Source organism: Lissotriton vulgaris, chromosome 11 (genome assembly GCF_964263255.1).
Source record: "Lissotriton vulgaris chromosome 11, aLisVul1.2, whole genome shotgun sequence".
In the NCBI taxonomy this organism is placed as follows: domain Eukaryota; kingdom Metazoa; phylum Chordata; class Amphibia; order Caudata; family Salamandridae; genus Lissotriton; species Lissotriton vulgaris.
The window spans coordinates 721865947-721938035 of NC_141699.1; the positions used below are offsets into that span (position 1 = coordinate 721865947).

Consider the following 72089-nt stretch of genomic DNA (forward strand, 5'->3'; position numbering starts at 1 on the left):
ACCCTACCCCACACTACTCTACCATGCACCACTGCACTATTTGTCCACTCCACTCTGTGCCACTCCACTCTATGCATCTCCAATCTATGCAACTCTACTCTGCAGCACTGCACTCTATGCCGTTGCACTCTATGCCAATTCACTCTACTCTCCAACTCTCCACTCTACGCTAGTGCACTCTATGCCAATCCACTCTAATTTATGCCACTGTACTCTACCGTGAACCACTCCACTCTTCTCTGATACAATTTACTCTACAGCACTGCACTCTGCGCCACTGCACTCACTGCCAATCCACTCAGAGCCACTACACTCAGCGCCACTACACTCTGTGCTACTCTTCTACTCTGTGACCTGCCATTCTACTCTGTGACACTGCCCTCTTCCCTGCATCACTGCACTCTACACCAATACACTTTACACCACCTTACTCAAAAACAATGCACTCTACGCCAGTATACTTTGCACCAATGCATTTTACGCCCCCGCTCTCTACGCCAGTCTACTCTGCACTGCTGCACTCTATGCCACTATATTCTGCAACACTTGCAAATATACCCTGCTCTGTTTACAACCTGGGATCCAATTAACCATTATTCTGGGCTTGGTATCTGTAGCATTATGGAAAGAAATCAGATCGTTGCATTGTGCACATGATCTCACTGAGCTATCTCACTCAGATATCAACCACCTGTCTGCATACTGCACACAGCTCTCTAGAGCATGGTTTTTAGGTTACGTTTAGCAGCATGCATGCACTGCTCTGTGACGCATGGCATATTCAGTACATGGACTTCAAGCCGGCCCATCGCTTGTCATTCTTTGTTCGGGGTGCCTTTCTAAATTCCTTACTTTTGAATGAGAAATCGTGCCCATATGTCCCTCCTATTGTTCTGTTTTTCCCTACCTTAGCGACTGGCGCTCTTACAGGGCTCATTTAGCTTCTGTCCATTTCAGTTCATTCCGTGCACTACTTTTTCCGATTGTCTGCCTCGTCTTCTGGAAATGTTGCGAACACGAGCAACTGACCTGCTTTCCCTTCTTTCCCACCGTTTGTTTCTCTGTGTGTTCTCCCCTACACACCTTAGCTTTCACTTATGATCTATAGGGTCTGAGTCACTGAAGATCGAGTTGAGCAGTCACAAAGTTAGAATGTTTGAAATTTGACTTTACTCACTAGCTCCCTTTCACCCAATCTTTTGTTTTTAGCATTAATTATGTTTAATTCGCACAGAGCTCCCATTGCGTTGTTTCTAAAAACAGGACTGCAAATCTTGTTGTTTATCTGGTTACAAAGTTGGCAACTTTGTATCTGTTCCCAGTGGTAATGCCCTGTTTTTAGTCCTGTAGGCAGTGCTGCAGCTGCGTCTCTGTTTCAAGTGGTAATTCCTCATTGTTAGACCTCTAGCCAGTGCTGCCAGATACTTCTCTGATCCCAGTGGTAATTCCTCAATCTTAGTCTTCTAGACAGTGCTGCAGCTGCGCCTCTAGTCTCAGTGGTAATTCCTCATTCTTAGTCCTTTAGGCAGTGCTGCAGCTGCGTCTCTGTTGTCAGTGGTAATTCCTTATACTTAGTCCTCTAGAAAATGCTGCAGCTGCTTCTCTGGTCCGAGTGGTAATTCCCAATTCTCAGTCCTCTAGGCACTGCTGCTAGCTGCTTCTCTGGTCCTGTTTCTAATTCCTCATTCTAAGTCCTCTAGACAGTGCTGTGAGCTGTTTCTCCGGTTCCATTGGTATTTCCTCATTCTAAGTCCTCTAGGCAGTGATGCTAGCTGCTACTCTGGTCCCATTGATAATTCCTCATGCTAGGTCCTCTAAGCATTGCTGCTCGCTGCTTCTCTGGTCTCATCGCTAATTCCTCATTCTAAGTCTTTCAGACAGGACTGCTACGCTGGTCCCATCATTAATTCCTCATTTTAAGTCTGCAAGACAGTGCTGCTAGCTGCTACTCTTCTCTCATCTGTAATTCCTCATTCTGAGTCCTCTAGGCAGTGCTGCAGCTGTGTCCCTGGCCACAGTGGTAACTCCTCATTCTAAGTCCGCTGCTAACCACTGCATACGCATTAATCCAGCACTAGACTGCACAGCCCCTTTGCTAAAAACAAAATCTGGGGGACGCATAAACAAAACTGCCCCGTGGTTCAACGCTGAACTAAGAGTTCAGAAAACTGCACTGAAAAGAACCGAAAGAGAATGGCGCAAGACTTTCTCTGAAGAAACCAGAACTAATTATCTAACCGAGAGACAAACCTACCATGGACTAATCAGAAAGACGAAAACAGCATACTTTACGACTAGGATCAGTGAGGCTGGTAACTCGACTAAAGAGCTGTTTTTACTCTACAAAACTCTTTCAAGCGGAAACTCAGCCATTGTCCCTGATGACTGCTCGCCAGAATTATGTGACAAAATCGCAGACTTTTTCTCAGATAAAATAACAAAAATCTACTCAGCGTTCCCTACGCAGCCCAAAACCGGGGCATACTTTGTTGAAAGCCCAAGGGAGTGGGGAGATAAACCTAGACTTACCAACTTTGTTACCCCTCCCACGGAAGATCTTCTAAAAATCTGTAGGTCTGTGAAGTCGGGCTCTCCTCGAGACCCAACCACACCCAAACGCCTGACGGATAGTCTAAGGGTACTAGAACCATACATCAGACATCTACTCGATGTATCTTTTAACACCAAGACAGTACCTAGGGATTGGAAAAAGGCGGTTGTTCTACCCCTCAGGAAGAAACCCACCATCAGTTTCGAGAAACTTGACAATCTCCGCCCAATTTCACTCCTGCCCTACCTGGCCAAGGTGGCTGAAAAAACGGTCAATATACAATGAATGGACTTCGTGGAAAAGGCTGCCCTATTGCACGACACCCAATTCGGATTCCGCCCCCGCCACTCTACAGAGTCCGCACTGCTTACTGCAGTTGAGACCCTACGTCAGGGGGTGGATGAGGGACACACCATGGCCCTCATCCTATTGGACCTGAGTGCAGCGTTCGACACTGTGGCGCACAACAGCCTGCTACAGTGTCTGAACAACGGAGGAATATCCGAAGCTGCACTCCAATGGTTACAATCCTTCCTGACAGGGAGAAGCTTCCAGGTTCGCCAGGGCGACCACTACTCGAGAGACATAGGTTTGGGACAGGGCGTTCCCCAGGGTTCGTCCCTGAGCCCAACCTTGTTTAATCTCTATGTCTCTCCAGTGGCTTCAATTGCCGTGAGTCACGGATTGAGCATCGTGTCATACGCCGATGACACGCAGCTGGCTATCTCCCTATCGCGTGCACCCGGTCTTGCGATGGACAGTTTCAGGGACTGCATGCAAGAACTTGCAACCTGGATGTCCACCAACTGCCTTAAATTAAATGGCAACAAGACCGAGGTGCTCGTTGTGGGGAGGAACCCATCTGCTTGGTCATCGGCGTAGTGGCCTCCATGCCTGGGTGAAGCTCCCATACCCCGCCAGGGTGTAAAAAACCTTGGCGTATGGCTCGACGCTGACCTATCTTTTGGACCCCAAATAGACCGAGTTGCAGGTGTCTGCTTTGGCGTCCTAAAAACCATAAGGAAGGTCCTTGACCTCCTTCCTTTGTCAGCACGGAAAACACTAGTACACGCCCTTGTGACATCACGCCTAGACTACGGCAACCTACTTTATCTAGGTACCACCTGTAAAGCTATGAATCGCCTTCAGGTAATACAGAACGCGGCAGCCCGTCTCATCCTAAAAATCCCTAAACGATCAGACACCAAAGCCGCTCTCAAAACCCTCCACTGGTTGCCAGTAAAAAGCAGAGTGGTATTCAAAGCCCTCTGTACATGCCACCGCATCCTGGCTAAGAAATCTCTTATCCCACTCCAGAACTTAGTGACAAGGTATACACCTGCACGCGATCTGCGCTCCTCATATGGGGGCCTACTCCAGGTTCCTAGGGTCAAAAGGGCCCGCATGGGCGGACGCTCCTTCCGTCATCTGGCAGCGAAAAGCTGGAATTCCCTCCCTCTCCATCTACGTCTGGATCCATCCGAATCCAGCTTCCGCAAGAACCTAAAAACATACCTGTTCTCCAGATAACTGATCACTGGTCTCCTACCCCGCTCAGAGTTCCTCAGTTGTAGCGCGGGGACACGCCTCGGCGTAACCAAGCGCTCTATAAGCTACCCTTATTATTATTATTATATATAAGTCCTCTAGACAGTGCTGCTAGCTGCTACTCTAGTTTCATCTTTAATTCCTTCATTCTAAGTCCGCAAGGCAGTGCTGCAGCTGCTTCTCTGTTCCATTTGGCAATTCCTCGTTCTTAGTCCTCTAGCCAGTGTTGTTAGCTGCTTCTCTGCTCCCAGTGGTATTCCTCAATATTAGTCCTCAAGACAGTGCTGCAGCTGCATTTCTGGTCCCAGTGGTAATTTCTCATTCTAAGTACTTGAGACAGTGCTGTAGCTCCTTTCTGGTCCCAGTGGTACTTCCTCATTCTAAGCCCTCTAGGCAGTGCTGCTAGCTGCTACTCTGGTACCGTCAGTAATTCCTCATTCTAAGTCCTCTGTGCAGTGATCCAGCTGTGTAATTGGTCATAGTGGTAATCTTCATTAAAAGTCTTCTAGACAGTGCTGCTAGCTGTGTTTCTGTTCCCAGTGGTAATTCCTCATTCTCAGTCCTCTCGACAGTGTTGATGGCTGCTTCTCGGGTCCCAGTGGTAATTCCTCATTCTAAGTCCTCTAGACAGTGCTGCAGCTGCTTCTCGGGTCCCAGTGGTAATTCCTCATTCTAAGTCCTCTAGACAGTACTGCAGCTGGTTCTCGGGTCCCAGTGGTAATTCCTCATTCTAAGTCCTCTAGACAGTGCTGCAGCTGCTTTCCGGTCCCAGTGGTAATTCTTCCTTCTATGTCCTCTAGACAGTGCTGCTAGATGCTTCTCTCGTCCCGTTGGTAATTCCTCATTCTAAGTCCTCTAGGCAGTTCTGCTAGCTGCTACTCTGGTCCCGTTGGTAGTTCCTCTTTCTAGGTCCTCTAGGCAGTGCTGCAGCTGTATGTCTGTTTCCAGTGGTAATTTTTCATTGTAAGTCCTATAAACAATGCTGCTAACTGCTTCTCTGGTCTTATCAGTAGTTCCTCATTGTAAGTCCTCTACACAGTGCTGCAGCTGCTTCTTTGATCCTGTTAGTAATTCCACCAGTCTAAGTCCTCTAGATAGTGCTACAGCTGCGACTCTGTTGCCAGTGGTAATTCCCCATTCTTAGTCCTCTAGGCAGTGCTGGAGCTGCGTCTCTGTTCCCAGTGGTAATTCCTCATTCTCAGTCCTCTAGCCAGTGCTGTTAGCTGCTTCTCTGCTCCCAGTGGTAATCCCTCATTCTTAGTCCTCAAGACAGTGCTGCAGCTGCTTCTTGGGTCCCAGTGGTAATTCCTCATTCTAAGCCCTCTAGGGAGTTCTGCGAGCTGCTACTCTGATCCTGTCAGTAATTCCTCATTCTAAGTCCTCTGTGCAGTGATGCAGCTGTGTCTCTGGCCACAGTGATAATTCCTCATTCTAATCCTCTAGACAGTGCTGCTAGCTGTGTCTCTGTTCCCAGTTGTAATTCCTCATTCTTAGTCCTCTAGATAGTGTTGCTAGCTGCTACTCTGGTCCCAGTGATGATATCTCATTCTAAGTTCTCTAGACAGTGCTTCAGCTGGTTCTCTGGTCCCAGTGGTAATTCCTCATTCTAAGTCCTCTAGGCAGTGCTGCTAGCTACTTCTCTGGTCCCATTGGTAATTCCTCATTCTAAGTCTTTCAGACAGTACTGCTACGCTGGTCCCATCATTAATTCCTCATTCTAAGTCTGCAAGACAGTGCTGCTAGCTGATACCCTTGTCTTATCAGTAATTCCTCATTCTAAATCCTCTAAGCAGTGCTGCAGCTGTGTCTCTAGTAAGAGTGGCAATTTCTCATTCTAAGTCCTCTGGAAAGTGCTGCTAACTGTGTCTCTGTTTCCAGTGGTAATTTCTCATTCTAAGTCCTCTAGACAGTGCTTCTATATGCTTCCCTGGTCTCATCGTTAATTCCTCGTTCTAAGACCTCTACATAGTGCTGCAGCTGTGTCTCTGTTCCCAGTGGTAATTCCCTATTCTTAGTCCTCTAGACAGTAATGCAGCAGCATCTCTGTTCCAAGCGGTATTTCCTCATTCTTAATCCTCTAGCCAGTGCTGTTAGCTGCTTCTCTGCTCCCAGTGGTAATTCCTCATTCTTAGTCATCAAGACAGTGCTGCAGCTGCTTCTCTGTCCCAGTGGTAATTCCTCATTCTAAGTCCTCACGACTACTGCAGCTGCTTCACTGGTCCCAGTGCAATTCCTCATTCTAAGTTCTCTAGGCAGTGCTGCTAGCTGCTACTCTGGTACTGTCAGTAATTCTTCATTGTAATTCCTCTGGGCCGTGATACAGCTCCATATCTGGTCATAATGGCAATTCCTCATTCTATGTCCTCTAGACAGTGCTGCTAGCTGCGTTTCTGTTCCCAGTGGTAATTCTTTATTCTTAGTCCTCTAGACAGTGCTGCAGCTGCTTCTCCTGTCCCAGTGGTAATTCGTCATTCTACGTCCTTTAGACAGTGCTGCCGCTGCTTCTCTAGTCCTAGTGGTAATTCCTCATTCTCAGTCCTCTAGACAGTGCTGCCGCTGCTTCTCCGGCCCCAGTGGTAATTTGTCATTCTAAGTCCTCTAAAAAATGCGGCAGCTGCTTCTCTGGTCCGAGTGGTAATTCCTCATTCTCAGTCCTCTAGGCAGTGCTGCCAGCTGCTTCTCTGGTCCCGATTGTAATTCCTCATTCTAAGTCCTCTAGACAGTGCTGCTAGTTGCTTCTCTGGTTCCGTTGGTAATTCCTCATTCGAAGTCCTCTAGGCAGTGATGCTAGCTGCTACTCTGGTCCCATTGGTAATTCCTCATTTTAGGTCCTCTAGGCAGTGCTGCTAGCTGCTACTCTTGTCCCATCTGTAATTATTCATGCTAAGTCCTCTAGGCAGTGCTGCAGCTGTGTTTCTGGGCACAGTGGTAATTCCTCATTCGAAGTCCTCTAGAAATTGCTGCTAGCTGTGTCTCTATTCCCAGTGACAATTCCTCATTCTAAGCCCTCTAGACAGTGTTGCTAGCTGCTTCTTTTGGTCCCAGTGGTAATTCCTCATTCTTAGTCCTCTAGGCAGTGCTGCAGCTGCCTCTCTGGTCTGAGTGTAACTCCTCATTCTAAGTCCTCTGGACCAGGCTGCAGCTACTTCTGTGGTCCCAGTGGTAATTCTTCATTCTTATTTCTCTAGGCAGTGCTGCAGTTGCTTCTCTGATCCCAGTGGTATTTCCTCATTCTTAGTCCTCTAGGATGTGCTGCTAGCTGTTTCAATGGTCCCATTAGTAATTCCTCATTCTTGGCCCTCTAGACAGTGCTATTAGCTGCTTTTCTGGTCCTGTTGGTAATTCCTCATTCTAAGATCTTTAGGCAGTGCTGCTATGCTGGTCCTGTTGTTAATCGCTCATTCTAAGTCTTCGAGACAGTGCTGCTAGCTGCTTCTCTGGTCTCAATGTTAATTCCTCATTCTATGTCCTATACACAGTGCTGCAGCTGTTTCTCTGGTACCATTGGAAATTCCTCATTCTAAGTCCTCTGGGTAGTGCTGCTAGCTCCTACTCTGTTCCTGTCTATAATTCCACATTCTAAGTCGTCTAGGCAGTACTGCAGCTGTGTCTCTGTTCCCAGTGGTGATTCCTCATTCTTAGTCCTCTAGGCAGTGCTGCTTGCTGCTTCTTTGGTCTTGTCTGTAAATCCTCTTTCTAAGTCTTTCAGATGGAGCTGCTACTCTTGTCCCGTCAGAAATTCCCACATTTTAAGTCCTCTAGGCAGTGCTGCAGCGGTCTCTGCTTTCAGTGGGAACTACTTTTTCTTAGTCCTTCAGGCAGTGCTGCTAGCTGCTTCTCTGGTACCTTTGGTAATTCCTCATTCTAAGTATGCTAGACAGTATTGATAGCTGCTTCTCTGGTCTCAGTTGTAATTCCTTATTCTAAGTCCTCTAGGCAGTGCTGTAGCTGCATGTTTGGTCCTGTCATTAATTCCTTATTCCAAGTCCTCCAGACAGTGCTGCTAGCTGCTTCTCTGATCCCATCGATAATTCCTCATTGTAAGTCCTCTACACAGTGCTGCTACCTGCTTCTCTGGTCTCGCCTGTAATTCCTCGTTCTAAGTCCTCTACTAGGCAAAGCTGCAGCTGTCTCTCTGTTCATACATTCACCACACTCCAAATCAAAACACATAGATAAAAGACATTATCATTTACAACTCCTGACGCCAATAGCTCCAACTGTGGCAAATGCTAGACCTATTGCATTGCAAAAGCTTGTTTTCCAAGTTGAACAGTCCACTGGTATTGGAATCCTGATCTGCAGGTTACACCCCCTGGGCTGCCTTTCCGTGAAGCTGAGCTCAGTCACTGACAGAATATATTGTGATGCCTTACCGAAAATCCCTGACGTCATCCATACTTAAAAGGGCCGGTAGGGGTCCTGAACGCCCCATAAACTTTTCTCGGAACAGACTGTTTTGTCTTGTAAGGAAGCGCCATGTTAAGTCGTGACTAAAGGGTGCCCTGTTCACCCCCGCCCTGGTGGAGGCCACTGTACCCTCGCCCGCCTTGTTTTGTAGGCGCAGGATGCAGGAACCCACCGAGTTGAGCTAATTTAGCCACTGTTGTACAACCAACAAAAGCTCGACAGCTTTCTCTGCCACCCTTATGGAGCGCGGCAGAGGGCGGGCCTCGGGGGCCAGTGGACATCTGCCTCACCCCGGCGCATTCACGAGGCATGTCAGCCTGTGATACATGGGCCTCCGTAGCAAAGGGGGCGCAAGCCTTTCACATGCTAATGCATCTCTTATAAGTAGCAGCGGCAGGGCAGGGGAGCCTCAGAAAGCAGAGGACGGAGAGAAGGCATCTGGGCTCAGCGCCCTCACCCCCGCGAGCCCCCACCTCACTGCTCTGACGGCGGTCCCGGCTATGGCTAGCTTCGAGCAGGCACTGCCAGGCAGCAAGCAAGATCGGAAGGTATGTACCACTCAGGGCTTTAGGTATGATTGAAAAAAACTGGGGAGTCCCTCAAAGGGGCGTGGCCATGTAATGATGGGCGTGGTATAAAAACACATTAGCCAAAAATACGTTCTTAACATAGAGTTCCACCCGACTGGTATTTTGCGGCTTCTGTCTTTGCATCCAGTTATATTATAATACAAAAAAGTAACACTGAAAGGTTCACCCTCTAAAAGGGTCCCCTGGCAACACGCTCTGCATCTATTAAATGCCCAAAATGAATGAATACCAATCATGCCATAGTGCATCAGGAGATGGTACCCAAAATACAGCTTAGAGATGCTCCATCAAAAGTTGCCCAGTGATGTAATATTACTTACCTACATGCCTCTTTTTGATATCATCATAAACACTATGCAAGTTGTCTTACCTAAACAAAATAGACGTTATCATTTTCATGCATTCAGTTTTGGGTCAATAATATTCTCCTGTATTGATGGTCACAAATATTCACATATATTTCTCAGTGTGTTATTGGTATTTTTTTTATTGTACCGCCTTGCTCCCTACCCTGAAGTTACCATGTTGCATCTTCGTAAAGACTTCATTTTTTATGTCATTATATGTATAATTATGCAAATGCACTCTACATTTATATTTATTCTCCATTAGTTTCATAATTTTTCACATATGAGTTCCAAGTTGTAACTGAAACAAACCTCTCCTCACTATATCAGCACGTAAATTGCCTGTTCTCTATTTTCATGTTGATACCGGGAGGCAGTGGGCAGACCTTCAGACAGGCACTGTCACCTTTTTATATTAATAACCCTGAGAGTGAGGGCAAAAATGGAGAGCACCTGCTTTTTAGAACTGTCGACGTTGAGCACCGGCAGGACCCGGCCCACTTAAAGCCCTGGTACCTCTCACTGGCTGGCGGCGAGATCGTCTCCATTTAGTTAGTCAGCAGCTACCAGAACACAGTACCTGTTATCTCGACGCAAGGGGAAAAAGAAACCTCTTTCCTCAGCATGTATCAAAGCAGGCAGAAACTACCACTCTACGGTGTCCCATAGTCACCCAGCAGGTAGACAGGTGGCCACTTGCACATCTGGCAGCCCTCGCACAGAACACGACTGAACCTGAAGGCCTAATCTAGAAGCCACCATAACCACTTCCCCCCACACACTATTAAAGCAAAGTCGCCTTAATGTGGGAGACATAATAACTCCCTTCTTGCACTTGGGTGCTGGCATGTTACAAGCAATTAATTACAATTTAAAAAGCAAAAATCCAAGTCCTGTAATGCATCTTTCTTTTGGCTGAAAAGTCATTAGCTTCTTCATTTGCCCCACTTCCATGTGTGACACATTCAGACCTCAGCCTGCTGGCCAGTAGGCTAGGCCGAACCCCGCCCCCCATCACTCTCCCATCTCCTTAGGTTGCCCTCACACCATAGGCAGCTGCCTTAGGGCCAGGCAGCCACCTGCGGAAAGAGATATGCATGTAACCTGTGGCCACTTCACTCAATCCCAGTAAGATAGCTTAGTGGGTTGAGAACCGACTTTAGAAGTACCCATAAAATAGTGCAGTGTGCTAATACGTGTGCTGCATATATCTTAGGGCAACATACAGGTAATTGTCTTTAATGGCAGCAAGGCCAACTCATCTTTTAATCCTTCTGAGGTCAGTACAGCGCATGCTTTTGAACTGGTTGGTAATAGAAAATACCTATTTTTATGGACCTAGAGATGATTGTTGGAGTTATTTAAACAAGCTATATATAATTTGCAATGTAAGTTATACAATTAGCAAAGATTTAAGATAATTTTGTAATTTCTAGGGTTGAGCCTGCGAGAGCATGCACTAGTGTATGCACCTCACTTATGAAACATTCTTGTATCCAAAAAGGTGTTGGAGCTCACCCATTGCTTACCCATTTGTGGGCTTGCGTGACACTCTTCTTAACAGCCTTGTAATTTGTCACTGCAGGACTAACATAATTTCCGTTCCTTTGTGTGGAGCAGGGACCAAGCACTGATTGATTCAACTTAATCAGTGCCTGTCCCCTCCTCTCAACGTGATTGAGGTACTATTTTGTTCTTTTATCTTCCAGTACCCTGCAAACAGAGGGCGTGCAACTGGAGAAAATTTGCCCAGCAGGACAAACAAAATTGCTAAATTGTATTTCTTATAGTTAACTTTCTTTTATTCTCACTTTGCACTCATGTTTTCTTTTGTTTTTGCTTGTGGGCGCTGTTCTTAAAAGATGAGTATTATCTAATTGAAAAGCGTCATTGTTTCTTTCTTGTGTGTAAATTCTGAAATGATGCTTTAACACATAATCCTGCAGTCCACCCCAATCCATCCCACTCCAATCCATGCCAGTACACCCCACTTCGCCCCCCACCAATCCGCCCCACTCAATCCAATGCACCACAGACCAATACATTACCAACCACTGTCACCCTTCCAAACCACCACACTCCAATCTGCCTCCGTCCAATTCACCCCACTTCAATCCAAAACAATTTGCCCCACTCCAATCCAAAACAATCTGCCCCATTCCAATTCAAAACAATCTGCCACATTCCAATTAAAAAAATCTGCCCCATTCCAATCTGCCCCACTTCAATCCAAAAACATCTGGCCACTCCAATTCAAAAAATCTGCCCCACTCAATCCAACACAACTAGCCCCATTACAATCTGCCCTACTCCAGTCCAATCCAAAACAATCAGCCCCACTTTATGCTGTCCCACTCCAATTCAACCCAGTCCAATCCAAAACCATCTGCCCACTCTAATCTGCTCCACTCCAATCCATCCAACTCCAAACTGCCCCTCTCCAATCCAAAACAATCTGCCCCACTCCAGTCTGCCTACTCCAATCCGCCTGACTCCAATCCAAAAGTCAGCACCACTCTAATCCGCCCACTCCAATCTGTCTAACTCTAATCCAAAACATTATGCCCACTACAATCTGCCCCACTCCAATCCATAAAAATTGGCCCCACTCCAATCCATAACAATTTGCCCCACTCCAGTCTATCCCACTCCAATCCAAAGCAATCTGCCCCACTCCAGTCCGCCCCTTCCTGTCCGCCCCACTCCAATCCAATCCACCTCTCCCTAATCCACGAAATCCACCTCAATTCCCCTCACTCAAATCCACCACAATCCACCCACTCTAATCCAATCCACCAACACTAATCCAATCCACCCACACCAATCCAATCCATCCCACACCAATCCAACCAATACAATCCACCCCACTACAGTCCAATCTACATCACATCAATCCAATCCACCCCTCTCATTCCCAATCCAGCCCACTCTAATCCACCACAATCCACCCCACTCCAATCCAAAACAACCTGCCACACTCTAATCTGCTCCACACCAATCTGCTCGGCACCAAACCAAAACAATCTGCCCTACTCCACCAATTCATCCCACTCCAATATGAACCACTCCAATCCAAAACAACCTGCCCACTCCAATCTAACACAACCGTCTCACACTATCCCATATCACTCCAGTCTTCCCAACTTCAATCTACTCCACTCCAATCCAAAGCAATCTGCCCTGCCTGCTCCAATCCACCCCACTTCAATGCACCGCAATCCAATCCACCCTACAATTCGCCCCACTCTAATCCAATCCACCTCACCACAATCCACCCACTCCATCCCAATACACCCCACTCCAATACAACCCAACCCAACCCACCACACCCCACCCCACTCCAATCCAATCCACCTCACCCCAATTCAATCCACCACACTGCCTCCTCATTCCATTCCTCTCCAATCCTCCTCACTCCAATCCAAAACAATCTGCCCAATGCTAATCCACAACAATCTGCCCTACTCAATCCAAAACAATCAGCCCCACTCCAAACTGAAACAATCTGTCCACTCCACTCCACTCCAACCCACTCCAATCTCCCTCACTTGAAACCAAAACAATCTGCCCCAGTCAATTCATCCCACTCCAATCCAAAGCAATCTGCCCACTCCAATCTGGCCCACTCCAATCTAAAACAATCGCCCCCACCATAATCTTTCCCACTCCAATTCAAAACAATCTTCCCCAATACAATCTACTCCACCCAACCCAATTCAAAGCAATCTGCCCTGCCCACCCCAATCTGCCCCCACTTCAAATTGCCCCACTCTAATCGGCCCCACTCCATTCCTCCTCACCCAGTCCACCCACTCCATCCCAATTCACTCCACTCCAATACACCACAACCCACCCCTATCAAATCCAATCCACCTCACACAATCCAATCCACCTCACCTCAATCCAATCGAGCACACTGCCTCCCCAATCCATCCTTCTTCAATCCAATCCACCCCACTCCAATCCAAAAAAAACTGCCCCCCTCCAGACTTCCCACTCCAATCTGCCCCACTCCAGTCCAAAACAATCTGCCCCACTCCAATCTGCCCCACCCCAGTCTGCCCCACTTCAATAGAAAACAGTCTGCATCAATCGAATCTGCCCACTCCAATCTGCTCCACTCCAATCCAAAACAATATGCCTGCTCCACTCCTCCCAGTCCAATCCCAAAAAATGTGCCCCACTCCAATCCAAAACAACCTACCCCATTCAAGTGTGCGCCACTACAATCCAAAACATTCTGCCCCACTCAAATTCAAAATAATCTGTCCCAGTCCAATCTACCCCACTCAAATCCAGAACAATCCGACACATTCCATTCTGCCACACTCCAGTCCAATCCACCTCACCCCAATCCAATCCAATTTACCCCAATCCAATCCACCCCACTCCAATCCAGTCCAATCCACCCCACACCAATCCAATCAACTCAATCCAGCCCAGTCCAATCTACCCCACTCCAATCCACCACAATTCACCCCATTCCAATACCAAACAATCTGTTCAACTACAATCTGCCCAATACTGATCTGCCCGAAACCAATCCAAAATAATCTGTCCCACTCAATCCAAACCAATCTGCCCCACTCCAATGCAAAACAGTCTGCCCCACTCCAATCCAAAGCAAACTGCCCCACTCCAATCTAAAACAATCTGCCCCACTCCAATCCGACACAATCTGCCCCACTCTCATCTGCCCCACTCCAATCCAAAGCTATCTGCCCCATTCCAATCTGCCCCACACCTATCCAAAGCAATATGCCCCACTGCAAACCAAAACAATCCATCACACTCCAATCCGCCCCACTCCAATCCATCCCACTCCAATCCAATCCACCTCACCCCAATCCAATCCAATCCACCACAGTCCAATACACCCAATACCAATCCAATCTAATTTAGCCAAATCCAATCTACTCAACTCTAATCCAGTCCACCCCACCCCAGTCCAATCCACCCTAATCCTATCCACCCCCCAATTCAGTTCACCCCACCTCAATCCAATCCACTTTAATTCAATCCACCCCAATACAATTCATCCCACTCAATCCGTCTCACTCCAATCCAATCCACCCAATGCAATCCCATCTACTTTATTCCAATCCACCCCATCCCATGCCAATCCAATCCAATCCAATTCACCCCAATCCACCCTAATCCAGTTCATCCCACTCCAGTCTTCCCCAACTCCAATCCAATCCAACCCACTCCAATCTAATCCACCCATCCAGTTCATCCCATGCGAATCCACCCCAATCCACTGCAGTTCAATCCATTCCATCCAGTCAACTCCACTGTACCCCAATCCACCCCACCCTAGTTCCGCCTCCCCACTCAGTCCAATCCATCCAGCCCGTCACACTCCAATCCACCTCACTCTAATCCAATCCACCCCACCCCTGTCCAATCCACCACACTCCACTTCAATCTACCCCACTTCAATCCAATCCACCCCTTCCAGTCCAATCCACCCCTCCACTCTAATTCACCCCACTTCAAACCAGCAGACTATAATCTTCCCAATCCACCCCACCGCCCCAATCCAATCCATCCCACCCCACCCCACCCCACCCCACCCCAAACCAATCCAATCCACCCCATACAGTCCATCCACTCCAATCTACCCCACTCCAAATTGAAAGATGACTAGGGAACCACGTAGAGCTCCTGTCATGCTCTTTGGTTGAATCTGCATCTGGGGTAGCTTGACATGTTGCAAGATAGACAGCACATAGACAAATGCTGTTTGGCTGCATGGATTAGCTTGGGAAATTGTTGCACAAACACCTTTCCGCCCTTCGCAGCAAAGCAATGAGCAGCATCGCAGGAGGACCCCAACAAAACCTTGGTTGCTAGTCGTGGTGAGATGGTCACAGATAACCCTGCTCTCTAGACAGAATGCACAGGTGGAGAGTGGCTAGCTGCCAGAGCTCGTAAATGACCAGTGTTATGATCACTGATAACCCTGCGTTCTTGAAATGGTATGCAAAGCCCGTACACACCCAGCCCCTTCTAATGAGGACACCCGCCCAGGAGACAAGCGATTGAGCCTGTTCAGTATTTATGGAGTTCCGTGGGCCTTTGACTCATAATGACGCTAGTAGAGTGCAGGGAGTGGGACCAGAATTCACAGGCGCTACAACCACATTAGCTATTTTTTAGTGGAGTGTATTTGGATCAGAGAACAGCAGAAAACAAAGTCTAGTCTTGTACTGGAGTTCACACTGAGGGAGATTTTCTCTCACTGTTCCGTGTGCCCTGTGATTATCGGCGTGGAAGAGGTTATGACCTGCCGTTGGGGAGACATCTTTCCAGTGAACTGTAGGAAGCTGCAGTTAGAGAGCTGCAGTTAGAGGGATGGGCCCCGGATGGAGTGGAGACCTAGAAGGGAAATAAAGACACACAGCATTGCAAAAAGGGTACGCGCTTGAAGTGATATTTGTGTTATAGAGCATAGAAGAAAGCTCCATGTAAGAAGTGTGACTCAGAGGGGTAGAAGCAGCCTGAGGGGGGTACTCTAGGCCCTGCCACAGGTGGAGAAGGATCTTGGGTGTTACGAAAGCTGTCTGTTTAGTACATACGCAGCTTGCGGCCCGCTCGTAAAACCTTGCACATTCCCCACTCAACCTGTACTCAAATGGGTTGCAGAAAAGATTACCAATGAAGCGTATCTCAAGAGACTCATTAATGAAAACAGGCGCTCCAAGCAAAACTCTAAAGAGTAATAAGAGTCAGAGCCAGCCTACAACAAGTCAAATATACAAGGCTCGACTTCAAGAAGGAGTACAGCAGGAAGTATCTCCTGACAGGCGGTGGCAGGCGATGCCTATCAGGAGACGTTGATATTAGACCATCATGCAAGTCCGGAGTATCAAGAACCTTCTCCTTCCATTATGCCAGACCAACCCTCGGCTCAGCTTGATCTCATGCAGGGAAGATCTACTTCCCCCCAAGGAAATCTTCTGAAACCACACGAGGCAACAGAAAACATCGTCCCTATCTCGCTGCTAGACTATTCAGCCCTTCTTAATGATAAGCCAGCGTACCCCCTATTCATGATTGGCAGCTCAAAGGGAGCTACAAAAGAAAGTGAGATGGCAGAGCAGATTAGAGGGTGCGTAGGCGGTCAAAGTGAAGATCGGACAGTCACTGCTAATTCTTCTGACAGCCTAATTCCCAATTCGGTAGATGGAATTATGAAGGCAGAGGGATCCTCTTCAATTGCAGTCCCACACAGTTCAGGAGGGAGTGATACTGCAAGCCTGGTATGTACCCCTCTACAGATGCCGTAAATTGAAATAACCTTGAACCAGATCTTAAGAGAACTTTGAGAGATGAAATTGTCAGAAGAAGATGATCATAGTGGGACCAATGAGTAACTGGGACAAATTAATTCCAGCATTCAACAGCTTTCTTCTCGTATTACCTAGGTTGAGGAAAGGGTTTTGGATCTGGAAGATCTAAGCAATAAAAATGATTCAGTAAACTCCAATATGCAAGCAGAACTAGAGGAACTTGAATTAAAGTTGGATGGTGTGGAAAACTGATCCAGTCGCTCAAACCTAAGATTTGTAGGAATACCTGAGGATTGTGAAGCCGGGAAAACGGTAACAAAGTTAATTTCAGATCTCATTCTTAAGTATATATTCCAAGAAAAAGCAACAGAGGATACAGTCATGGATCTAACAATTACTAGGGCACACCGAGTTCAAGCAGCCCAATCAACTAATGGCAAATACCCACAATCTATCCTGGTTAATTTCAGCGACTTTTGGATTAAAGAAAGAATTCTGACACATGCTATTAAGAGTAAAACGTATACCATGCAGATAATTTCTCCTTTCAAATATTTTCAGACATATCTATCATGGCCACACGGCATCATAAATAATTTGTAGGACTGATTGAGGACGTTAAACGTCAAGGGTCTCTGGCTGACATCATCCAGCAGTTAAAACTTTAAATCTTCCTTAAGGCTCAAGCACATATATTTCATTCTGTCAAGCAGGCCAAGAGATTTTTCTAACATTAAAGGCGGAGGGAACAGGGGGAAGAAGAAGAAGAAGAGGCACTTCAGGAGGCAATAAGGGTTGTTTATGCTGATATACATGGAGGTTATTGACAACATCAGACAAGGAGTATTGGTTATTGCATATAAAATACATGAATTGATATTTGAAATGGGTAGATGGTAGTTCTTTAAAAGGGGGGAGCAAGGATCAAATATAGTCAGTACCTAGCAAGGTGATCATTAGTGACTGAGTCCCATATTACGATGTTCAGCAGTAGCAATAGCCAAGGTGTTTATCAATTGTTTCAATAGGATTGCCCTCACTACCCCTAGAATGCAGGTCCAGATTGTCATGGCACTCATTTAGGGGGATGGGTTGGGGTCAAAAGGGGAGGGGGCCGGTCACACAAGGGTTAGGACAGTGCATGGGAGGGAGCTTGTGATGGCTAGGGCTCCAGAAGTGGTAGGGAGAGAGAGGCAGGCCAGCTGGGGTTTGAGGGGTTTGAGAAGGGGAGAAAACACAGGTAGAAAAGAAAGGAAGGGGCAGTATTCTTGGGTTCACAGGTTCAAGTACTTCACAATTACGAAGATCCTCAGTGGCAGCATACAATAAAGGGGGTCTGGCGACATGGTTTTAGAACTGGGCAATCAATGGGGCTAAACAACTACAAAGGTTTCCTTGTTGAATAGGCAATTCATAAGGATATCTTCATGTAATAGTAATGGGGCAAGTAATCAAGTAAAATTAAAATCCATACTCCAGTGGCTTATGTCAGCTCAAGTGCAAATAATTTTACATCAGGAAACCCACCTTAAGACACAATCCGCACCACACAAAATTGATTCCCTAGAGAGAAATATAGACTTGGCTTCTACATTTTTCGTCTGGGAGGCAAGCAAGGCCTTCATCAGGGATGAAGCAGTTTCTTATAATGCTAATATAGGCAAAATAAGGAGGAAACAATCATTGACACTCCAGTGAGATTTAGATTAAGCAACACAGATGCACTTGACATACTATTCCTAGACTGAGGGAAGCCAGAAAGCAACAAGCCAGACAGCGACTAAAGGATCATTATGTGTCCCAGACAAAAGTTAACCAGAATACATGCTTTCAGCAATAGTATAAAGAAAGCAAGCATGCTCGGAGTTTTCTGGTTTTGGTCAGTAAAGGAAAAGGTATAACAACGCATCCATCAAATCGATATAAGATAAAGACAGGGGCCAGACAGTAGACCAAATCAAGGATATAGACAGGGTTTTCCTTATGCACTATACCAAGCTATATGTCTCCCCATCTACTGTTCCCCCAGAAATAATTAGCAATTATCTCAAGCAATCGACCTGGGTACCATCAGTAGAGAACTATAGGTTCAGGTGGTGGTTCGAATTATGATTACCGAAGACCAGAAAGCTATTAAGACCTTTCCCAACGGGAAAGCCTATGAGAGATATGGATTGCCCAGATATGGATTGCCCGCTGAGCTATATAAAACATTTATTTCCCAAACTGTTGAAATATTAGTCAAATTATTTAACAAAATGCTTGATGGCTGCCAGATACATAGATCTTTTATGGAGGTTATAATGGTGAGCTTTTTGAAAAAAGACGAACTGCCCGATAAGCCAGGTTCATATCTCCCTATTAGCCTGTAGAATAATGATTATAAAATATTTACAAAGATTATTGACTCAAGAATAACACCCCTGGTGCAAGAAGTTGTCCCCAGGGACCAGTGCAGTTTCCTACCAGAGTGATAAATTGCAAACAATGCCAACTTTTTGATACAAGCTATCGATTACTTTGCAAATAACAAAGTAAAAGCGGCCATCATTACGATAGACACAGAGAAGGCCTTTGACCCAGTTCAATGGGAGATTTTATTTGCCATTTTATACAGGTTTAACTTCCCCTAGACTAATAAGGCTTCTGCAGAATTTATATAACAAGGCAGAACCAAAAGTCATAATAAATTTACATTTGGTGGGAACACTGGCAATTAGTCATGGCACCCGTCACAACATCGTAATCAGCCCCTTAATCTACCTGTTCACCAGAAGCAGGTAATATTCATTGCTTCTCTAGTGGCCACATTCTTGATATTACAACAATGGAGACTGGTGGATTCTCCATCTTTTGACTCATGGGTTTATAAGGTGAAGCAGGTGAAATCTAAGAAAAAGCCATATATCCAAAGAATAGGGCCTTTAGTGAACTTTCAAAATATTTGAGGAGGGGAGAAGCAAATTGCTATCAAGAAAAAGGAAGTGCTGCAAATTGTACTAGGGTTTTCATATTGGTTTATTTTAGGAATATGTGTGCGAATTGGGGGATCATGGAAAATGTATCAGTTTATGTGTCTCTTGAAGTTAATTGAAATGCAATGTATTGTTTCTACCTGTGATCATAAATTAAAAAAAAATACAAAATTCAACCCACTCTACCCCAATCCAATCCACCCTAATCTACTCCAATACAATCCATCCCACTACCTCAATTAACTCCAACCCACAGCATCCTATTCCATTCCATCCCACTCTACGCACCCCACTCTATGACACTGCACTCTATGACACTCTCTGACACTGACCTCTAACCCCTCTACGACACTACTTCCTCTACGACACTGTACTCCAACAAATCAAGTCTACAACACTCTGCTCCCCGCCCCCCCCCCACTCCACCCTAGTATACTACACGCTAGTACATTTTAGCCATGCTGAACAGCTGCCCCACAGGTGTACAACATGGCAAAAACACATTGCTACAGCCAATAGCTCTTGTATAGGCGAAACCTATTGTTATTGGCTTTGCCAATGCTTGTTCTCTTTTAGTTTTACAAGTCTCTAAGATATTCACCCACTTGACAAGTGGTCTACTGCGTCACTTTTTATGTTATAAAAATTGAGGCACCAGTGGTGCAAGGGGCTTGTAAACAAGCCTCTAAGGGCCTTATTTACAAGAGATGACACATTGCTGCGCCAAGGAAGCGATGTGTTAAAATTTCTTGCGCCTGCAGCAAAAAGCCTTACGATGCAATAGATTTGCCATATTTACAATACGGTGCTTCATGGCGCAAGGTCCCATGGATGAGTCAGAAATTCAGACTCATTCATGAGTAGGATGCTGCAAGGCTTCCTGCCCAAAAGTAGCGCATTGCTGTAGTTGGTCATAAGACTAATGCAACTACAGCAATGCATTAGTTTTGACCAACGCTAGTAGCCTTGTGTGGGGATCAATGTAATAGATTGAGAAGAGGTGAAAAACTCACCTTGCTCTCTATTACATTTGTCATGGATGTCACGCATACAAGTGGGCATAGTGTACTTATGTGTGCCACTATGTCTACGTATTTGTGTCATGTTATGTGAAAGTACAATGTGAGTGCATACAAGTCTGTGAAGGTGTGTTCTGTGATATTTACTGTGTTACCTACCTTATGTGTGCACTTACCTCTTGATAGGATGTGACCTGATTGTAGATTACAATAGTTCAAGTTACTTCTGCTGGTCAGATACATATCCCACAGCCAATGCGCCATTCCTATGCCTGGGATTTAGAGGCATGGTAATTTTGACGTATTTCAAGCTCAGCGGCCCGCTTCTCGAAGATGCGTCACTTTCGCAAAAATGACATAAAAAAACACTGTGTCCATTTTTCGGGGAATTTTAGGTGGGAATGCCTACCTTGCATATATTAAAACTAACACAGCCCGCCGATTCTGATGAAGGTAAAAACCAACACAGGCCAAAGAAAAGTAATACATCTGCCCAGATGCGTCACCTTGTAAATAAACAGCAAAGAAAGCAACACCACTGTGTAAAAACTAATTACGCAGTGGCAGCGCAAGCTTCTTGTAAATATGCCCCTTAGTTTTAAGAGAGAAAATCTCCATGGAGATGGCACAAAAGCTTATAACTGCAGTTCTCAGAGGAGCAGGCTCAAACTTCAGAATGGAGGAAACAAGCAAAAGGGAGGACAAGACAACATTAAGTTGTGAACGAGGCAAACAACAAACAGTAGACCAAGAATAACCTTTGACCAAAATAATGTACCAAGTGAGCACCTGGAACATGGCACTTCCTGCTGACTGATGTAATGCGTGGCATCCATAGTGTTTATGTTGGAAGCACCAGCAGATCCTGAATGTGCAGTGTGTAAAGTAGGAGGGCAAGCATGACTGTTGACTGCTCTCCTTAGCTGGAAAGTTGGTCGGCTCCACTTGCTTGAATGACATGGGGAGCAAAAAAAACGATGGATTTAGGCCCAGATCTCTGTACTGGGGTGAATGTTTGAAATTGTTCAACATTCTGTCCATCAATTGTTCTTTTTGCATTTGTCACTCTGAGTGGGATGGGCACGCCCAGATGTGGGTCCCATGTTCTCCGTGCCACTGGAGTAAAGCAAGCCTGCCTGATGAGGGGTAAAACCCTGAAACCGGTCTCAGGATGCTTGTTTCTGGTCCAGGGAGAATCTAGCCTGCCAGTTTGGGCTGGACTGTTCTCATGGGGAGCAGGGTCAGAGCTGATTTGCATGTGATTGGGTTTAAACTGGAATGGCATGGGGAGCAAAAAACCAATGGATTTAGGTCCAGATCTCTGTACGGGGTGAATATTTGACGTTGTTCAACATTCTGTCCACCAATTGTTCTTTTTGCATTCTCCAATTAGCCTGACCTAATCCAGTGCAATATCGCCCGACCACCTCTTTTGCTGGCATTTGCGCTAGAGGAGACATGACGAGGCCCTCCATAGGTTTGCTGTGGCATCTGCGTTTATCCACTTGTGCAGAGGAGGCATAACGAGGCCCTCCATGCTGTGGCATCTTTGCTGATCTTGCCTGTGCTAGAGGAGACATGACAAGGTCCTCCAAAGTTTTGCTGTGGCATTTGAGCTCACCTTGTCTGCGCTATAGGAGGCATGATGAGGCCCTCCATAGGTTTGCTGTGGCATCTGTGGTGATCGACCTGTGTAGAGGAGGCATATCTAGGCCCTCCATGCTGTGGCATCTTTGCTGATCTTGCCTGTGCTATAGGAGGCATGACGAGGCCCTCCATAGGTTTGCTGTGGCATCTGTGGTGATCTACCTGTGTAGAGGAGGCATATCTAGGCCCTCCATGCTGTGGCATCTTTGCTGATCTTGCCTGTGCTATAGGAGGCATGACGAGGCCCTCCATAGGTTTGCTGTGGCATCTGTGGTGATCTACCTGTGTAGAGGAGGCATATCTAGGCCCTCCATGCTGTGGCATCTTTGCTGATCTTGCCTGTGCTATAGGAGGCATGACGAGGCCCTCCATAGGTTTCCTGTGCTGGTCCAAGACAGCAGCGCTGATGATAATTGAACACTATGATAGTCCACTATGCTGGAAGCTACTGTTGAATGGAACAGGCTCTGAGTTTTAGATGCAGTTTGAGACATCAGACCTTTAAGAACACGTTGTTGGTACGTTCCGAAAGGCTGATCAGGGACAAATGTGGCAATAGACGTTTGAACCCAGAGTGGGTCCATAACAAACTTCCCTTAGAGCGAAAACCCATCTGTGGGTCTCCAGGAGCAGGCACACCGCCTTTGTAATGGGATGAGGAACTGAGCATCTTGAAGGTTGCTGAACAAGAAATATTCAGCAGGAGGCGCTAGACAGAAACATCCTTGATCCCACTCCATCTGAGAGAAAGGAACTTGATTTGTTGTTTATCTCTTTAAGATCAATCACTCGATTGAATTCCCACAAACTTGTAAGACAAGCCATTCTGAATGCCCTTTCTGACACCCGTCTTGGCATAGTTAAGTGACTTTGATTATAGGGGCTTGGACCTTGGACCACGACCCCTAGATTCCCCTTCAAACAGTGGCCCAGTTTGGGTTAAGGGGGCATCCTTTGGATGGTATACGGGTGTTCCCAGGCAACCACCCATAGGTTTTGATACATACGTTTTATTACATCCAGACTGGATTATTGCAGTAGTCTCTTTGCAGGTGCCCCACAATCCATCTTTGATAAACTTCAGATGGTACAGCATACTGCAGCTCGACTTGTGCTGAAGCTTCCCAGATGTAGTTCAGCTTCTACAGCTTTGAAAGCTTTACACTGGCTCCCAGTACCCAAACGAATCCTCTATAATTTTCTTGAACTAGTTTTCAGAGCTTCCAAAGCCATTGGTCCAAAATATTTGAAGGCCAGATTTTCGCATTATACAACCCTCAGAGCTCTCAGATCCTCCCACATGAACATTCTCAAATCCACAGCCCCTCCCCTGTTTAGACTTAAAACGCAAGGTGGCAAAGCTTTTTCAGTATTGGAAGCTACTGCATGGAATCAACTCCCCAGTCCCTTTGATTCATAGAATCTGAGGATCTTCCAGAAGATCTGGCTTTTCCTGGCCCGACGCACTTTGCCACTCCCTCGTCTAGTTAGCTTTTCTGGGATATCAGTTCACAACCTGAAGCGCCAGGATTCTCCCAGTGGGTGACAGTGTGCTTTATAAATGTTTAATTAATAAATTCATTCATTCATACAAATCTCCATCTCCTAACCTACTCGAGGCAGGCGTAACAGTGGAGCAAGTTTTAGAAGAATCAAATTTTCCCAACTCAGCTGTAGGGCACGCATACAAAGTAAGAAAATGATTAAAGCATCATTTGTGTTCTGGAAGGATTTCATTCTAGTACAAAATCTATACTTGGCAGACTGCTCCCTCCATTCCACTCTGGTGCATTGCGTTGGCACATCACTAAATTGTAGTAAAAATGACGCTGTTCTTTTCTCTCCCTTTCTCTCAACCAGTGCAGCATCTTTGGTTGCTGTGCTGCATTGTATGAACAATTAGTTAATCTGTCCCCACAAGTCTACAATCTTGCATGTTTTTACTCACTAATAGCCCATACACTGATGGAGAACCATGTGGCCGAACGGCTAAAGCGGTCGACCTCAAAAGCTGGGGAATCAGGTTTGAATTTCGGCAGGGAAGGTCACTGTTCTGTGATTCTGGACAAATCACTTACTTTCCCTGGGCCTCATTTATGGTAAGTGTTGCATCGCTGCGTGCGACATGATGGATCCGTCATATTTACTGTATGACGCATCATGTCACAAGGAATGACAGATACATCAGAATTACTGACGTGTCTGTCAGTGCAAAAGTGACGCATTGCTGGGGTGTGTCTGAAAACAGACACAACTCCAGCAATGTGTCCTTTCACATGGAGCAAGCCCCACGTGAAAGGGCCTGCGTCACCTTTACGCCTGCCATGAGGCAGGCATAAGGTTTTGACGCATTGGCGTCCTAGAAGTGGCACAGTGAAATTGTATAGATTTCACTGCACCACTCCTACAACCCTTTCTTGCGGGGAACGCCCACCCTGCATACATGATATCTGACACAGGTATAATGTAGCGCAGAGGTTTACAAAGTGACGCATCTGCCTAGATGCGTCACTTCGTAAATATGGCGCAACATGGCACTTTTTTTACACTGCCGGTGCGTTACAAAAAGTGACACACCGGCAGCGCAAAAGTGTTGCAAGGGCTCATAAATAAGCCCCCTGTGCCTAACAAATGAATGTGTCCCTCTGTGACACAACTGGTGCTCATGTAAAGCACTCTGATATCCTCGGGTCGAGTTCTCGCTATATAAAACTAAAAAAAATGGATCCATGCTATCAATCTCTGCCTCAATGAATGCATTCATTTAGCAATCAACTCTCACACACTGAAGCACACTCTACCCCAATCTTTTGTTCACACTTCATGGTAAGATGGATAGCTAAAGTTGAATAGTACCTTACCTGGAGATTTTCCAATTTTTATGTTTTGAATCATACAGTGGGTCATTGCAATTCCCTGGTGTGACTGTTCCTCACTCATTGAGCTTAACGGAACTTTAAAGTTTTTCTTAAGTATAAAAGTTAACTCCTTCTGACGAATCCTTCCTTGATGTAAACACTTCCTTTCCCACGAAGGTAAATAAACTGCTATCATTCTACAACATGGGATTCATTAGAAGTAAGTAAGAAATTGCTGTGAGTTGTACTTGTTATGCCTAGTTGAATGATCGCAACTTGATTGAGTTTTCTCCATTCTTCGGTTCCAGCTGAGAAAGCCTCTAATCGAAAGGAAAAGAAGAGAACGTATCAACAGCTGCCTGGACAAGCTAAAGGAGACTGTTGTTGGAGCCTTTCGACTCGATGTAAGTTGCGAGCCCGAAATTAACTCGGAGGGGTCAGAATGTAGCTTAATGGGTGAAGCGGCCGGCATTGAAGTTGGGGAGCCAGGTCTGTGTCTGGCGGGAGGCTCAAGCATCCTGTGATTCTGGGCAAATAACTTAGGGGCATATTATCAAGAACAGGCGATAAAATTATCGCCGCTTTATCGGCAGGAAACTGCAGCTAAAGCGGCGATAATGGGCTTGATAATAAGCCCTTGTGAATTCCCATAGAAGCCCAAGTTAACACCAGAACCTGGGCTGCTATAGGAATTCACAAGGGCATATTATCAAGCCCATTATCGCCGCTTTAGCGGCAGTTTCCTGCCGATAAAGCGACGATCATTTTAGCGCCTGTTCTTGATAATATGCCCCTAAATCTCCCCGTGCCTTAAAAAATATGTAATGCAACTGGTGCTCATGTAAAGCACTCTGATACCTTCGGGTTGAGATTGTGTTATATAAAACTGCAAAAAAAACAAGTTAATGCCGCAGAGCGCCACAATGCCTGAGCTGCAGGCCCATAAAATAAGCATAGCTGAGTGGGAAAACAGAGACACCTGATACTTCCAATACAACAAAGCACTAGGGCTGGGGTAGCAACAAAAACTGTTATTATAGTTGTGAACAGAAGGCAACCAACATTACATGTTGTGGGGATACTTTCAAAACTTGTGGTTTTAAGATGCTGTTCTACTTTGCTTCTCTCTGGCAGCAATCCAAACTGGAAAAGGCAGACATCCTGGAGATGACGGTGCAGCATCTGCAGAACATTCAGGGGGACAAAATGGCTGGTGAGTTTGGCGCCACTTTAGAGGATCTGGCAAAGGAACCTTGGCAAAGTGCCTTGGAGTTATCAAAAAAGTTGCTAACCAGAGACATCACATTTTACAACCCAGGCCTCCTGCCTTCTTGCACACTTACCTAACCCTAATCGTTAAACAAGGTATTGCATTATTTCTTACCACCCGTTTAAAACACCAATTTAACTCTGAAGTTCCTCTCCCATTTCATGACCAACCTATCTGCCCTTTTGGTCATTCCCTCCCACTTGGGGCCTCTTGACACTTATTTAACATCAACTGACCTTCTGTTGTTTCTACTTACCATGACCTACCAGTCTTATGGCCAGCCTGCTCATGCGCTGCACTGTGGCTGCTGCAGCTGAAGTCCTCTTTGTACCCCTGAAGTCCCCAACAATTAACTGAACATCAACCAAATAGTTTCCTAACCTCTCCCCCACCTGGTCATTTAAAAAAAGAAAAACTCTGCCAATATTGTTTTTTTTTGACACACCAAGCCCTGTAGCATCTATTGAGAATCCCCAATTCCTCCACCAATCCCAGTATATAAATCTTTGTCCTTAAAGCTGGTAAGTGCACCTCACCCTGTCTGGATAACTCCTGACAGTTACACATCCACGTTTTAAGATGCAAACGATCTTCTCCCACTACCTGCACAAACAATCTATTAAGTTCACATTCTGTTCGTTCCACATTCCCTTGGGCAATGTACTGGGTTGCCGCCTCCTGTCCCCACTGCTGGTCATTGTAGTGCAAGTCTCTTCCGCATCAAGTCCAATCTCCTCCCCCTTGATGAAGTTCGTTAGAGGACCTCAATATTTCCATTCACAAAAAAAAAAAAGATCAATGACAAATCAAACAAGGAGATGAAAGGCAGGACGGACAAAAAGTAAGCTGTTAGTTATAATCATGATAAGGTATTGGCTATAATAGATAACAATGCAGCTGACTAAGGTTAAGCACTTCAAAATCCTAGTACCAAATATAAGTCCAAAATGTGTGCAAGATACATCCGGAGCTCGCCGCACTGATGCTCCACTGCAACACAGATACAAAGGTTTGCAAAAGAAAGGATGGTGCACCAAAAGATAAAGTAAAATAAGGCTTCGGATTTATGCAAAATTCATTTATTCTTTTCAATCTTTAAAATCTCAGCCAAAGCGTTCCGTTCACTTAGAACTTCGTCAGGGCTTGTTCGGAGCTTATAAGTCCGGAAAGAAGTATAAAGATGGAGAGGTATGGAATTAGCCTTGTTCTTGAATTATCAATCCTAATGTGGAGTTTGTGGCAAGCTAGAATTCACCAGCTCATAGGTGCTAGTCCAAAGTCGATCGAGAGATAGCCAGTAGGCCAGCGAACTTTTAAATATATGTTGTGGGCGTCCTTCACTTGAGCGTCACGATAGGCAGACAGGAATAACTGCCGTCTATCCTTTAGGAAGGATCTACCATCAAGGGCCAAGGAAGGTAATAATAGAAAAGAAACGCCGACCAGTGTGGCAGTCGCATGTCCTGTATGTTGCGCTCAGACCCGTGTATAATCGGTCCTACGGTGTTGGGTGGGGGTTGGCTTTTGAGTGAAATTGAAAATTAAATTTAGGGTTATGTTGAGATTAAGAATTTAAGGTTGTGTTTATGGTTATGGTTTATGTTAGGATTACAGTGATGTTCAAAGTTATATTTTGGGTACGTGTGAAAAATAGGACTAGGGATAGGGTGAAGGTTTCTGAATAGGTTAGGCTGAGAGACAGAAAGAATTAGGATGCAATATAGGCCATGCCCCTGGGATTATGTGATTCTGAAGGTGCTGCGTTTTCTGCATAATTATGGAGTCACTGCACTTGAAACTTGTTTCGTCATCTGCTGCATAATTTGAACATTTCAACAAAAAATAGTTTTTAGCTCAAACGGATCTAAAGTTACCACAAATTGTGCTGCACAGTGGGAGAACCTTTTCAAAACTCAGCGAGTTGCCTTTTAGTTGCTAAATTATGTATTTAAGTGTTAAACCGATACCTTAGCGCTGGAACTTTTGTCGAACAGTATTAACATATTAAAATGTCAAAAAAGTGAAATAATACTCCCACATAATGTGCCGCATTATGCTGCAAATTTGCAGTTTCACATCATAGTTCCTCTGATACTGGTCTGACCCACACAACTCTTCCCTCTAAAGTCTCATCTAGCGCCCAAGGAGGCTCATCACCTTTTAGAGTAAAAAATCCAAAAATTATAATGTACCTGTTGAATTGTGCTAGGGTGTTGTGTGTCTGCATTTTTTTATGCAGCTTATCACTCTTGTACATTGCATACTGTGAACCGAATCCACCCATGTGAGTTCAGGTTGGGGGTGTGTATTTATAATTAGCTTTGATTGAGACCTCAGCTGTTGAGCCTGAAGGTAGTGCAAGTTTCTAATAATACCTATCAGTGGGTCATAACTGTGTTCAGAACACGTGCTTTTCCAGTCCTTGGCCTCTCTGCAGATTACACAGTGATCCAGCGGTAATTTCACTGTATTTTACCAATGTAAAACCCCATTTACCTCTATTTTACCGCCATAAAGGTACTACTGTGTATCACCTTCAGGAGACTTTACATAAACATGAAAAATCAAAATACAATTATTATTTAAGCCAATAAAGAGAGTTGGTGAGTATTTTAAAGAGTTTTATTTTCTAGTCAAAAGTTAAGTTGCTTTGACCCTTTATTCATTAGTCAAATATCAATCAGGTTACAGAATTTTGAAAACAGGAAAAATAGAATGAATACAGAACATATTATAGGTTGCATTCAAAGCATTCCATAAAAGAAGGGAATGAGGCGTCAAATGTCAATCAGAATTCTTTAAAGAGTTTAGGAAAATATAATTCAAGAGTGAAATTTTGCAAGGCTAATCAATAATTAATAATTGGCTAAAAATCTCCCATAAAGAGAAATAAATGCATAAGACAAATAAATCTTTTCACAACTAGTTAATTACCCAAAGCATAAACTTAGAGTTTTCGCATCTAAATCTAAACCTGTTCCCATCAGATGCACTCTCTGCCCTGCACTGTTCCTCTGAGAGAGGCTGCCTGCCCTTCACAAGACCACAGAGGAATGTGATCTGCCTTGCCAAAAATATGACGTGCAAGAACTTCTCTGAAAAAATATGAGCAAGAACCCCCACCTCCCTCTGTCTCACCTCAGATGCTATCTCCTCCCAGGCTGCACCTGTGATGTTTGCATACCTAACCCATATGATGTCTGATCTCATCTCCTTCTTCTCTTCTCCTCCCTCTCAGATTAAGGCCCTAAGGCTTAAGGCTTGAAAAGCAAAAAGCCAACACGCCCACTAAAAGGTCATTATTTATACTCTAATTCTTGGCTGACCATACTAATAATGTTGCAGATTTCAGTAGAACTTGCACTGTGATTGGTTAGCAAAGATGATATGAGGGTCTCACCATCCTGTTCTCATTGGGAAATACAACCCATACCAGTTTTAACAAAGGAAGCATTAATGCTTAATACAGTCTTATGTTTCACAATTAATAATTATACAAATGTGCAACATTAAGGCAGAAAAAATGTATCAGTCCCTTTCCTCCTTCCTTTCACATCGCATGCAGGAATTATACTTTCAACAAACACTGGTACATTGGCACGATAACAAGAATGTACAGTTCACTGTGGCCTTGACTCCTTTCTCCACTTGAGGCAAGCTGGCATAATCTGTGCATGCATCTCTCATTTCAACACGATTCTCAGCCATGCTGGATTCTTAGGCAGACATTTAATGGTGGGCCCATAAACAAAAATAAACGCAAAAAGAGTATTAATTTATGAAAATAAAACCCATTATGTTTACCTCCCCCATACTAGTACCCTGTATTAGTTATTACCTAGCAAAAGCTATTAGTTTAAAGCAGATTTTCTATCATTTGTGCACAACATGCAAAAATGTGCAATGTACAACATAGCATAATCATGCACCAGTGCAAATTTTCAAAGCGCACACAGTTTATACATACACATAGCAACATTCTCTAATGTTTTAGATAGCTTTTCATGCAAAATGTGTTTTGCCACGTGTGTAATGTTGGTGTAGATTACAAAGAAAATGAACTGGGAAGAGAGAACAAATTCCATGATTATTTTCAAAGCTAAAGAGGCCACTGAAATCATGAGTTTTCTCTACACTGTAAAAACACATGTTAATTCACCACAAGCATTTCAGACTGACTAGGCCTCATTTCATGTTTCATGTGCCATGTGTTTTTCACTTGCACCAAAATGTGCATCATTTTATATGTAGTCTGTCTGAAGCACAAAAATAAAGCAATGCCTGACTCCAGATGAAATCTGAGTTACATCAACAGAACACTAGCCTCTTGTGCCAATTGTGATTGTGATTCTGTCTGAAAGATGAACAAAGCTGTCTATAGGGCAAAGGTAAAAGAAAATGCAGTGCTTACAGGTGAGTGGGTGCTGTGTGTAGTGGAGATGGTGAAGTGTAGAAGATAAAAGGAAGTACATGCTGGAGAGGATGAAAAGAGGGTGCTGGAGAGGAAAGACATTAGTGTGTGGGATAGACAGATGTAGGATTTCAGTAAGATGTGGGTAAAAAAGCGGTGTTCGAGTGAGACATTGCAGAAGAAAGTGCTGGTGTGCATGGGAAGAATGCGAGCGATTGAGAGACTCCGAAGACCCTGCTCCTTCCACTGACCTGAGAAATATTTCTTAAGTCTCATATTCCCAGAACTGAAATATTTTCAATTCTTATTATTCACAACAAAAATATTGTTATTGCTCCTTTTCCTGATACTTCAAATACGCATTGGCAAAGCAAGCAGGTCTGGCTTGTTTTAGGAGCATGTCTGATATTGTGTGATATGTATGGCTACAATAACTGTAGGTCATAGAGAAGCATCAAAATACTGGTCAGGTGGCACGCTATGTAAAGGATTTTAATATACCTTCTTTAAGTAACACCCCTATTTACAATGGCCACGCCCCTCGGAAAGGATTCTTTACTACGCTTCTTAGGCCCCACCCCTTTTAGTGCCCCCACTCCCCCCATAAACACTTTTTTTCTATCCCGTTGCCTTTAACAAGTTTTGGAAAGTCCTCTATCATCTCTGATTACTACCAAAGACCTGAAAGCAGTGAAAAACAGGGACACAAATAAGATCACAAACGGGTATGAACTCAATAGGAAGACGTTACTTTATGTATTTCAAGCGTGTAGCAAGCAATTTCTTCTTACAGCTTAAAATATATAACAGCAAAATGCCGCAGATTGCTATATTTAGCTGTTTTATTCAGTTAATTTTAGTGACCAGCGTTCTACATATTCGGTGACCAAGAACCGAAGGGAAGATGAAGAAAGTAGGAAGAAACATGTTGGCTGTTTCTTGTTTTACGCTGAACTACACATTTTTGGACGGAAACAAATTATTTTGTGCAGTAGAGATAGAGTGTTTTTTGATCATCACGGTTCATTCATTTTTAGGCATCGCTGCATTCTCTTACTTTGCCGCTAGAGGGAAGTATGTAGCCATTTTACTTGGAACGTTTTGTCAGTGCTAGGATTGACATTCTTTAGGTTGTTGAAATGTTGCTTCTTTCTACAGAGGATGAGGGGAATGTGCCCTTTTCTGTTGAAAGGAAGTGGATTCTGCCACCCACTCACCACAACCAATAACTGTCCCCCGTAATTTAACTCGATATTCCTTTCCAGTTTAATTACATACAGAACCAGCAACCAAACAGCACTACATTTGCATCGGGGCCTAAAACGATTACCTGCTGTATGCCCGTAAAGCAAAAACTGAGCGTTTTTGTTCTGTTTTTGCAGTTTTATATAGCGCGAACTTGGACTAAGGACATTAAAGCACTTTACTTATGGAACATATCACGTTACCAAATCAGCCCTGGTAAAAATGTTAAAATAAACATCCCGCTGCAGGAGGCCGTGACTAGGACTGGGCTTTATAGAACCCATCCTACTTTGAAAGGAGCCCCTGAGTCTGCAGCCCATCAGAATTTTTTTTTTTAATTATTTAATGCAGTTTTATATAGTACGAACTTTACCCAAAGGTGTCAGAGTGGTTTACAATAGAACCAAGTAAGTTTCACAAGGTACACGTGATGGAATTTACACACTAACAAGGGCACAGTGGCATGTATGGCCCTGATCACATGTGAATTAGGGAAAAACAATTGAAAGCAGTGATATCCGGAGAAGCCTAGTACTCAGTATTTTAAATATCCATCGCTATACAAGCATTTGTCCATAACCTAGAGAATGCCTCAGAGGGCTGAAACAGCCTCTTCAGCATCATGTGTCATTGGGGGACGGCCTTAAGGATGGAGAGCTGGGCCCATGCCCAGGGCGTAGACGTTCAGAAGGGGCGAAAGGAGCTGTGTCCATGCAGGTCAGCTGTCTCACTCTGAAATGGCTCCAGCCAGTCAGCCCACACTGTGTTTAACATTGACGACGTGACCCACCCGCCCCCTCTTCACAGCTTAAGCAGGGGTGGTGTTGACAATTATAGTTATTTATGAGCCTGTCCTGTCTGAAGCACTGTAGACAAAAGCGCTTAAAAAAAATCAAAAGTAAAGAAAAACGATAGCGGCGATCAGGGGTTAACCACAGCAAAAGAAGTACGAGAAAAGAGAGGGAATCTAAGAGAGGGTTGGAAGGAAGAGTGAAAGGCAGGACCTATGAAAATAAGGAAGAAACTGTGGCTGAAAGGATGGATGCGAAGGTAAAAGTACTGATGTATGGGAGGGTAAAAGAAGATTTGCATTGGTGGGTGAAAGAAAATGGCTGGAATAATGAAAGGCTGGATGGATGGGTAGATGGATGAATGGATGGCTGGATGGAAGGGTGAAAGGGTAGATGGGTGGATTGATAAAGGGACAGTGAATTGATGGACGGATGGATGTAAAAAGTATGGATGAATGGTTGGACGTGTGAGTGGAAGGATGGATGCAAGACTGAGGATGAAAGGGTAGATGGCTGAAATGGTGAAAGGATGGGTGGAAACTTGAAAAGATGGATGGATGCATGAAAGAAAGACGAAAAGGATGGAGAGATAGATGGATGGAAGGCAAGATGAAGGGACCTCCTCCAGAGTGGGTAGAGTTTGTTTGCTTCACTCACTTGCTTCAGAGGGACGGATCGAAGTGGGGCGGTATTTCAATTTTTCTGGCTACTCCCTTGGTGTTTAATCGTTCTTGTCTTCCTGTACAGGCTGCATGCGCCCCATTAATATCCTCTCGCGCTCCCATCTCACTCTCTGCCCCTCCTCATTTACAGTTTGGCACCTGCAGGAAGGAGCTGAGCTGTGAGTGATGCAGTTGAGAATGGGGGACGAGTGGGCAAGTGTGTAATCAGCCGAGGTCTGAAAGCAGTAGTCATACGCCCCTCCCATGCCACACTGCCCACCCTGTGGTCAAAATGTACTTAGTAGCAGCAGCAAGGAAGAAATAGGCAGACAGGACAGGAGACAGCCTGGCAGTGAAAGTCTCAATCGGGAGCAGCAGAACCTCTTATAACACTTAATTCTAATTATTGTTTTCTAAACATGAAACATCTTACATCTTTCTGGTCACATAATGCTGGCAAATAGGAAACTACTGAGCTCCTCGATTAGTGGTATTTTATGAAGTTCTACCCCTTTTCTTTGACTTTTAGCCATTGCAGTTTTGTTGCTCCTCACTATAAATACAGGACTTCAAGTATTAGGAGGTAAAGAAAGTGCATATTTGTTAAATTAATGGAGATAACAGTTTGCTCCTTGTATATCTCAAGTTACAGGCTACAACCAGGATGAAAAGCGAGGGCACCACATTTGGTTCTGACAGGCTCTATATGAGCAAAGGCCGGCCCTGATTGTATAACAATGCAAGCGATGCATGTGGAACAGCATAGAACAGGGCAAAATGTGTTTCCTTTTAATTGGGGGGCTGGGGAGGGGTCTGTTAACCCGACGCTCCCGTGGAGGACTTTGTGGGGGCTCAACTGAGACAAAGCTTGAAATAATGGGGCCAAATAGTGTGTTTTCAAGCCCTGTTCGTCAGTAAGTGATCAAAGAGGCCTTTTTTCCAAGTGACAGTACACAACAGAACAGAAGGCCTTTGTGTAAACCTCAGTTATTTATCAATTTCGGTTTGCACGTACCTGGTTGGCACAGTGCGTGTGACTGCCTGCCATCCTACCGTCAGCTCACCAGCCCACTAAGACCCTTGGCAGTGAATGCAGAAGCACCTTTATTGTTTTACGTGGAACTAGTTACCATTTGCATGAAGTTTAAAAGCAATGATAATGTGCTTCCTGCACAACAGAGAATGCAACTTGCAGGTCATAGATCTCTCTATAACCACCAGGGAACAATACTAATCTTGAGAAATAGTTCAGTAGTTTATGGTCCTGCTGCAAACAACAGTGCCAGTAATATAATTAAATGCAAGAAAGCACATCGTTATGAATTAAGTTCAAGTAATCTTTATTTGGTCATTTCCTAGATGACCATAAAAGACATACACAATTTAAAACACACGCAATTAATATAGCGTCAGTTAAATATTTAAATGTTTTAAAATGCATCAATGGAAATAAAATTATGAATCAAATCTGTGTCACTGTATGGGTGACATTGCAGATCGTGGACCACACGTTGGACAACACAGGCATAAACAAACTAAGCCATCACCTCTGGGGCCTTTAAGACTTGCCACTCTGAAGCAGCTGTGTGGGAACCGAAGTGACACGTGGCTTCCATGATCCCTATATTCAAGATGGCCACTGCTGACCTGGCATTTGCAGAGATCTATGACTGGCTCACACAGGGATCCTAAATTGTCTTAGACTGTGAAAGACCTATGTTGGTCACTTAAAATGAAATGTAAGTGAATGGGACACAAGGACCTTTGAATCCCTAGCCGGTTAACAGTTTTGCTTCACAGTCGGAGGCAGACGAGAGTCCAGGTATTGGGTTGAGGCGGGCAGTTTTGGATGGTCAGGATATCTACTGTGAGGTTCATTAGGAGTGTTCATTTAAGGAAGCCCCTGCCATGGGAAGCTTGGGACAGGAGATTCAATATCTGAGTCTGAGGGAAGAAGCCCAGAACAGGAATCCATTGATGAAATGAGGTTGGCTTTGGTTTTAGTGCCACAAACCTCAGTCTCCTTCCTGTGCAGGTCATTAGCATTTGAAGAAGGGGTCCAGTCTTCTGGTGAACGTATGATCAGGTTCCTACTACCATCACTGCTAAATCCTTAGAAAAATGATTTAAAGGAAATGATGGAGATTAATGCCACAATGGGCGGATGCTGGCCAGTAAGACTCAGCCGGGGAGAGTGGACTCACAGCAATTATTAATTCCTGTAATTATTCATTTCTTGCATGAGACAAACTTTATGTAGTGGAACCGCACCAATGAAAGTTATGTCTTATCAATGCAGTGCGTTCAGCATCAGTTTTGCCATTTTGTAGCACTGGGAATTACGAGTTTAATTTATATCTAATTCAGTGGTACTCAATTTATCCATCAAGTTGAATGATAGGTTGATCTGCAGTTTTCAAATACAGCTGGGACATGTGCTCTCTGGACTCAGTCCCACTCTATTTAAGCTGCGAGATACAGTTTGTAGTTCCTGCAGTGCTTCATTTGTAAAAAAATGAAGTGTCAGGGCTCTTGTCAGGAGGCCATTGCAGCCTCCACCACACCATTCTCCCTACCCTACCGGTGCTGTGCTTAACCACACCACCACAACTACTAACCATCAGACTCCTGCAAGTGTGACAATTCAGACTATTCCACACCTCCTAAAGAATGGCTTGGGTGGCATGTATTAGTCATTTTGTATGTTGCTGGATTAATAAATAACTGTTGTTGTGCTCATCTCAAAATTAGACAGACAGTGCCACCATGTGGCAGACTGTCAAAAGTGCTGGTGTTGACAATTAAGTGCCAGTGCAGAGCACCGGAAACCACCGGCTCGAATTAAGCACTGATGTTCCTGCCTAATGGACACACAGTGTTCACAACGGTTAGACAATGTGAAGAACAAGGATGTTAAAACAACTGAACTTCAAATAACTGTCCCGAAAAACTGACTTGCTTTTTGACAACTGGCTGTTGAACACGGAACTCGTACACTAACAAAAATCCTGTAACTGAACCTAACTGCACCATCTTTGCATTTGGACGCATTTACCTTAGTGTAAATTCTCTTGCAAGGCTTCAGGAAATACGGAGGTTACGTGGCTGTGCTGAAGTTTGCATTTTTCAATACACTAAATGAGAAATATATAAAAATGTGGCAAGAACCCCAACTTTCTAACTTCATTTACTTATTCAATAGGAAGGCCAACTTGTTTCTGAGATATTTTCTGTTCAAGACTGGTTGGTGATGAAAGTTAACTGCAAAAGTTTTCACCTTACTTAACATGCATTACAGCCTTCATTTCTGCAACAACAAAAATTGCACTTATTACACAAATTAAAATTTAACATGAGTGTATAACTCACGCACAAACATGGCATGAAGTACCTGCAGGACAATCATTTGATCAGAAAATATTATGCAGACCCAACACAATTCACTTTAATAGTTTCCTTGAAACCTTTTCTATGGAACTATCTCCTGAGGGAGAGAATTATGTAAAAAAGCATAACGTCTTAAAAAATATATACGACACACACAAAACCATATTAAAGAAAAGTATTGTATTGTAATTGCATTTATATAGTGCTTACTACCCCAGACGAAGCATCAAAGCGCTTTTTTGGCGAGTAGCATGCTACTCCGGAAACCATAACGGATAAGTGGTGAATTAGTATTGTGAAATATGATAGTAATTTGAGTGGTCGATATGCTAGTCAGTTATTTGGATTCAGAAGGATAGTGGAGGGATAGAACAGGGAAGGATTTAGACATTTTTTTGTTTTGTTTTTGCTCTGGAGGTCATTGCAGTAAGAGGAGGCTTGGGATGAGTAAAAAGGATGTAGAGGGGGAAGAGTCAGAGGGAGGGGTTTAGAAAGACTTGTATGCAACTCTATGTTAGAACTCAATATGATACGGGGCGTGGCTTGCGCGCCGCTGTAGCATGGCGTGTCGCGCTTGAGCTCCGGGGAGAGTTGGTCCCGTAGAGCGTTTCTTTCCGCTTCCTCGTGCCCTTTCGACCTGCAACCTCACTCACCAGCGGCGGAACATGCAGTGACCTTCACGACACTGTTTTTACCGCGTTCGCAGCCACCGAAGAGATGTTTCCTGCATTATCCCTCACAGGCGCTCGCATTCCTGAAGTGCGACCGCCATTTTGTCGCGCATGACGTTCCTGTCATCGGACTTCTGAGGCGCCGCCGCGGATACAAACTTGCGGTATTCAGCGCTCGGCTGAGGGTTTCTACACGCGACGGCTGAAATGGTAACATTTATGCTTTTCCTTTAATGTTACTTTCTTGCTTCTTGGCTGGTTTTTTGAGCTGCTCGCTTCTATTTTTTCTCTCGCATTCTTCATGGAGGTGTCCGCTTTATTTTATTGAGGAGATTTCCTGCGCAACTTTGCCCATACTTTACAGCTACTCTTCCTTTGCGTGTTTTGAACGTAAACTGCCACTGTTTGACACTGAGTCTACATATTTTGCGCACCTGTGGTGTTCCAGCCTATTCCAGTGTTTTCTCTTAGGCTCTTACTACGTCACCTGTCAGTATGAATCGCTCATTGAACAGCAAAGACTCCAAGGACCTGGGCGCATCCTTAAAAAGACTTAAGTCAGTCTCTCCGACGCCTGAATCTCCTCAGGCAGACAATGCTTCCACATTGGACACCATTTTGGCGCGCCTGAATGAAGTTCATGACATTGCGCAGTCAACAAAAACTAACACTGACTTATTGCAAGTTGAAGTATCTGCTATCCGAAATGACTTTAAAGCCCTTTCTCTTCGTGTGTCAGCGACAGAAACACGAATAAGTTCTGCAGAGGATGGGATGCAAAAGCAATCTAGGTCCCTCTCTCAACTGGAGCGTTCTATGGTGGCGTTGCGCAGAGACCTCACGGAGCAGGAAGACCGTAACAGGAGATCCAATCTTCGTATTTTTGGCCTGCCGGAGGATTCAGAGAAATCTTCCTCCTCTATGATTGAGTTCCTGTCTCATTGGATTCCGGATACACTCCAGCTATCTTTTCACAGAGATTTTGAGATTGAAAGAGCACACCGTGTTCCAACGTTTCGTTCCAAGGCAGCCACCCAGCCAAGAGCAATCATTTTTAAGCCCTTACGACATCAACACACTGAGCTGATTCTGTCTCATATGCGCAAGATTAAACAACTCATCTGGGAGGGTCATCGCATTTCCATTTCTCAGGACTTTGCCAGAGACACAGTCATAAGACGGAAAGGCTTCTTGAACCTTCGGAAACGTCTCACCGAGTTGGGCATTCCTTTTTCCTTTTCAGGTCCATCCAAGTTTCGCATTACTTATAAAGGACGTCCCAGGATCTTCGATGAACCGGCAGACTTGACAACGTTCTTAGACAACCAAGAGGAGATAGAGATGGAGATTCAAAGAGCAACGACACAGGCTCCGGGGGCCTCAGGGACCTGATTTGTTTATCTCTCTACTTGTGGTTGGGCTGTTTTTCAAGATGAATTCCTCTTCTTTCTTTCTAGTGGTGTTTACACGCTAATTTACTCCTCTGCTATTGTATGTTCTTTCTTTTCTTTCTCTTCTTCATACTACTCTTGATTCTCTTCTTACTTCTCAATTTCGTCCTCTGAGCCTCTTTTTCTGGTCTATCCTTTACATGGTACTTGCCTTGTTGTAGTTCTTGGGTACAGATTTCTTGGTTGTAATTAATATACTATTTCTTTTTTCGCTGGCACTTTTCTTTTTCTCATCTTCACCTTATGCTTGATATCGTTCTAGTTTGGCGGTGTAGAATTCTCCTTACGGGTTCTGCTCCTTTTCCTCTTCCATCTCTGTCTCTGCCTTGTCTCTACATGCTCCTCTCTGACACTTATCTTTTTTCCTTCTACGATTCCACTTTATAGTATAGTTATGTAATTGTTGTTATTATTGATATGTGATTTCGCTGCATATTCGTTACTATATTTAGAAATGTTACATATTGTTTAGGCTCTTTATTGCATAATTAAGTTTCTTTTTGCATTTTTTATTCAATTGTTCTTCATTATATGATCTTGTTCATGTTATGATATTGCTAATCTACCCTGAAGTGTATTATTCCTCTTATAGCGTCTCAGCTCCTCATTTTCAAATGATATGTGTACTGAGTTCTGCTGTTTCTCATATTGTATTATTTATTTTCATGAGATTTTTTCTTTTCTAATATTGGGCTGTTTCTCCTTCCCAATTTTTGCTCTAATACGGGCCCCCTACTCGCCCTTTCCACGTTCTCCCTTGCATGATATGGGTCTCTTTTAGACCTCCCCCTCTGCCTCCTCTCTTTTTCTCTTCTTGTCTTTCTTCTCTTCTGCCCTTTCTTCTTTCCTGGTTTTCCCACATGGTCGCTCCCGTAACATCGATTTTGCTTAACAACTGGTCCACTGTTTGTGTGTACTCCGTTCTTTCTCTGTCTTCAATGCTGTCTCCGTTTGTATCCCCCTTTGTTCCATGCCAGGTTTAAATGTATTATCCCTTAATGTTAAGGGATTAAATCATCCAGTGAAACGATCTAAAATCCTGGATTACTGTAAGTCGCTCTCGGCAGACTTAGTCCTCTTTCAAGAATCTAAAATTACCAGTAGAGAAGCCTTATTTTTAAAGAAAGACTGGGTGTCGGATGTGTCTTGTTCTGATGCTTCTGGTAAACGCAATGGTGTGCTTATGTTAGTTTCGAGGAATTCAGGATTATCAATCATTTCTTCTGAGCATGATTCTGAGGGTCGCTGGCTTCTATCTAAATTGTCAGATGGACAACATGACTTGTTTGTTATGAATATATATGCCCCGAATGTTGATAATCCAGCCTTTTGGAAATCCATTTCCAAAAAATTGCATGACACCCCTCATGCTGGCAATCTCATTGTTGGTGGAGATTTTAACTTACCAATGGATCCTTTATTGGATAGGAACTCTGCATTCCAGTTTCGTCCGCCTAAAGCACATAAACAGATGATTAACATGTGTTCCACTGCTCAATTGCATGATATTTGGCGTCTCCATAATCCCACTGGCAGTGACTTTTCTTTCTTTTCTTCCCCTCATTCCTCATTCTCTCGTATTGATTATCTCCTGGTTCACTCCTCTCTTGTCTCTGCTTCTGCCTCTCCGCTGATTCATCCCATTGTCATTTCTGATCATGCCGCGGTCACTTTTACGCTTACGTCCTTTGCGCCGAAACCGCGTGGTCGTTCCTGGAGACTTAATACGGAAGTGTTACATGACTCTGCCCAGGTAGATAAATTCTCCACGGAAATAAACACTTTTTTCCGTGAAAATGAGGACTCTGTATCTTCTCCAATAACTTTATGGGACTCTTTTAAGTGTACTTTTCGGGGCCAAGTTATAGCGTGCATGTCCAAACGTAACTTGGCGATTAAGGGGGAACTTACTGACTTATCCTCTACCATCAAAACTCTGGAGGCCTCCTTTAGACATACCAAAGATCCGACTATTCTACAACAAATTAAGCTCCTAAAATACAAATATAACACTATTGTCACTAAAAGAGCTCATATTGGTTTCCAGGCGCAAAAGTCCAAGAAGTTACTTTTAAAGAATCGCGCTGGGAAACTCTTGGCTGCCACATTAAAATTCCAAGATTCTTCCTATAAGTCCTCCCAGATCTCTTCTATCAAAGATCACACTGGTTCTACTAAATTCCAAACTGAGGAAATTCTTGAAGTCTTTCGCGATTTCTATAACAAATTATACACCCCCTCTAACCAGGCTTCTTTTGACAAGTGCCAAGACTTTTTAAAATCAATGCCGATTCAATCAATCTCAGAAGGAGATCGATCTACTTTGAATGCTCCTATCTCACCGGAGGAAATAGCGGCTGCTATCAAGGCCACCCGCTCGGGGAAAGCTCCTGGTCCAGACGGATACCCGATCTTATTTTATAAAACCTTTCTTCCGCTACTTGTTCCTAAGCTACAAGCTGTCTTTGACACCTTTGTTCGGAATGGTTCTGTTTCTGGTACAGCTGCCGATGCCACGATAGTAGTGATCCCGAAAGAAGGTAAGGATCATTCAGATCCTAAGAACTTCCGCCCTATTTCGCTTCTTAATATGGAAGCGAAGATCTTTGCTAAAATCTTGGCTAAACGTCTAGAATCTTTTATTCCTAATTTAGTCCATCCCTCCCAAACTGGATTTGTTAAGGGTAGACTGGCAAGAGACAATATCCGCACTTTCTGTCATATTATTGGAGCGGCTAAGCGATCCCAACTACCTGCCGCGGCCTTGGCCCTCGATGCGGAAAAGGCCTTCGATAAGGTCTCTTGGCCTTTCCTTCGAGCTGTCTTATGTGCACATAACCTCGGAGACTCTTTTATTAACATGGTAATGTCTTTATACTCCCAACCTAAAGCTAATATTAGGGTTAATGGTGCTACATCCTCTTCCTTTAATCTCTGCCAGGGTACGAGGCAAGGATGTCCCTTATCCCCTCTCTTGTTTTTGTTATCTATTGATCCTCTCCTTCGGCTGATTGATTTGCATCCTGATATCAAAGGATTTTCTTTTGGTACTCATTGTCTTAAAACCGCTGCCTACGCTGACGATGTTCTCATCTTCTCTGACGATATAGCGTTGGCCATCCCTGCTATCTCTGATACCATTTCTTTGTTCTCTAAAGTATCCGGATACACTCTAAACAGAGATAAGACAGAAATGTTCCCTTTAAATGCCTACTGTTTTCCTGCTCATATGGGTTCGGCTGGCTTTAAGTGGCAATCTACCCATCTCAAATATCTAGGCATCTATTTCTGTTCCACGCTACATACCACGGTTGCCTACAATGAATCTCAAACTCTTACTAAGGTTCGTCGTCTTCTGGATACATGGTCTCCGAAACATATTTCGTGGTGGGGTCGACTACAAACCTTAAAAATGATGATCACGCCGATTATTAATTTTGTCTCATCTATGATTCCGATGAAATTATCCGACTCTTTTTTTCGGGAAATCGATGGTATCACCGCCAAATTTCTTTGGAATGGCAAACGCGCTCGATTAGCATATAAATATTTACGTAGACCCTGTGATATGGGAGGTTGTAATTTCCCAGACTGGGAAAAATACCAGACGGCTTTCTTGGCCTCTCAGGGGGCCTTATGGTTTTCTCCCCCATCCCATCATATTCCTTTATGGCTACTCATAGAACAGGACTTAGTTGCACCTCTACCACTTGCCTCTCTCTGTACTACTTCCACTTTGCACATTCTGTTTTCCCGCTCTATAATTATTGATACAATTACCGCAATTAAGAAAGTGGACAGGAAGCTAGCATTTCCTCTGCACAAAACTAGATGGTCTTCCATTTGGCGTAATTCCAAAATCAAAATTAATATCACTCCCACCCTCATGTCATATTGGGCTACGAAAGGTGTCTCTCTTGTACAACATCTGTATAGTGACTCTGGGGAACCCCTACCTTTTTCTACCCTAGCGCTCAAACACTCTCTAACTAATCTAGACTTCTATACCTTTCTTAAAATCAAGGTTGCCATCTCAAAAACTCGTCTTCACCCCTCCTCCCCTACCATTTCGCTATTTTGTATTTGGCTCAAAGCTGGTCATGTTGCCTCCCACATATATAAGTTTCTATCTTCTACTTCGCTTCCTGACCAGACAGTTGCACAACAAAAATGGATGCGTCATTTCGATCACAATATCACGGATCATTTATCATCTGAAGCTTGGCAATCCATCAGCAAATTTGCGCTTCGTAACAAAATAGCTCCTTCCCTAATACAGTCCAAGTTTTTCTCGATTAACTTACTCCACTGGACACCTGTACGTCTTCATTCTCTCAACCTTAAAGAAGATGATCTCTGTTGGAGTTGTGGCATGGAGGCGGGGGATTTCCCTCATATGTTCTATAATTGTTCCTTACTTAAACCTTTCTGGGCCCTTATTCAGCAACATTTATCTCTTATTTTTGACATTCAGCTCCAGCTCTCTTTCCCTCTAGTCCTATTAGGTCCCTGGGCTGCCCCTACGCCCCTTCCCCTTGATTTGTTACAATTACAGCTGTTAGATCTTCTTTTATCTATTGCGGTCAAGGTTATCCTTATGGATTGGAAATCTTTCTCGTCAGTCTCTTACCATACGTGGTGGGCATGGGTTTCCTTCTTACGTAGTGCTCACACCTCAGTAGATCTAGCACACCTATCGCCCTCCATTTCGAGTGGGGTTTGGGAATCCCTGGATAAATACATGGAACTCTCCTCGCAAGGTGTAGTCCCTCGTTTTCCTGTTGGTTTGTCTACGTAATGTTTGGTCTGCTAATTACGTTGCATTGGGCTATTCATGTGGGATTCCTTCTCTCTTTCTCCCTCTTTCCTGTCCTCTTGTCCCGCTTCTTTCTTTCTACTGCTATTTTTTCCTTTCTTTACTTCCTTCCTCCTTTTGCTCTTGTTTCTTCCCCTGCCCCTACCCTCATCTCAGTGGCTGATATGTTCCATGTTCTACACGATATACCCATTATTGACTTATATTGGTAACTCCGCATTGATTCCCCTCTTTCTAATTTTATTTACATATAATTGAGTTGCTGATCGAATGATATCCATGTTTGTTTTTTCACGTTCTACTCATATTGGAATGTATCACCTCTTTGTATTTTGACTGCTATTATTTGGATCCTTATTTCTTTTAATAAAATCTTGTTGAACTAAAAAAAAAAAAGAAATGTGAATGTGCCACAACCAGCTGGTATCACACAAAATAAAGTATGCAAGGAAGGCATTCCTACTAAAAAAAAAAAAAAAAAAAAAAAAAAAAAAAAAAAAAAAAAAAAAAAAAAAAAAAAAAAAAAAAAGAACTCAATATGATACTAACTTGCTTGTTGATTGAGTTATTGGCAAAATCACAAGACCAACATTGTAGAAAGGATTTAAGATATTGTAAAGCACTGTTCCTTAGACGAATATTTATTTTCCTCTGCAGATTCCATGGATGGTGCAGATGAGCAGAAGTACAGCACAGGGTACATCCAGTGCGTACATGAGGTCCACAACCTTCTCCTCACCTGCGAGTGGATGGACAAGAGCCTGGGCGCCCGCATGCTGAACCACCTGTTGAAGTCCCTACCCAAGTCTAGCGAAGAGGCTGGCCAAGACACCGCACGACCTTTATCACCTGCCATGTTGGAGCCGGAGCATGACGACTGCCGGCACTCGCCAAGCGAGAACAAGGTGGACACCAGTAGACCGCAAGGGGTGTCCTCATTGTCTAAGGGTGCAGTTCTCCCTCTGAACCCTTCTCAGCTTCACTTCTCTAGCCCCCCTGAGCTGCCTATGGATGCCCATGATAGTGCAAGCACAGGAGCACGAAATATGTGGCGACCCTGGTGAGGTCTACCAAGTCAATAATCTCAACCAAACTTCTCTTCTCCAATGTAGACACTTTCCTATATGTATCTTATAGATATGCTTCTTTATAACACCTTTGAGTGAGCTAGCTCCTGTCGGTGGACTAAAGATCCGGGTACTTCATGCCGAAGTAAGCCTCATGTGTAGCCTCTTTTGTAGAAGGCTGAATGGTGCTCTCTATTTATTTCAAACCTCTAAATTATTTATATAACGTTTCTTATGCTTATTAGCGTACAGTAATATAATAAATGCCTTTGATTTCCACTTAAAGTATTACAATTATTAAATTAACTTCTAATTAATAAAAGTCAAGTGCTTACTATTTCTCTTGCATTTTTTACCTATTTTAATACACATACGCGTGCCCTGTGCATGGAGTCAATATATCAGAGTGTCTCCTTGTCAAAAAGCATGTACTAGCATGAGAAATAAGTGGGTCATGTGATCTATTTATTTGCCATCTTTTGATGTGTGTGCAAAAGGGCTCCTCTAGTGGTTATAATGCTAAGCACTCTTCTAGACAACTTGAATGTAGAATCATCTAACAGGTATTATTGCCAATAAAAGGCACTTAAGGAGTTCATGAAACTAGGCCGCTTTGCAGAATGCCTTTACAGATGAGTATACTGAGACTGATGGACACTAGCGGGTCGATTTATCAAGGCTTTACACACAGCAAAGCAGCCAGACACCTTGCTGCGCTGCATGAAAAGGAAGGGGCAGAAATGTGCAATTTTTAACATTATATGATGTATTATTGTCTTCTGTTTGCGCACAATGTGCTGATTTGCGCCAACGTTGGCAACGTTGCTCTGTAGTGCAGAGGTCTTCTATCAGTGGGGTACGCCCCCCATGGGGGCCTTGGAGTCCTGGGAAGGGGGTCACACATTTCCAGACCACACTTCTGCCTGGAATCCAAAACATGTGCTCTTCCTTTTGGCTAAAGACAATAGCCCAGTTAATTGAGTCTTATGTGCTGTGAAACTAAGAGGCCCGGCAGACAGGTAAAATAATCCTTCAAACAAGCCTTCGTGCCAGGGTGCCTGCTTGCCTGAATGAAATGCAAATGTGTGCTAGTAGTGAATCTGCAAATGGGGTTCTGGCTTTATTTGAGCGAATCACTCCATGCATTGTAATGGCAAAGATGCATGTTTGAATTTTTTTTTGTGGTAGTGCAAAGAGTTAACAACTGGCTGTGAAGTTATGCAAAAAAAATGCATTGCTTACAGTATGGTAATACTAAAATCTACATTTCGGAAACTCCATTTCATCTTAAAACTATTTGCACAGTTTGTAGCAGTCTATCTTATAATGTGTGTAATGCAAGTATAAAATAATGACTTACACATTCACAGTGCTTTCTGTCACAGGTGGTGTCCTCCTCGTAGCACTAAAAGTTACACAAGTTACTATTCTCCACTGCACCAATCAAATGTAATTCTTTGGCTCTCTGGTTACACACATACCTCTACAGTATATTAAATAATAGAGGTTTCATGATGTACTATAGTGCATTTCCCACTGAGTAACAACTTTTTACGTTCATTTTTCGTTTAAGCTACCCGTTATTTTATATCTAGCTACCTAATGGTGAAAGACCAAAAAAAAATATATATATTTTAAGTCTGATTATGAGAGGCTTGCGCAGCAGGAGTGTCACTTTATGGAAGCTCCAGCAGCACAAGCGTCTCAATCATATCTGTGAAGCAACTTAAAGTCACCTTGTGTGGAGTTGCATGGCCTCCTAGATATAGAGTAATGCAAGATATTACTATCCGTATCACGCGTTACCTTACTCTGTGTCAGGGAGGCGTTCCATTGGCGTTGGGTGGGTGTTCACACGCAACACCCATGTATTTTGATTCTGTCGCAGATTTGCGAAACCATGTAAACCTGAGGCAGCGCCCAAACCTTAAGCCTCCCCACACCAGGCGTAACAAGAAGAAATGTTTTAATTTCTCCTCGTTTTTATGTCTTTCTACGTGTGCTGCACAGTTAGAAAGAGGAAACCCCTCTCACGATTGTTTTTGTACCGAAGGGAGGGGGAATGAACAGGAATGCCAACCCAGGGGGGAAGAACAGGAATGCACCGCATTTCATAAATAAGGTGTATTCCTGCCTGCACATTGGCGTAGGGCAGCGCAGCAAGAAGACATGTGGCGGTGTCCTGTGCCAATGCCTCACCAATGACGCCCTTTGTTTTTAGCCACCCCGCTGACCACGCCCCCACGCCCACTGACCTTTGGTTTGCTAAACACTGTTTAATCTATTTCCCCAATGTAAAAATATTTGCAGTGGGAAATGGGGAAGTGTATGGTTGTCAATAGTTGTCAATTATGAGGTGTATCAAGTTCTAGAAATGTTTGTCAGGCATGGTGGGCCCTTACGCCTAAAAAATTTTGACAGAGGGGTCTTGGCATCAAAAGGTGTGAAGACCTCTGCTGTAGTGCAAGGGTACCTGGGTTGTAGGCAGGATGTTTTTTGTGCAAGAAGGGACACCTTTCTGCACAAAAACAATCCTCAGAGGCATTTTCCTATTTGTAAGTGAACTGCAGAATGCAGCACACGTAGAAAAGGAAACAAGAAGAAATAAAGATATTTCTCCCTGTTGTGCCTCTGGTGGGAAGGCGTACAATTCTGAAGCATTCCCAGGTCAACCAGTGTTAGTAAATCTGGAAATGCGTCAGAATACATGGGTTAATGCTTGGGAACACCCACACTACACCTATGCAACGCTCCTACCACGCAGTGTAACACAAGACAGCGACTTGTGCTGCCTTGTGCTACACCACATTTACTAAGCCACACAGGGCCACCCATGTGACCTTGCGTAGCTTGAAAATTCTGATTCCAGGTTTTGCATCGCCTTAGGTCGCCTTGCGTGGCACATGGGAAATGCAAAACATTGGCAAATCTGCCACTAGGCATGGGTGAAATTTAAATTTTGGTGGGAAATTTGTGAATTTACGTAATTTTGCATAACAAGAAATCTGAGGAATTTCTCTACATTATGCATTACACAATGCTGCATAATATTTTTAAGTTACTGCAAAGTTTGTGTAAAAAAAATCTTGTGAGATGCTGGTTAATACAGAAAATGTCTTGCTGAGAGATATATTCTGCTCAAACCAGAATCACGCAAGACTTGTTTTTTACACGAGATGCGCGTTAGCTTAAAACAAATCATGCGTGATACTGGCAAACCACATTGTGCAACCAATGACAACATCATTTTATGAAAATAAATTATAATATGTCACATAGCCAGTCCCACCATTACTCCTGTTTTTGGCAAACTTACCAAGATCCTTGTTATGTTGCATCTGCTTCCTCCCTACTCCTCATTTCTAATCAAACCAGCCAAAAGCCATTTTAGAGGATCCCACATGCTCACATGCGGAAGAGCACTTACTCCAATGCCACTTGGAAGGTACAATCGGCCTCCATTATGTATTTAGGCTCCACTATACCAGACATTAAAACATTAATTTAGGAATGAGCTGCATTGATAACTTTGAGTATGTTTGCTATAAGGCACAATAATGCCAATTTCAGCAGGTAGCAAACCCCACTACTGCCCAGCTCCAGCTTTTTACTAAGCCACTCATGCTATGTGAGAAGTTGGCCTGGTATATGATGATCACTATTCTAGTGAGCACCTTGCACCAGTCCAAACGACCCTTATGGTGATTGGTTGTAAGTCAACCTTATAGACCAGCTATCCTAGGGGTAGCATGGACAAAAGCAGTCTTAGGCTAAACTCAAGAGGGCATGTGAAGCCAGCTGTTTTACCATATACGATCCTTTTAAATACCAAATGAAAGGACACCACACAAGTTATATATTACAAAATATATGTATTTATTTCTAGAATAATCCCCTATACTCTTTATGAGCACAGAAGCACAAACGTTAAACAAAGAACTCAGTATAACATACAATAAGCTGCACAATTATTGATAGGGCAGGTGGCCACTCAAACCATATATTAAAAAAGTGGTATAAGTACCACGTCACAAACAATGGTAAGGATTAGGGCCTTAGGAATCGCTGGGCCTACACTGGACTAACGAAGGTTAGGACACAGGAGGCCCACAGGATGCAGGTGCAGTGTCTATAGGCAACCGCATTTACCATACAAGTCAATGGTGCGTAAAAATCAGAAAGTGATAGGTTTAGGAGACTTCCGACTGGACTAGAACTTAGCCACTTGAAACTAGGACACTAGGGATGTAAATCACTACAGGGGCACAGGAGTTCCCTCGTTACCTCACCCACAGGAAGCGGGTTTCTACGTGAAGTTCTATGGAGCCTGGAGGAAAAGATGCTGCAGGCGGCCAGGAGAGAAGAGTCCGGTTGGATCCAAGGGTGGATCGAAGATGTAGAGGACCTGGAAGCAGAGGGGACAGAGTCTGGGTTACTAGCCAGTGACCAGGATGGAACCAGGACGGAACCAGGCAATGTCGGGTTGCGATCAGGAGATGTCGAGTAGTTTGTCTCCGCTGCCATGTGGACCAGGAAGGATCGAGGATGACCAGCTGGTGAACACGAGCTGTCCCACAAAGGCTCTTGCTGTCGGCGGTGTCGGTTCTTGAATCAGAGTCACCAAGCCTTGGCAAAGGCAACCCACGCAGGACTCGAAGATGTCTTCTGGATCGGACCGGGAAGGTCAGATCTGTGGCTCCTTTTCAGGGGAGCTAGGGCCAGTCTGGAGCAACCAGACCAGCAGTTCAAAATTGTAGGTTCATCATCTCAGAGGCCACTAGCCAACGGGCAAGTGACCGGACAACGCGTCAAGCAGGAAAAGTGCAAAAGGGCCCCACGCAGCACTCGGTGAGTGTGGAGAGGTGATCTTTGGAACACAGGATGCTCAGTGCTACGGCTTCTCAAACCCCAAAGAACAGCGTCGAAGGTGCCTTGGGAGCTGCGCGGTAAGCACTTTGTCGACTTTTCAAGATGGCCGGTCCCACGTCTCGTGTTGCCTCCATGGGTCCCAGCTTTGCTGAGACTGTGGATCGGGCTGTCGGATGTCTGGGAGTCTGGGTCTTGTTGGTCTCTGAGGTCCCTCGAGTGAGCTGTCCATCACAGTGGGGGAAAGGGCGGGAAAAGGTTGCATAGCCTAGTGTGTGTGGGGCCGGGCTTCTGTGCGAGTTCACATGCCTCTTGTTTATAAAGGGTCAAGACCGATCAGAGCAGCAAATGAGGAGAAAGCAGTAAGTGCTGGTCACTGGAAGTACAGGGGGATTGCACTCTAGAAACTCGTGGATGCCAAGACCCCCATCACGGATTACAGCTAATTGTAGATGCAGGATCTGGGGAGAAAGCACACCAGCCTAGCATCGACCGTGCTCACTAGATTCCTCAGCTGATTAATAATGCGTTACTGAATTTGAGCCTCAACTCAGGCACCTGGTTTATTTATATCTGTAGGTGCTTCCTGCTGAGGTTTAATTTTTGTGACAGGAGCCTCGTTGCCTAATTGTAACTATTCTCTGACTTCGAGGGTCAGAGCAGGGTCAGAGAATAGTTGCATTTTGTAAATGGTTACAAAGAAATTAGCTTCAACTTGGGCACCTGCTGTAACCCTGTAAGTGCTTCCTGAGCAAAATTCGTCTCGCTCGCGGATTCGCGGATTTTGCAGCGATTTCGCGCGATTCGCGGATCGCAAAATTGCAGAAAATCCATAAATTCCGCAAGCGGAACAAATTTTCCGCCCATACTTAGTTTACGTTCCCTCCTGAACTGTGAGATTAAGTACTTGAGCATCGATCTGCATCTGGTCAGGATTAAATCAACATTTCCTCTTCCAGTGACCAACTTTGATGCAAATGTGACATGGGGTAACTTGTTCTAAAGCACTAATGTTTGTATCATTTGCATTCCCTCATCCACTCCCATGTCCAATATATTCCCCCCACTTGCATTTTTAATCCATTGCTCACACTGAAGTCAAATCATGTTGAGGACTTGTATGTTTTTTATCATATATGGAATCCATTTTGTCTTACTCAACCTTTGTGACACTCAACGGAGAAATTAGTCCTATGCATTTGAGGCCTGCACAACACATTTGTATGAACTTTGATAACCTATTGTTTTGTTCAAATCAAGCACCTTGGAACAGAATTTCGCAAGGCTTGCTCAACTAACATCTCTCGTGAGAGAGAGAGAGAGAAACATTGTTTATTTAGACCACAGCCTTTTAAACAGTACAAAACACAATCAGGATCAAATAGTGTAAACGATCTAAATTCTACTACATAATAAATAATTAAAATACTATATATGTTAAAAGAAGGTTACACCCTCAGGACATACCATTCATTAAACACAGTTTACAAAAATCTCTAAGTTTCTAAAAGAAGAAAAAGAAAAAAAGAATTCACATTTGTGGGAGTCCTATAAGCATTTAAAAACAATGCCCCTTCTACAGTTTCTCCCTTACAAATTCTTTTATGGCCTTCTGGAATTTTCCCAATCCTATTGCGATTTCCAACGAGGCCATATCTGTAAGTAAACAAACCGCTTGGGCATGTGAATTTATCTTATATGATAAAAATATTGGGCGCAAAAACTGTTTCCGTATGGCAAGGACAAATGTGCAATATCAAGCAATATGTGCAACATATCATTTCTTAGACCTAGCCCACAGTTGCATTTACCATCTGGGCCAATCAATGCGGACTTTATTTTTCCATCTATCTTCCAAGGGTTAATCCAAACTCGGGTCCTTAAAATTTCATATCTTAACCCTTGGTTGGGCAATATATCCAAATACGGAAACCAGGCTTCATTTTCTAATGAGTTCTTTAACCACTGGACTGATTTTTTCACTAACATATAGTCAAGATCCTGGGCACTTGAGAAAGCCTGACCTAGTTCCCTAAGCGTTCTCTTTGTAAAATCGGCCACCAAGGAGTGCTGGGAGAAACTCACATTAAGGCACCCTGCTACTTTCTGGAGGGTTCTTCTCACATCCTTTGCCCAACCAAGGCTACTTGTTTGAATTTCCTCTCTACACCATTGTGAGACGTTTTGTGCAACTCCTGGGTCCTGGCGCTTCCAAAATCTTAACAGTGCCATTTGGGACTGCACACTCCATGAAGTTATCCCTAGTTCCATTCTGATTGCTTGAACCATAGTGCAGCTAGGTAAAGACATTAATATTTTCAAATGTTTTCCTTCTTCCTGATCCCACCCATGTTTACCACTCAAGTATAAAAACCTCTGCCCCATACAATATTTGTGGGTGATCATTGCTTCAAATGCCTTTAGCATTGGCCTATATGACATATCGCCATATTCTTTATTAAACTTTTTTAGCCCACATATTGACGAAAAGGCTTTAGCTTTTTGTGCCTCCAAATGGATGCGCCATTTTAGCGCACTATCAAACCAGAGGCCTAAGTATTTATATTCTTTAACAGCCTCCAGTTTGTCATGGCCTAAGAACCAATTAAAATTCTTTCTACTCTTCCCTTAACATAGAACCTTGGTTTTTTCCATGTTTACTGTCAATAATTTCCTGTTGCAGTAATGTTTGAAGACATTTAGTTTCCTTTGGAGTCCTGTTTCTGTTTGGTCAAGAATCACTAAATCATCTGTGTATAGGAGACAGGACACTTTGTGGCCGCTCATTCTTGGGCTAGCGCTTCTTTCAACTTCTAATGTTGCAGGGAGGTCTGCCAAGAAAATTGAGAATAACAGGGGTGCCAGAACACACCCCTGTCTAAGGCCATTCCCCACAGTTATCTTATGAGTTTATGACCCCTGATTGTCTCTAATTACCTGGGCCCAGTTCCCACTATGTAACTCTTTTAAGATCATCAATAGGCCATCCGGGATTCTATATTTTATCATGTCTTCCCAGAGTCTACTACGGTCCTCAGAGTCAAATGCTGCCCGAAAATCGACAAAGCAACAATCTAACTTCCCATTTTGCTCTATCGATTTCCGAGCCAGGGCCCATAGGGCAAAACAATGATCTTTTGTGGAGTGGCCTCCTTTAAATCCACCTTGTTCAACTGGGATAATTGATCCCTCTTCTGCCCAAGTCTTTAACCTACCTAATATTATTTTAGCAAATATCTTTTCACCAATATCAAGTAGGTTAATTAGTCTATAATTCCTGGGTATGTAGACATCCCCTTTTTTATGGATCGGCCTAATTATCGCACCCTTCCAATAAATCGGGATCATCCCTATGTCAAGGATTACTTAGAACATTTGAGATAAAAATTCAGCCCACCATGATGTCCGTGACTTTATTATCAGAGCTGGCAAGTTATCTGGGCCAGCAGCTCTTGTTAAGTTTAGGGTCTTTATAGTAATTAGGACGTTTTCTACTGAAAAGTCTGGTTTTAGATCATCTACCAGATCACTCCAGTCCCCTAATACTTCCTCTTCGATTTCTCTCCCCGGAGAATACAATTCCTTCAGGTAATCCTCCCAGGCACTCCTCCCAGGCATCCTCTTCTACCATACAATTCATTGAAGCGACAAGAGACTCTGTTACTGATTGTACTAGCTTCCAGAACAATCGAATGTTCTTGGATTCAATAGCCTCCAACAATTTCCCCCAGCAGGTTTCCTTATTGGCTCTTTTAGTGCTATAAAGAAGCATAGTATATTCTTTCTTTAGTTTGGCAAGATTTTCTGCCCTAGTCTTATCAAATTTTTTACGCAAGCTGCGCTGTTCTCTCCTTAGTTCTCTTTTATTGTTTAAACAGTCTACATTAAACCAGTTGCCTTGCTTAACCTGTGTATTTTGTTTACTCTTGGTGGCCTTTGCATTGATTCTAAGTTCAACCTTGATACTTTGTACCACTTGATCTATTTTTTCAATGTACCAGGGCAGGTTTAATCCATCTATACTTCCTAGAGTGATGCTTTGTTGTAGCCTCGTGACTATCATAGCTCGCTAGCTCAGCAAAAACATTCTATTTTTTATAGTAGGCACCTGTTATTTTCTATTATGTTTCTCAATCTTGGAAATACCCAACTGCCACTAAAGAAAAGGCACCTTGATCTCTATTATTTATTTGCTTATCATCCACTCTTGACTATCCCTGATTGGATGATATATATACATAAATATATATATATTGTAATCTTGACGGAAATTTACTGGACATGTGATGTATTTGTCCATAACTGCAGAGAAATGATCATATACTCGATATTTGATTGGAGACTTCATGTAATGACTAGTTATGCCTTTTGCGGTTTGCGAGAATAAAACATTGTAACTAACTTCTTCTTTTGAGAACTTGGCTGAACACTTGGGAAGTCAACTGTCACCATGCCATATTAATAAACCTTTATCTATGTGCATGGTCTGATAGTTTTTGTCTTTGATTGAATGTAGGCTTCTACTCTGTATAAGCTGCACTCACACCTCTCATTCCTCCATTCTGCATCAGCTTGGTTCATGCCATTGTGTTCCCTGTATACCTGCGTCAATTACTCAAAATAAGTACATGGTTCAAATGCTCGTAAGCAATAGAAATTAAGGAAAGAGCAACAGTTACAATAACATACATTTGAATATTTTCTTACTATTCAAATACATGGAGTTCTAATGTTCACTGCATCTCCGTACATGAAAGTTTACATTGTACGTTATTTTGTCTTTAATATACCACAGGGTAAACTGCAGCTCAGGTCACAAGTTAGATCGAAGTGCCACAAAAAGATGGACAACAAGGACTACGATGTCGCAGGCTAAAGAAAACATTAAATCTTACACTCGTAGCATTGAATAATCCTTTATTTTAACACCCCACTTTCACATCTGTTGGGCAACTGAGGTGAGCTCAGGAAGTGCACCATCATCCTGGGATGTTTGTGAGGAATCAAGACAATGGGCTACATGTTCCAATTGTCAGTGTCAATGGTTTACACAGACACGAAGGCTAACAAGGCAACTTTGTAAACTGTACCATGTTGCCTTCAATATTTTATAGGAGACCCATCAAAATGTAAACAGGTCTTGAATAGTGCCCAGCAATTGTATTGTACTGTATTGCAGCATTTATATAGCGCTTACTACCCCTATGTGTGACGCTAAAGCGCTTGTCTACATGAGAAGCATGCTAAACCATGTAGCGAGTGTGGTTGGAAGGATGTTGATTTCTTTTGTTTTAATGTTTTTATTACTTACAAGAAATCATGTGCATAAAAGGACAGTAGTTACAACTTACACAAATTTCCAAATCCGGACAGTTAGCAAACAGCATGTAAACATTACATAGACTCTGCACGTTCTGTACGTTTATACATTTCCGATTCCACCGATGGGGATACCACTGGATCTCCTCAATATTTATTCCAGTTCGACCATTTCCGGTCCCATTTTCTGGGGCACCCCTTTGCCGCCAGTATGCATCTGTCGAACTATTTCGCCCACATGTAGACGCTCGGTATGTTTGCTCCCCACCACCCTCTCGCTATCTCCCGCTTAATCAGCATGTACTCTAGCATCGTAAACTGTTTTTCCACTTCCATCAGATCAGTTGCCTCCCAGATATTCAACGACCCCAGTTGTGGTGTTAAGACAATCTCCTTATGTAAGGCCTTACGCATGTGCCCCCTCCCACATGACATTCATCCTCGGGCAGTTCCACAGAGTGTGATAAAATGTGGCCTGTTGGGACCAACCCCTCAGGCAGAGATCATCAGATCTAGAGCCTATTTTCACCAGGGTCTGTCCCATCATATACGAGCGGTGCAGTATTCGAAGTTGGATCAATCTAAATTTCAGTGTTATGGCTGCCTCCCGAGGGACATCAGGGCCTCCTGCCACTCCTCATCGCTAATCCTTCCCGGGTCGGTCTGCCATCTCTCCCTGAGTCTTGGAAAGGAATCTGGAAGATTATTGCATAATTTCTTGTATGTGAGAGAGATTGCTTTCGAATCCAAAGGCCTGTCTAACAGCCTGTCTTCAAGCAGTGAAGAGTCTGGTATGTCTGTAAAAGACGGGCAGGCCGTCTGGAGAGCATGGCGAATCTGCAGGTATCTATACGTTTCTCCCCGGGCCAGTTGATATTGTTGCTGAAGTTGCTAAAATAGGAGTATAGCCCCCTTTTTGACCAGATCTTTTACCTATATGGTCCCACTTGTCGAAGCCGGGCTAGTAACACAACATACCCAGTTTTTGCGCACACCAGAGTGGAGCAACCTTAGTAAGGATGCCAGCCCATCCCAGGCGAGAGTTTACTGTGCGCCAAATCTCCAGCGTATGCAGGGTGGCCCAAAGGACCTCCCCTTGTTTTTCTTGTCATTAACATACAGGGCCCCCAGATATCCCGATCAGTCAGTTTGGTATCGGTCAAGAGCAAACTCAGGATACTCCGGAGGACGGTAGATCCACCTAATGACGGTCACTAGTTGTGCTGCCAAATAGTAAAGTTGCAGGTCGGGAAGCGCAATGCCCCCATCATACCAACTCTTCATCAACTTCTTCAATGCCACTCTTAGGGCCTTTCCATCCCACAACAGCATACAGACCTCCCCTTCCACCGATTTAAAATATGAGTCCGGCACTTTGTACGAGCAATTTTGTAGGATATACAAGAAGCGAGGAAGGGCCAGCATCTTAAAAAGTGCCGCCTGACCAATCAGGGAGAGCGGGAGGGACCACCAGTGTTTCACATCCGCTCGCAATCTAGCCAGCGGAGGGGCCAAGTTGGAGCTGTAAAACAGATTGGGGTCCGACGTAACATAAACCCCCAAGTATCTAAACCCGTCCCCTGCCACCACTATGGAGCAGCCTGCTGGAAGCCGGGGGACCTGTCCCCGCAACATAAACAACACAGACTTATACCAGTTAATCGCATACCCTGAGTATTTGCCGAAATTCATAAAGATGTCGAGCACCCCAATATTGATTTGTATTGGGAAGCCAAGTACAACAGTATGTATGTATGTATGTATTTGCATACCTATATAGCGCTACACTGTCACCCAGAGGGTATCCTGGCGCTTTGACTCAGCATAGCCGAAACCACCGATGCAGAAATCACACTGCTCTTGGAAACGGGTGGGTCTTCAAACCTCTCTTAAAGGCTAGAAATTCACCCTGACTCCTCAGCAATATCGGGAGAGAATTCCAAAGTCTAGCAGCCGCAAAACTAAACGACCGACCTCCCATCCTTACCCTCTGGACTCTGGGAACCGTCACCAGACACGCAGAGGAAGAGCGTAGGCTCCGAGAGGTAGAGTACCATGAAAATAAGTTCTGCAGCAAAACTGGACCCTGTCCATGCAAGGCTCTAAAAACCAGACAGGATGCTTTAAAAAGGATCCGCTGATGAACAGGCAGCCAATGTAGATCCAGTAGTGCCGTGGTGGAAGAGGCAGTGCGCGGGTGAGAAATTGCCAGCTTGGCTGCCATATTTTGTACCCGCTGCAACTTGCCCACCAGCGTTCTAGGCGCCTCCAGAAGCAGTGCGTTGCAATAATCCAGTCTGCTTAGGATGATACCCCGCACTACCTCTGGCCTAGCCTGCGCTGGGAGCAATGGTAGGACTTTACATAGCATCTGAAGCAGCATTATGCAGGTGGCTACGGTTTTATTAACGAAAATGTCCAGTTGCAGGTTGGGGCCAAACATGACCCCCGGATTACGAGCAGACTCTGCTGCAGTCACTGCCCCAGAAAAAGAGGAAGGCCAGAAATCATCAGGCAATGAGCGCGGGACACGATCATTGGAGCAGTGCAGCACCTCCGTTTTTGACCCATTAAACTGGAGGGAGTTGGAACGTAGCCAGTCCGCAGTAGCTGTCATACAGCGGTGAAATGTCTCTAAGGAGACGGCGTCTTTGCCCTCCAGAGAAAAGACCAATTGGGTATCATCGGCGTAATTAAACACCGAAATACCGAAGGAGCTTATCAATTGGATCAGAGGGCGGAGGTACAGATTGAATAATATAGGACTGATGGCCGAGCCCTGGGGCACCCCCTGCCCAACTTTCTGCACATCCGACCAAAAAGGCGGCAGTGCCACCACCTGCTGCCTGTTGTTGAGATACGAGACTAACCAGTCCCTTGCCAGCTCCGTGACCCCGATCTCCTCCAGCCTCCCGATAAGGGTGGAGTAGCTGACCGTGTCGAACGCGGCCGATATGTCGAGCAGCACTAGAAGACTGCCCGACCCGTGTCGACCTGCGAGCGAAGATTGTCCAACACGACCACCAGCGCAGACTCCGTCCCATGCGCTGGCTGGAAACCAAACTGGGCCACATCCAACCAAGTGTTATCCTCTAACAATCTGGATAGAGATCGGGTAGCCAGCTTCTCCATGATCTTAACCGGGAAAGGGAGCAAGGAAATGGGCCTGTAATTTGACAAGCAGGTGGGATCGAGTGTGGGTTTCTTCAGGAGGGGTGAGACCACTGCCAACTTCCAACTCTCCGGGACAGTCGTGGTGGCAAACGACTGATGGCAGATGAAATACAGTGGATGAAAAAGTTCTTTCTGGAATAGTTTCCAGAATTTATGCGGGAGTGGATCCAGCGGGGAGCCTGATCACACAGTCTGCGCCAGTTTGCAAAACTCGTCAAAGGGAGGAAGAGAAAAACGACTCAGCTGGGGCCGACTGGGAGATTCATCCGGAGCTCCCAGACTGAAGGGGGAGCAACTCAACTGGGGTCGACTGGAAGGTTCTTTCAGAGCTCCCAGACTAAGGGGGGAACAACTCAACTGGGGTCGACTGGAAGGTCCTTCCGGCGCTCCCAGACTGAGGGGGGAACAACTGAGCTGGGGTCGACTGGAAGATTCATCCGGAGCTCCCACACAAAGGGGGGAACAGCTCACCTGGGGTCGACTGGGAGGTTCTTCCGGAGCACCCAGACTGAGAGGGGAGCAGCTCAGCTGGGGTCAACTAGAAGGTGCTTCCGGAGCTCCCAGACTGGGAGGGGAGCAGCTCAGCTGGGGACGACTGGAAGGTGCTTCCGGAGCTCCCAGACTGAGAGGAAGACAACTCAGCTGGGGTCGGCTGGAAGATTCATCCGGAGCTCCCAACTGGGAACAGCATGGAGGATCCTCTGGAGCACCCCGACTAAATAGATTATCCGATGAAGGTGACATAGGCGGGGCCGATCCAGCAAGTCCGCTCAGGAAAGTGGCGATCTTGTCCTCAAAGGCGGCTGCCAGAGAGTCGCATAAGGCCTGTGAGACTGGAATATTATTCATGGCACCAGTCGGTGGGAAATATCGTTCACAATCTTAAACAAGGTCTGTGACTTGTTGGTCGCCTGATTCAGCATGTCCTCCAGGTAGACCGCTTTTGCACACTTGATCTGTGCTTTATATTCCTGTAGTGCCAGCCTAAAGGTAATTTTCGCTGCATCTAAATAGTGCTTCCTCCAGGCCCTCTCTGCCCGCTTGCATCTCAGCTTCAGTTGCAAGAGGTCGTTGGTGTACCAAGGCATAGCTCGGTTCTGTCTGTCCCTTGATCTGCGCAGTGGGGCCACCTTATCCAAGGAGTTGGATATTTGCCGACACAGGCTGGCGTAACTTTCATCAACACTACCTCCCAGTATAAATCCTTCAGGGAGTAGAGTAGGCAGAGCTGGAGATTTTAGGAGTCTAGACCAAGGTCTGCCCATTTTGGTGTGTCTCAGCCCTGTATCACTCGAAGAAATCGCCGGTAGATAGTGATAGAAGGAGACAAGTGCGTGATCCGTCCAGCATTGGGGCATGATGTCATTCACCACTACCTGCTGAGCGTCAGCAAAAACCAGGTCCAGGACGTGACCCTTCAAGTGGGTAGCAGAAAGGACCAGCTGTTGCAACTGGATATTGCTACAGGCCTGGCAGAGATCATTATATCCAGTATATCATCCACATATAGAGATATGCGGTCCTCTACATCATCTGTCCACCTCATCCCTCATACCATAATATACCAGCGTATCCAAACTGCAAGGGGTTCCAACAGGAGGGTGAATAACATCGGGGACAGAGGGCATCCCTGTCTGGTACCTCATCACAATCTAAATGTCCTAGAAGTATGACCATTTACAAGCACTTGACCCAGAACATCCGTGTACAACAACCGAACACACGCTATAAACTTGGGACCCAGGCCCACCCTCTCTAGAACTTCAAACATGTACAGCCATTCAATGGAGTCAAAGGCCATAGAGGCATAAAGAGACAACAACGCAGCATCCTCCTCGATGTACTGCCTACGGGCCATTATGTTATGCAGGCGCCTTAGATTGAGGGCTGTATTTCTGCCAGGCATAAACCCAGACTCATCCGGGTAGACTAATGTCGTAATAACCTACCCCAGCCAGTTGGCAAGGACATTCGCTAAGACTTTCGCCTCAAAATTAATCAGTGAAATCGGCCTATAGGAGCCACAGACGTCCACCGGTTTGCCTGGCTTGTGAATCACCACTATAGTGGCCAACCTCTGATCCACTGGTAGCTGCCCCACCTCCAGGCTCTCCTCATGCATGGCTTTCAAATGCGCTATTGTTTGAGAGGCAGTGGCTTGCAGGAATTCAACCGGGATACCGTTGGGTCCCATCGCCTTCCACGATTTAATCTGCCCTATAGCTTTACCAATTTCCTCGTCTGAGAGATCTTCATCTAAGGTCTCCCTATCTGCCTCTGAGAGGGTCGGGACGTCACTATCCCGAAGGAGCTGGCGTGAGTCCTCCTCCGTGTAGAGAGAAAAGGGGGAATATACCTGTTCTAGATGAGCAGCGAATTCCTCTGCTATGTCCCGTGGATGTGTCACGGAGCCCCCTCCCGACGTTATCAATGTATGTACCCATCTCGACCCCTGTTCTCGCCTCTCTAGCCAAGCCAGTGTCATTTCATTTATTCTGTGCTGGGTGTGGCGATACTTAGCCAACATGTGTTCTCTGGATATTATCCTATACTTATCTTGCTTCAACTGAAGCCTATGGGCAGTATCAGGCAAGGTATTCTGTGCATGTTCCCGCTACAGGTCAAGAAGGTCTGTTTCCGCCTACACCAAAAGCTCATGTTTCTTAGCGATATATCCCATCTTCAAAGATACGGCCTGCCCTTTCAGAACTACCTTGTACGCCTCCCATATTGTCTGAGTGGATGAGACCAAACCCACATTTTCGGCAAAGTAATTCTCCGTCAGTGTATGGAGTTCCTCTCTAATGTCCGGTATGTGCAAAAGCCAAGGGTTCAGAACGATGGTGGTGCGTGCCTGTCTTTCCAGTGTATGTACTCCACCCAGACCGGGTAGTGGTCAGATATACCCCTCAGCAAAACCCGGAAGTTGACAAAATTTCCTACTGTTGATGGGTGTGTGAGGAAGTAGTCAATACGTGATAAGCTTTGGTGCCTGCTATAGAAAAAGGTAAACAGCCTGTCTGTGGGCTGGAGTTCCCGACCCACAGCCACCAGTCCCAACGCCTCCGTAAAGTCGGCCATCAGGGTGTTGGATTTCGCCTTTGACCTTGGTGGCTGGTGGTCAACGGTGTAATCTAATGTCATATTACAGTCGCCACCTATAATCAGTGTACCTTCCTGTAATCCCACCAGCTTCCCACCCAGGTCCTCCAAAGTCAATTTACCCATAGCAGGCGGCAGATACACTGAAATTATGTTGAGATCTCTACCATCCCATTGGGCCTCCACTCCTGCAAACCTCCCTGCCAAATTCGCCCATTCCCTACGAACTATGAGGGGTATGGACCTCTTTACCAGAATTGCCGTCCCCCTTGACCCGGAAGTGTAATAAGCATGAACCAAGAGTTTATATCCGCAATCTAGTGAGGGCCTTCGTCTTCTGCACCACCTAGTGCGTCTCCTGTAACAATACCACATCAGGAGAATGGCGTTTTAAATATTGTTGCACTATCCCCCTCTTTATCTTGTCCCCATCCCGTTGACATTCCACGTCAGTACAGAAAGTGTCCTATCTCTGTCCCCCATCTCAGATCACAACATGAGCCACAATGAAATGGATCATTGTGGTCAGCGAGAGAATTGTAAACATTCTGTCCCGTAATAAACTTCCCAGCTGCACATTTAAACATTGTACCTTCAAACACCCTCCTCCCCCATCCCAACTCCCCACCCCCCTTCCTGCCCCCCTGCCCGTGGAATTAAAACTACCCACTCCCAAACATGGCAGAGTGCCTATCTCCCCCCCTGAAATGCCGAAACTGCACGGGGTGATCCAGTCCCCCTCCCCGCATGTACACATCATAATTGACTCGTAATTTAGCCATCCACTTGCAAATATTGTCTATTCCCATTCAGGTCACAACAATAGAATCCATCAGTCTGCTGTATTGAAATGAGCCCTATGTGTTAGGAAGTCCCTCCAAGATGGGCATTCCCACCCCTCCCCCCTTTCTCCCTACTTGTGCTTTCAGGTGGGCATGAGCTCTTCCTCCATGCCGCCCTGGTCGTCAGTCCTTCTCCTTCAGCTGGTCCTCTTCCTCCAATGACCCGTTGTGCACTGTCTCTTTCTGCTGCCCTCTGTGTTTACCAGGTCTGTCCACTCTGTCTCATCTTTCGCTTCCCACCGTACTCCAGCCCTCCATCCATTCCCATACTACCTCCGGAGAGTAAAAAAAAACACGACTTGCCGTCCGACTCCACTCTCAGCCTCGCCGGAAAGATCATCGCGTACTTTACTTCCCGATCACATAGTTCCCTCTTCACCACCAGAAAGCTTCGACGTTGGGCTTGAACCTTGGCCATGAAATCCGGGAAGAAAGCCACCTCGTAGTTGTCTATCTTCAGGGGTGGACTGGAGCGCGCAGTCTGCTGAATAGCATCTCTGTCTCTGTAGTTGAACACCCTGGCAATAAGGGGTCTCGGGGGCGCTCCAGGCTTTGGTCTGCCCCCTGGTACCCTATGAGCCCTCTCAATAGAAAAATAGCTGGACAGAGTCTTAGGTTTGAGGTGCTTCGTGATGAGATCTTAAACAAAGAGGTCTGCTGCCGGCCCCTCCGTCCGCTCCGGGACCCCTAAAATTCAGATGTTGTTACAGTGGGCACAGCCTTCGTAGTCATCGAGCTGCTGCAACATCCTCTCTTGCTTCTTCTGCATTTCAAGCATTTGTGTTTGGAGTTCCGATGTGTCAGTTTTTAGGACACTATTGACTATCTTGAGCTCCTTGAACTTTTCGTCCATTTTCCGAAAATCTGCTCTAATCAGGGAGACCTCCACAGTGACTGAGTCTACCGAGGCCCGCACCCCATTGATGGCTGCCATGACATCATGTCGATTAGGCTCCGTGCCCTGTTTAGTGTCAGGCGCCCCACTGTCCTTCTCCCATTGCGGCAAATCTCCTCTTTCTCCTGTATTTGCCCATGCAAATTTAGCGAGCTGTTTTTGGGAGTAGCCTTAGGACCTCTCCCTCCCGTCGCCATGCCTCCGCCTCAACACCCGGTCCTCTATGTGGGGGCCCAGGGCACTCCTGCACCACTGCTCCCAAGCTCTGGTTATGCCGGCTGGGGTCCTCCAATTGATGCAACGCGCCTCAATATGACGCACTCCTCAGCCTCACCTTCTGCATGGGGCTTCACAACTCACCGGTCGGACCACTCAAGTGCATCAGTCCCCTAGGGTATCTGCGATCTCCGCCCCTGTTTCCTAGAATAGAATCCAGACAGTTGAGCGACCGCGCGGCCCCGGACTCCAGCTACCGCAGCACCAGTCCGGCCTCAAGTGACGCAATAGTATAAACTGTCACGGCACTGCCCCTCCAGCTCAGACCTGTGACACTCTCTGCACCATTTCCTCCCCTCCAGAGATACCATCTCTTATCCCCTGCACCAGCACCTTCAAGTGGGATAAGGTCTTCAGGGCCCACCTCCTTCAAGTCAAGACGACTCACACCGCCCTCATTTGCCGCCACATCAAGGGGATATGCTCGCCATGCGGGCCCCCTCGCCAATCCTGTTAATCACTGTCTCCCTGATCTTCCCGCAATTTCTCCTCCTCTGGATCTCCCCGGCGTGTCCACAATGCCTAAAGGCCTATCCGGGCACAGCCACAGTCTCCACACAGCTCGCTCAGGCCTTCTCAACACTCCTCTATTCCTCACTCCTTCATGCCCACTGGGCCGTAGGTGCGGCCTATCCACCAGACGACACTCACCCAGAAGGCCTCAGCCCTCACCTCTCCATCGGGCAGCAGTACTTTAGCAGGACCCCCGGGGGCACCTCCTCTGGCTTAAAGTCCTGTCTGTTGCCACAGTCAGCGCTCCCGCAGCGCGTATTACGCACCCAACTCACAGACGGGCTGCAAGCCAGGGCCTCGATTTCCTCACCAGGTGGCTCGGGCAGCATCCCCCAGTGCTCCCTAGGCTTCTCCCACTGTGAGCCTCCAGGTGCAGCAAAAGTCAATCCGGCAGCCCAGTCGGGTCCTACTACCGATCCGACCCCAGCTGGTACAATATCAGGGGGCCTCCGCACCGCTATCTCTCGGTCCTGGAGTCCGCAGCAGCGCGCCCCACCTTCCAGGCCCTGAAGTCGGGCCTCTGTTAGTCTCGCCTCCCGCCGGGGTGCCCTGTGACCTCACCCAGGGGCGTAACAAACACCCCCGCAGCCCCCGCAGTGCGGGGGGGCCCCACTCTCTTCAGTAAATGAAGGGGGCCCGGGGCCCTCAGCACTTCAGAGAGCTGTGAGAGAGGCTTGCGCTGAAGCAAGCCTCTCTCCCTCTAAAGCAGGTGCAGGCTGTCTGCAGCCTGCTCCGAGCTCCTCGCCCCCTCCCTCTGACTGAAGAGAAACAAAGTAACAAGTTGCAATGTTTCTGTTCAGTCAGAGCTAGCAAGGCCCGGAAGGAGGATGGGGTGGGTGGGGGCCCCAGCAGGAGGCAGCACAGAGCAATTAGGACACAGAACAAGTCATGAGGTCAAGTCTACCTAGTTGTGAGAGGGGAAATGGAGATGGTGTTCTTCCGGCAGGTTTTGAAGGCACATACCACACTCATGACAAGAGTATGGATGCAAATATGCATGTTATTCATGAACTGGTTGCCATTTCCTAATGAAGAATGGGCAGAGGGGTAACACCCTGTCCCACACACTTGCAAGACTATGTTTTGAATTAATGGTTTCAAGATCCTATCTTCTCAATGTTGTCAAATATTGTAGTACTATTTCACAAGTTTGGTTGTCATGTAACACCGCACCTTTAGCTGCAGCTCCCCACTGTGAAGTATTTTAAACAATAGCTTGATTCCTATAGGAAATCTTTGGGTTGGATATTTTCCAGCTTTCTGGTGAGGGTGGTGTGGAAAGTTTGTATTCTTTAGTGAATTTGCCTCTATAACATCAGTATATTGTTTCTCTGAATTTAAACTGTGAGAAAGGTTCAGTATGTCTTGAGTCGGTATACCCTTTGGGAGTAGGGGCCCTCAGAGTCAGACTGTCAGCATTCTCAAGGGTAAAGCTCATATGAGAAGGGATGAGGCAGCAAAATGGTGCCTTCAGGTAAGCACTCTTGTTAGAAGCACCATGTGGGCATCCGCAGGAGGGTTCGTAAAGGGGGGCAGAGAAGGGTGCAAGTCAGAGGGGAGAAGGGTGCAAGGCAGAGAGGAGATGGGTTCCAGGTCTTGTGAGAAGGGTGCAAGGGGGAGGGGAGAAGCGTGCAAGGTAGAGAGGAGAAGGGTGCAAGGCAGAGAAGAGATGGGTGCAAGGCGGAGGAGAGAAGGGTGCAAGGCGGAGGGGAGAAGGGTGCAAGGTAGAGAGGAGAAGGGTGCAAGGCAGAGAGGAGATGGGTGCAAGGCGGAGGGGAGAAATGTGGCAGAGAGGAGATGGGTTCCAGGTCTTGTGAGAAGGGTGCAAGGAGGAGGGGAGAAGGGTGCAAGGTAGAGAGGAGAAGGGTGCAAGACAGAGAGGAGATGGGTGCAAGGCGGAGGGGAGAAGGGTGCAAGGGGGAGGGGAGAAGGGTGCAAGGTAGAGAGGAGAAGGGTGCAAGGCAGAGAGGAGATGGGTGCAAGGCAGAGGGGAGAAGGGTGCAAGGCGGAGGGGAGAAGGGTGCAAGGCGGAGGGGAGAAGGGTGCAAGGCGGAGGGGGAGAAGGGTGCAAGGTGGAGGGGAGAAGGGTTCCAGGTCTTGTGAGAAGGGTGCAAGGGGGAGGGGAGAAGGGTGCAAGGTAGAGAGGAGAAGGGTGCAAGGCAGAGAGGAGATGGGTGCAAGGGGGAGGGGAGAAGAGTGCAAGGCGGAGGGGAGAAGAGTGCAAGGGGGAGGGGAGAAGGGTGCAAGGCAGAGAGGAGATGGGTGCAAGGCGGAGGGGAGAAGGGTGCAAGGCGGAGGGGAGAAGGGTGCAAGGCGGAGGGGAGAAGGGTGCAAGGTGGAGGGGAGAAGGGTGCGAAGCAGAGAGGAGATGGGTGCAAGGCGGAGGGGAGAAGGGTGCAAGGGGGAGGAGAGAAGGGTGCAAGGTAGAGAGGAGAAGGGTGCAAGGCAGAGAGGAGATGGGTGCAAGGCGGAGGGGAGAAGGGTGCAAGGGGGAGGGGAGAAGGGTGCAAGGTAGAGAGGAGAAGGGTGCAAGGTAGAGAGGAGAAGGGTGCAAGGCAGAGAGGAGAAGGGTGCAAGGCGGAGGGGAGAAGGGTGCAAGGTGGAGGGGAGAAGGGTGCAAGGTGGAGGGGAGAAGGGTGCATGGCGTAGGGGAGAAGGGTGCACGGCGGACAGGAGATGGGTGCAAGGCAAAGGGGAAAAGGATGCAAGGTAGAGAGAAGGGTGCAAGGCAGAGGGGAGAAGAGTGCAAGGCGGAGAGGAGATGGGTGCAAGGTGGAGAGGAGATGGTGCAAGGCAGAGGGGAGAAGGGTGCAAGGTAGAGAGGAGAAGGGTACAAGGCAGAGGGGCGAAGAGTGCAAGGGGGAGGGGAGAAGGGTTCAAGGCAGAGGGGAGAAGGGTGCAAGGCAGAGAGGAGAAAGGTGCAAGGCGGAGGGGAGACGAGTGCAAGGCAGAGGGGAGAAGGGTGCAAGGCAGAGGGGAGAAGGGTGCAAGGCAGAGAGGAGAAGGGTGCAAGGCAGAGAGGAGAAGGGTGCAAGGTGGAGGGGAGAAGGGTGCAAGGCAGAGGGGAGAAGGGTGCAAGGCAGAGGGGAGAAGGGTGCAAGGCAGAGGGGAGATGGGTGCAAGGTAGAGGGGAGATGGGTGCAAGGTAGAGGGGAGATGGGTGCAAGGTAGAGGGGAGATGGGTGCAAGGCAGAGGGGAGAAGGGTGCAAGGCAGAGAGAAGGGTGCAAATCGGAGGGGAGAAGGGTGCAAGGGGGAAGGGAGAAGGGTGCAAGGCAGAGGGTAGAAGGGTGCAAGGCAGAGAGGAGAAGGGTGCAAGGTAGAGGGGAGAAGGGTGCAAGGCAGATGGGAAAAGGGTGTAAGGCAGAGAGGAGAAGGGTGCAAAGCGGAGGGGAGAAGGGTGCAAGCAGAGGGGAGAAGGGGAGCAGGGTGCAAGGCAGAGGGGAGCAGGATACAAGGCAGAGGGGAGCAGGGTGCAAGGCAGAGGGGAGAAAGGTGCAAGGCAGAGGGGATAAGGGCACAAGGTGGAGGGGAGAAGGGTGCAAGGCACAGGAGAGAAGGGTGCAAGGTAAAGAGGAGAAGGGTGCAAGGCGGAGAAGAGAAGGGTGCAAGGCAGAGGAGAGAAGAGTGCAAGAGGGAGGGGAGAAGGGTGCAAGGCAGATGGGAGAAGGATGCAAGGCAGATGGGAGAAGGGTGCAAGGTAGAGAGGAGAAGGGTGCAAGGCAGAGGGGAGAAGGGTGCATGGCAGAAGGGAGAATGGTGCAAGGCAGAGGGGAGAATGGTGCAAAGTAGAAAAGGGTTCAAGGCGGAGGGGGAGAAGGGTTCAAGGGGAAGGGGGAGAAGGGTGCAAGGCAGAGGGGAGAAGGGTGCAAGGGGGATGGTGATGAAGTTAAAAATGTGCCCCCCCCTCGGAAATATTTCTGCGTACGCCCATGGCAATACACACTACTTTGTGAGAGAGAGTGGGATAGAGAGTGGAGTGAGAGAGATTTGAGAGAGAGTGGAGAGAGAGAGTGGACCCTCTGGGTGAGTAGTGCGCTATACAAATTTTAAACTTGAACTTGAACTTGAGAGAGACAGTGGAGAGAGAGAGAGAGTAGAGAAAGAGGGTGGAGAGAGAGAGTGGAGAGAGAGACAGTGGAGAGAGAGTGGAGAGAGAGAGTGTAGGGAGACAGTGGAGACAGAGTGGGGAGAGTGGAGAGGGAGAGAGTGGAAAGAGAGAGAGTGAAAAGAGAGAGATTAGAGAGAGAGAGTAGAGAAAGAGACAGTGGAGAGAGAGTGGTGAGAGAGTAGAAAGAGAGTGGAGGGAGAGAGTGGAGAAAGTGTGGAGAGAGTAGAGAGAGACAGTGGAGAGAGAGAGTGGAGGGAGAGAGAGAGAGAGTGAATATAGAGTGGAGATAGAGTGGAGGGAGACAGTGAAGAGAGAGAATATAGAGTGGAGAGAGAGTGGAGGGAGAGAGTGGAGAGAGAGAGAGGGAGAGTGAGAGGGTGGAGAGAGAATAGAGAGAGAGAAAGTGGAGAGGGAGACAGTGGAGAGACAGTAGAGAGAGAGAGAGTAGAGATAGAGTTGACTAAATTGAGAGAGAGAATGGAGAGAGAGAGAGTGGAGAGAGAGTAGAGACTGACTGACTCAGATACTGAAGACTGACTGACTGAGAGACTGACTGGCTGAGAAACTGAGAGAGAGAGAGAGAGAGAGAGAGAGAGAGAGAGAGAGAGAGAGAGACTGACTGACTGACAGACTGACAGAAAGAGAGAGAGACTGGCAGACTGACTGACTGACTGACAGACTGACTGACTGAGACTGACTGACTGAGAGACTGAATGACAGAGAGAGAGAGAGACTGACTGACTGAGAGAGAGAGACTGACTCACTGAGAGAGAGACTGTGATGGAATTGGGGTCAAGTGTGTATGAAGCTATGCAATGCCTCTTAAGATTGCTATTGTCTACTAATAAAAATGTATTATCAAAATTAGCTTTTTGTAGTTACATCTGCTTTTGAAATACTGCATTGTCGCATTGTCTAATGTTTTAAAACGGAAATGAAAAGGAGTAGTGGATGCACTTTTGTCAAAACTGAACGATGAGTGGGCTTGATGTTGTATATCATGACAGGAGTCTGCATCAGGAAACCCACCTAGAATTGGGCAAACTTCCCCGGCGTACTGATGGCAGAGACCCTGTAATGAATGAACCACCACCTATGATAGCCTGCTGGCAGACTAAGCCCAACCTTTGACTCCACCATCCAGTGTTACTTATAACGGCTGGATTAGTTACAGTGGTGTAACAATAGCCCCGCATCCCCCGCAGTATGGCGGGTCGCTGGCCTGAGAGCTCTAGACTGGCACGGACGATGGGAGGGGGGCCCCCTCCATGTAGTTTGCAGGGGGGCCCCCTCAAGTTTCGTTACGCCACTGACCTCACCCTAAGCCGGGCAGGCTCCTCCGAGCCGCTGCCTCGAGCACTCCTCCTCTGTTCTTCGCAGCAGGGACACCTTGCAACTGATAAAGTGTACTAGAGAAAACACGCGACCAGCATGCTAAGCGTGAACGGGAACTGGTTTAAATGCCCGATACTGCACCGCGTCGGTACCTCCCCAAGACAGCCCAGAAGGACGTCTGGAGTACCGACGGGAAGGTGAGTGTGGGCACAGTTAGGAACCTGGGTCGATAAAAGCTGACATTGATTCTAGCCTGTGTGTTAAATGGGGACTTTGTTGCTCTGCCGATTGGCTGAACCGGCGTGGAGGGATTGTTTTAACCAAACGCTCTCTCGCATAAGTCTGCCGACCCTGTAATCTTTATTCAGGATAACAGATAAATGCGGGTGGAAATGGAACCCATGATTGTAAAGAACAAGATAAGGTCGCAGTGTCCGGAAAGGGTTTTGGACACGCGGCATGTAAGTGCACTGTGCTGCTGTTCGGCGATTATTAGAAGTGCACAAAACTAAGCTCGCACCGACAAGGCATGCCGGTTTTAAAACATTCTGTCAGGAGAGCAGACAGTGACTGTATGCTGGCGGGTGTGTTACGTTTTTTTTCTGAAAAACCGATTAATGAAGGATTCCGCATAATGCCGAACTAAACAGAGACTTGAGGCATTTTAGCGCGTACGCTTTTAAAGACTAAAATAATCCTCATATCAACGTGGGTTGAGAGAGTTGCAAGCTATGAGCGCTAATGAGAACTAGTATCAAGTTAAGTCATATGGATGATAGCCTCCGCACTGTTTGTGGCCTGAGACAGTTGTGCGAAGTTAGTTCTCTGGATGTATCACACTAAAATACCTTTCTTTTATTTTTTATTTTTTTCTGTCCACCAGAGCGGTGCTCCTAATTACCTGAGCTGTGGCCAGGTGAGGGGGGGCTTTTCTCTCCTGCCACATAGGTGAGTGAGTTTGTACATTATGTGTACGTGAGAGTACATATGCCTCAATGGACACAAGGGAGATATATTATCTGCCCTAAGCTATCTTACTGGATAAAAATGATCGGAATCCGGTGATTGAACCATGACTACTTGTATTGTGTTTGTCTTTCTATGTATCTGCATGTGTGTTTCCTGGTCACCTGGCGTACTATGGACCATGAAGTCAGGAGAAAGATGATCTAATTAACACTCAGGTGATAAAAATTCATTTTACACTTTAATATTTGAGCAGTAGCGGTAATGGTCCTGATGAAGCAGCAGGATACCTTTTGGCTCCACTTAGTCTGCAGAAACATGTTGCCCTAACACACTTCATAGTAGTTATTTGTTTACACTACTATCATCGCACTCTTTTATTGATTTGGGAGTGAAGAGGTGCATATTAAAGGTTCCTTTCCCCTTCGCTATCCAATTTTATCTATTGATACACACATACTTTCACTCTTTAAGTTTTCCACAGTTTTGCACTGCTCTACAGTTGTCACCCTACACCTTTATACACCATAGAATTCACTGGGTCTCACAGGTCAGATTAGGCGAATACATCTGTCTATCTGCTGTGGGTATACTATCTTACCTTCAGGAGTGAAGGATCCTAGATGATGAATAGGGTGGTTTCGGTTGATAACTAATGGGAATTTTTTCACAAAGAAGGAATACCCTATGCGTGTTTTCACTAGTACACTTTATTAGTTGGGATTATTCTGTCTTTTCCTTTGCAGATACGTAGTTAGTTACTTTTTTCCTTTGACCCACGTTTCCTTCTGTGCCACTTTTCATCGTGGATGGCTCAGGATGGGGCAGGATAGATGCTGGGAAGGCAGGAGCTCGGTTAGGCTGCGGTCATTCTCGACGGCTGCTAGCCACGCCCCCCAAGGATGTTGTTTTTGTTTTGATCCTAATGGGTCCACAGAGGTGTGGTTATTGTGTTATGGGGTGCAGTACATAGTAGTGTGTTGGATGATGAGGTCTAAGAGCTTGATGCAGAGTTTTATGGTTTTCAGCATCCTGGTAGCTTTGAACAGCTCTGCAAGTCCGTTTATGGTATTTCATATGATACAGTATGCTTATCTGGTTCCTGCACTGGATTGTCGGATATGAGCTTTTGAGAACAGTTGTGATACTGAGCTGGCATGGTTGGCGGGAGAAAGAAGTGGAGAAATCCGTTGGGGTGGGTATTTTTTATTATCCTCCCATAGCTGAATGTCTGTGTGAGATGTATAGACGGACAATGAGCTTAAAAAAAATGCTGCGGCAATTTCAAAGACAGTGTGCAAAGTGTGTCATAAGGCATGCTGTGCTACTGCTTCATGTTATCACATTACTCTGCACCTATGTGCAAATCAGTTCTCAATTTGTAAAACAAATAAGTGCAGGGCTCTCATCAGGAGGCCACTGCAACTTTCACCACATGTTGCCCCTGCCATGCTGCCAATTAGCGTAACAACACAAATACTAACCATCACACTACTACAAGTGTGACAGTTCGGACTTTCCAGTCCCTCAAAGCTATGAGAATGGCTTGGACGGCCTGTAATAGTCATGTTTAACGTATGCTGAATGAATATGTTGTGGTTATCTCTAAATTAGCCGAACAGCGCCACCTTGTGGCAGACTGCCACAAGCGCCGGTGTTAACAATTAACTGCTGGTGCCG

General features: G+C 45.6%; 1 protein-coding gene across 1 annotated transcript; it reads left to right on the plus strand.

The window, feature by feature from the left end:
- Positions 1-8926: 8926 nt before the first annotated feature.
- Positions 8927-45348, plus strand: LOC147683379 (transcription cofactor HES-6-like). The gene is made up of 4 exons (XM_086944828.1): positions 8927-9057; positions 25549-25644; positions 26375-26453; positions 44602-45348. The coding sequence occupies exons 1-4, from the start codon at positions 9010-9012 to the stop codon at positions 45006-45008; spliced, it is 630 nt and encodes a 209-aa protein (XP_086800954.1). The 5' UTR covers positions 8927-9009; the 3' UTR covers positions 45009-45348.
- The last annotated feature ends 26741 nt before the right edge of the window (positions 45349-72089 follow it).

What these genes read in the sequence shown, in the direction of transcription:
- LOC147683379 (XM_086944828.1), top strand. Translation starts at nt 9,010, where the DNA reads ATGGCTAGCTTCGAGCAGGCACTGCCAGGCAGCAAGCAAGATCGGAAG. An exon ending in TTGGAGCCTTTCGACTCGAT is followed by an intron (nt 25,645 to 26,374) that starts GTAAGTTGCGAG and finishes TCTCTCTGGCAG; the next exon opens with CAATCCAAACTGGAAAAGGC. An exon ending in TCAGGGGGACAAAATGGCTG is followed by an intron (nt 26,454 to 44,601) that starts GTGAGTTTGGCG and finishes TTTCCTCTGCAG; the next exon opens with ATTCCATGGATGGTGCAGAT.